The sequence below is a fragment of the Leptodactylus fuscus genome, chromosome 1 (assembly GCF_031893055.1).
Source record: "Leptodactylus fuscus isolate aLepFus1 chromosome 1, aLepFus1.hap2, whole genome shotgun sequence".
Taxonomy (NCBI): Eukaryota; Metazoa; Chordata; class Amphibia; order Anura; family Leptodactylidae; genus Leptodactylus; species Leptodactylus fuscus.
The window spans coordinates 356,387,052-356,459,140 of NC_134265.1; the positions used below are offsets into that span (position 1 = coordinate 356,387,052).

At 44.9% G+C, this 72,089-nt stretch overlaps 2 protein-coding genes across 2 annotated transcripts in view; both read left to right on the forward strand.

Annotated features, from left to right (window-relative positions):
• Positions 1-8,426, forward strand: part of LOC142185016 (vomeronasal type-2 receptor 26-like) — a 24,735-nt gene extending 16,309 nt beyond the window's left edge. The window contains exon 4 of the mRNA XM_075260268.1: positions 8,388-8,426. Within this exon, the coding sequence (XP_075116369.1) occupies positions 8,388-8,426 (39 nt within the window). The remainder of the gene's footprint in view (positions 1-8,387) is intronic.
• A 30,034-nt stretch (positions 8,427-38,460) lies between these two features.
• LOC142209726 (vomeronasal type-2 receptor 26-like) lies at positions 38,461-50,647 on the forward strand. The gene is made up of 6 exons (XM_075279071.1): positions 38,461-38,466; positions 38,561-38,611; positions 41,473-41,596; positions 45,530-46,366; positions 50,400-50,463; positions 50,620-50,647. Exons 1-6 carry the CDS (start codon positions 38,461-38,463, stop codon positions 50,645-50,647), a joined length of 1,110 nt encoding a protein of 369 aa, XP_075135172.1.
• Positions 50,648-72,089: the final 21,442 nt, after the last annotated feature.

Genomic DNA, 72,089 nt, shown 5'->3' on the forward strand with positions numbered 1-72,089 from the left:
ACACAGGTGGGCACAAAAATGAAGGCTCTATCCAGTGGTGGTTCATTTTTATCAAAGTGAGCCGGTCGGCACTCTCAGCTGACAGACGGGTGCGCTTGTCAGTGATGATGCCACCGGCTGCACTGAACACCCTCTCAGATAGGACGCTGGTGGCAGGACAGGACAGCACCTCCAAGGCATATAGGGCAAGTTCAAGCCACAGGTCCAACTTCGACACCCAATACGTGTAGGGCGCAGAGGGGTCGGAGAGGACAGGGCTGTGGTCGGAAAGGTATTCCCGCAACATGCGCCTATACTTCTCATGCCTGGTGACACTAGGACCCTCCGTGGCGGCACTTTGGCGAGGGGGTGCCATCAAGGTGTCCCAGACCTTAGACAGTGTGCCCCTCGTTTGTGTGGACCGGTGAGAACTTGGTCGCCTACTGGAGGAACTGCCCTCCCTGCCGCCAACGTCACATGCTGGAAACATCTCCATCATATTCTGCACCAATTGCCTGTGGCAAGCATTGATGCGATTGGCCCTCCCATCTACCGGAATAAAAGACGAGATGTTGTTTTTATATCGGGGGTCAAGGATAGCAAAGATCCAGTACTGGTTGTCCTCCATAATTTTGACAATACGCTTGTCGGTTGTAAAGCACCCCAACATGAACTCAGCCATGTCTGCCACAGTGTTAGTTGGCATGACTCCTCTGGCCCCACCGGAAAGTTCAATCTCCATTTCCTCCTCATCCTCCATGTCTACCCATCCGCGCTGCAACAATGGGACGATTCAAAGTTGCCCGGAAGCCTCCTGTATCACCATCACATCATCGGACAACTCTTCTTCCTCCTCCTCCTCCTCCTCCTCCTCCTCCATTAAACGCAGTGAAGCGGACAGATGTGTGGACCTACTCTCCAGCTGTGACGGATCGGATGCTATCCCTAACTCCTCTGTGTGATCTGAGTTATCCCTGATGTCAATCAGGGATTCTCTCAGAACACACAAGAGCGGGATTGTAAGGCTCACCATCGCATCCTCAGAGCTCACCCTCCTTGTGGACTCCTCAAAGACCCGTAGGATGTCACAAAGGTCTCTCATCCATAGCCACTCATGGATGTGAAACTGAGGCAGCTGACTTTGTGGCACCCTAGGGTTTTGTAGCTGGTATTCCATCAAAGGTCTCTGCTGCTCAACCACTCTATTCAACATCTGAAACGTTGAGTTCCAGCGTGTGGGGACGTCGCACAAAAGCCGGTGTTGTGGCATATGCAGGCGTTGCTGGAGAGATTTTAAGCTAGCAGCGGCTACTGTCGACTTGCGAAAGTGGGCGCACATGCGCCGCACTTTCACCAGTAGCTCTGGAACATTGGGGTAGCTCTTTAGGAAACGTTGCACCACTAGGTTGAAGACGTGGGCCAGGCATGGAACATGTTGGAGTCCGGTAAGCTCCAGAGCTGCTACCAGGTTCCGGCCGTTATCACAAACGACCATGCCTGGGCCCAGGTGCAGCGGCTCAAACCATATTGCCGTCTCATCGAGGAGGGCATCCCTCACCTCGGAGGCAGTGTGCTGTCTGTCCCCCAAGCTGATCAGCTTCAGCACAGCCTGCTGACGTCTACCAACGCCAGTGCTGCAACGTTTCCAACTCGTAGCTGGGGTCAATCTAACAGCGGAGGAGGAGGCGGTGGCGGAGGAGGAGGCGGTGGCGGAGGAGGAGGCGGTGGAGGAGGAGGGGGGTGTTCTTCTCGTGTCCTTGCCAGGAATGTTAGGCGGGGAGATGAGGTACACCGGGCCAGTTTGGGAAGCAGTCCCAGCCTCAACTACATTCACCCAGTGTGCCGTCAGTGAAATGTAGCGTCCCTGTCCGCATGCACTTGTCCACGCGTCGGTGGTCAAGTGACCCTTTGTGCAAAGCGCGGAACTAAGGGCCCGCCTGATGTTGAGTGACACGTGCTGGTGCAAGGTGGGGACGGCACACCGGGAGAAGTAGTGACGGCTAGGGACGGCATAGCGAGGTGCCGCAGTTGCCATCAGGTCCAGGAAGGCGGGAGTTTCAACAAGCCGGAACGCCAACATCTCCTGGGCCAGCAGTTTAGCGATGTTGGCGTTCAAGGCTTGCGCGTGTGGGTGGTTAGCAGTGTATTTCTGCCGCCGCTCCAATGTCTGAGAGATGGTGGGTTGTTGTAAAGAAGCGCCTGATGGTGCCTTTGATGGTGCAGGAGAAGGAGATAAGACAGGAACAGGGGAGGATGAGGGAGAAGTCAACAAAGTGGCGGAGGCAGATGAAGTGGTGTCCTGGCTCGTCCTCTGGAGTGCATTGCCAGCACAGTCAGCAGTGGCAGTGGCAGAGGCAGAGGCAGTGGCAGAGGCAGTGGCAGTGGCATGAACGGCAGGCGGCCTTTGTCCTGCCGTTGCTGCCTGCCACTGATTCCAGTGCTTGGATTCCAAATGACGGCGCATTGAAGTGGTGGACAGGTTGCTCTTCTCAGAGCCCCTAATCAATTTCGAGAGGCAAATTGTGCAGACAACACTATATCTGTCCTCGGCGCATTCCTTGAAAAAACTCCACACCTTCGAGAAACGTGCCCTCGAGGTGGGAGTTTTTCGGGGCTGGGTACGAACCGTAACATCTTGGGAGATTCCGGGTGTGGCCTGGCTTCGCCTCAGCTGCTGACCTCTGCCTCTGCCTCTAGCTACCCTTTTTGGTGCTGCACCTGCCTCAACATCCACACTACTTTCCCCGCTTGACATCCCCCCTGTCCAGGTCGGGTCAGTGTCCTCATCATCCACCACTTCCTCTTCCAACTCCTGTCTCATCTCCTCTCATCTCCTCCTCCCGCACAATGCGCCGGTCAACTGGATGCCCTGACGGCAACTGCGTCACATCATCGTCAATGAGGGTGGGTTGCTGGTCATCCACCACCAAATCGAACGGAGATGGAGGAGACTCTAGTGTTTGAGCATCTGGACACAGATGCTCCTCTGTTAGGTTCGTGGAATCGTGACGTGGAGAGGCAGGTTGAGGGACAATGAAAGGAGCGGAGAACAGCTCTGGGGAGCAGGGACAGTTGGGGTTATTGTTCTGTGAAGCTTGGGAATTTTGGGAGGAAGGAGGACAAGACTGTTGGGTAATAGGAGGAGAGGAGGCAGAGTCTGACTGGCTGCTGGACAATGTGCTGTAAGCGTTCTCTGACAGCCATTGCAAGACCTGTTCCTGGTTCTCGGGCCTACTAAGGTTTGTACCCTGCAGTTTAGTTAATGTGGCAAGCAACCCTGGCACTGTGGAGTGGCGCAATGCTTGCTGCCCCAAAGGAGTAGGCACGGGACGCCCTGTGGCTTCACTGCTAAATTGCTCCCCAGAACCATTCCCCCGACCTCGCCCACGGCCTCGTCCACGTCCCTTTCCAGGAGCCTTGCGCATTTTGAATTCCCAGTTAGAAACTGGCACTATATACCAGTAGCAAAAATTGTGGGTGCACGTAACCCCAATATATTCTTTGAATTACCAGTCAGAAACTGGCACTATATGGCAGTAGCAAGAAATGAGGGTATTTGTAACCCCAATATATTCTTTGAATTCCCAGTCAGACAATGGCACTATATACCAGTAGCAAAAATTGTGGGTGCACGTAACCCCAATATATTCTTTGAATTACCAGTCAGAAACTGGCACTATATGGCAGTAGCAAGAAATGAGGGTATTTGTAACCCCAATATATTCTTTGAATTCCCAGTCAGACAATGGCACTATATACCAGTAGCAAAAATTGTGGGTGCACGTAACCCCAATATATTCTTTGAATTACCAGTCAGAAACTGGCACTATATGGCAGTAGCAAGAAATGAGGGTATTTGTAACCCCAATATATTCTTTGAATTCCCAGTCAGACAATGGCACTATATACCAGTAGCAAAAATTGTGGGTGCACGTAACCCCAATATATTCTTTGAATTACCAGTCAGAAACTGGCACTATATGGCAGTAGCAAGAAATGAGGGTATTTGTAACCCCAATATATTCTTTGAATTCCCAGTCAGACAATGGCACTATATACCAGTAGCAAAAATTGTGGGTGCACGTAACCCCAATATATTCTTTGAATTACCAGTCAGAAACTGGCACTATATGGCAGTAGCAAGAAATGAGGGTATTTGTAACCCCAATATATTCTTTGAATTCCCAGTCAGACAATGGCACTATATACCAGTAGCAAAAATTGTGGGTGCACGTAACCCCAATATATTCTTTGAATTACCAGTCAGAAACTGGCATTATATGGCAGTAGCAAGAAATGAGGGTATTTGTAACCCCAATATATTCTTTGAATTCCCAGTCAGACAATGGCACTATATACCAGTAGCAAAAATTGTGGGTGCACGTAACCCCAATATATTCTTTGAATTACCAGTCAGAAACTGGCACTATATGGCAGTAGCAAGAAATGAGGGTATTTGTAACCCCAATATATTCTTTGAATTCCCAGTCAGACAATGGCACTATATACCAGTAGCAAGAAATGAGGGTATTTATAACCCCAATATATTCTTTGAACTCCCAGTCAGAAACTGGCACTATATGGCAGTAGCTAGAAATGAGGGTATTTATAACCCCAATATATTCTTTGAATTACCAGTCAGAAACTGGCACTATATGGCAGTAGCAAGAAATGAGGGTATTTGTAACCCCAATATATTCTTTGAATTCCCAGTCAGACAATGGCACTATATACCAGTAGCAAGAAATGAGGGTATTTGTAACCCCAATATATTCTTTGAATTCCCAGTCAGACAATGGCACTATATGGCAGTAGCAAAAATAGTGGGTGTATATAGCCCCAATTCTATTGCTAGGGGACTTGCAGGGTATTTCTGGGGTGAAGGTGGGGGGGCACACCGTTGGAACGGGGATTTGGGGTGTATATATGGGGTATACGGGAATACACTGTCAGTGTATTCCATTCAGGATCCTGGGAAAGCTGGGTTGCGGCGATTGAGCCCGTCAGTGCCACGTTACACTGACAAGCTTCTCCCTGGAATTTAGCTCTTATAAGAGCTGTTGGTTGTCTTCTCCTTCTTATCCTAGCCTGTCCCTGCCTACCCAGAATCTAAGCCCTAGCTAACTGGACGGAAACCTCCGTCCTCGGTGAATTGCAAGCTCAGAATGACGCGAAGCTGGGCGTCGCTGTTCTTTTAAATTAGAGGTCACATGTTTTCGGCAGCCAATGGGTTTTGAATACTTTTTTCAACGTCACCGGTGTCGTATTTCCTGTCCCACCTACCCTGCGCTGTTATTGGAGCAAAAAAGGCGCCAGGGAAGGTGGGAGGGGAATCGAGTAATGGCGCACTTTACCACGCAGTGTTCGATTCGATTCGAACATGCCGAACAGCCTAATATCCGATCGAACATGAGTTCGATAGAACACTGTTCGCTCATCTCTAATAGGTAATAATAGTGGGTGGGGAAGGGTCATTATTTTACCACATGGAAAATTAAACAAGACTAGAGATAAGCGAACAGTTAAATATTCGATGTTCATTATTCGTTTCGAATAGCCCCTCAATATTCAACTATTCAAATGAATATCGAACCCCATTATAGTCTATGGGGAAAAAAGCTTAGTTTCAGGGAAAACCACTCTTGAACTCAGGAGAGTCACCAAGTTCACTATGACACCTCAGCAAATGAGGACAACACCTCTGCAATGCAACTGGGACAGCAGGGGAAGCATGCCTGAGGGTATCTAACATGCCCAATTCCCTGTATTACGCCACTAATAATGCAGGAGCTGACTTTTCCCCATAGAAATGCATTGACCAGCGTTGATTGGCCAAATTCCATACAGAGCACAGCATTCGGCCAATTAACGCTGGTTCTGCCGGAGGCTCGTCTGTGAGGAGGTGGAGTCTAAGATCAGTCCACAGCAGTCTCCATTGTGGTCCGATCTCAGATGTAGCAGTGTTGAGCGTACAGCTCTCCTATACCTGAGATGTAGCAGCGCTGAGCGCACAGCACTGCTACATCTCAGGTATAGCAGAGCTGAGCGGGAGCTGGATTTTTCCCATAGGAATGCATTGACCAGCGTTGATTGGCCGAATGCCATAAAGTGTACTGCATTTGGCCAATCAACGTTGGTTCTGCAGGAGGCTTGTCTGTGAGGAGGCGAAGTCTTAGATCGGTTCACAGCAGTCTCCATTGCGGTCCGATCTCAGGTATAGCAGAGTTGACACAGCTCTGCTACACCTGAGATGCAGCAGAGCTGGCCATGCGCTGAGCTCTGCTACACTTGAGATGTAGCAGTGCTGTGCGCTCAACGCTGCTACATCTGAGATCGGACCACAATGGAGACTGCTGAGGACAGATCTTAGACTCCGCCTTCTCCACCACTACAAAGCACAGCTCGTTCCACAGAATCTAAGCCCTTAACCAACTTTCAACCAAAAATAAAAATGCTAATCAGATGATGATGCGATATTAATGGATTTTATTTCTTAAATGTAATTTTATTCAACAAAATTAGTAACAAATAAAAAACATTGTAAATGAAGTATCGTTGTAATAGTAATGACCCCCAGAATAAGAAGATCATATTTCTTAGGAGGCCACACGGTGGCTCAGTGGTTAGCACTCCAGCCTTACAGTACCGGAGTCCTGGTGTTGCAATCCTGCCAAGAGCAAAAAACCATCTGCAAGGAGTTTGTATGTTCTCCCTGTGTTTGCATGGATTTCCATTCCATATTTCAAAAAAAAGACATACTGATAGTGAAAAAATGTACATTGTGAGTTCTATGTGGGGCTCACAATCTACAAAAGGAAAAACAAAAATAACATTACTTATTCTGTATGGTGACTGGCAAAACATGTTACAAAGCAATGCTAGAATTGTTGGGTTATTTTTAGATTCCACCCAGAAAGAGTTACTAACAATTAGTCAATAAGTTATAAGCACTAGAGATGAGCGAGTAGTACTCGATCAAGTAGGTATTTGATCGAATACTACGGTATTCGAAATATTCATACTCGATCGAATACTACTCGCTATTCGAATGTAAAAGTTCGATGCAGAACCAGCATTGATTGGCCGAATGCTATACAGTCGGCCAATCAATGCTGGTTATTCTCCTACCTTTAGAAGTTTTCTCCGTGCAGCTTCCCCGCTGCGTCTTCCGGCTCTTCATTCACTCTGCCAGGCATCGGGCCTGAGCAGAGCCGACTGCGCATGTCCGATTGTAGTGTGGGCATGCGCAGTCGGCTCTGCCCATACCCGATGCCTGGCAGAGTGAATGAAGAGCCGGAAGATGCCGCGGGGACGCTGCACGGAGAAGACTTCTCGGAGGATCCAGCCCGACCCTCACTCGTGGACTTGGTAAGTATAATTTGATCGAACGTTGCCTACCCCTGAAACGAGCATTTTCCCCCCATAGACTATAATAGGGTTCGATATTTTTTTCGAGTAGTCGAATATTGAGGGACTACTTGAACCTCGAACATTTTACTGTTCGCTCATCTCTAATAAGCATCCGTCATTAAAAAGTACATCACATCCAAACAAAACTGAGCCCTCATATGGCCACATCACCGGGAAATATAAAGAATATAGCTTGTACAAAGTGAAGGCAAATAACCAAATCATTAGGACAAAACTGACTGCGGAAAGAGGGAAATGTATAAGCTGTGCGAGCGAATATCAGAGGGCTCCGAGTTTCTGGTCAGAAGACTTTTGTCTCTATTAGATTTATATAGTTTGTAAAACCACTTACACATATATATGCAAATGTGTTTTTCACATCTTAGCTGAGGCTTTTATTGCTGCCATTGTGAAGTCCATGCACCTTTGTGATCAGATTTTACCCTATTTTTTGAATAGCAAGGTGAAGAAAAAAGATTTGGGATCATTTTTTGCTAAAATAATTTATTTTTTAATCAATCAGACATTTTCAGACACAGAAATACAAATTATATCTATTTTCCATTTCTTTATGATAAATAGGAAAAAAGAGCAGTTTTTATTTTAATATTTTTTTGTTATTGGCCAGCACCTCAAAATCTCATTGCTAGGGTGATTGGACATTTGGGAGGAGCCCTTTATACCTGGCTCAGATTATGGGTTCACTATTGACATGGGGTTTTCTCCTAACCTATGTTATATGTTCTTTCCTAACTAATGACAAAGGGTTAAAGGGGAGGCTGAAAGTGGGAGGCTGATGGTCCCAGAAGAGGCCGGAGTGTTGGAGCCCTGGACAGGTGAGTATGAGCTGTTCATTATTTTCCCACACCTCCCCAGGGTTATGATTATTATACTCTGGGGTCTGAAGATGGGCATAAATCTGATGATAAATCCCCCCCCCCCCTTTATATAATAACAGGCCACTGAGTGTATTGTTAAAGGACTCTGTATATTCTCAGAATGAACCAAGGATTCAGGGTCATGTAAACTATAAATGAACACCTTAGGGTCCATTCACATGGAGGACAATGGTGAGGAATTTGGTGTGGAATTTCATCGCTAAAAGAAATGCCTCTGATTAACTTCAATGGATTCCTTTTTTGCTGGAAGAACAAGGAACCCATTGAAGGCAATAGGAGGCTTTTTTTTTTAATTGTGGAATGTAAGCCCCATATAGGGATCACAATGTACATTTTTTTTTCCTATCAGTATGTCTTTGTAGAGTGGGAGGAAATCCATGTAATTACAGGGAGAACATACAAACTCCTTGCAGATGTTGTTCCTGGCAGGATTCAAACCCAGGATTACAGCGATAAAAGGCTGCAGTGATAACCACTGAGCCACCATGTTCCCCCAATGGGAGGCTTTTTATCAGTGCTGAAATTCCACACCAAATTCCTCACCATTTTCCTCCATGTGAATGAACCCTAAGGGAATTTGGTGTGGAATCTGAGGCAGTTTCCACACCAAATTCAGTACCATTTTCCTCCATGTGAATAGACCCTTGGACTGGATGGTAAAACATTGTGGGCGTGGCTGGTTACATATCAGATGCTACAATGGCTGTAGAGCAGTAAGTTCCTATACCGAGCAGAGAAAAGGAATGCGGATACACACTGGTAGCGGGAGACAGACTAGAAAGTGGAGCGGCATCATGATACAATATAATTAGCATCCAGTGCGAGCCACATTTACCTGAATCATCTGTATTGTTGTACGCTGCAGGTCGCTGTAGCACAGGCTCATCCGGTAGAAAGTCACACGGAAACACACTGGCAAATATACGTTTCATATACGGGTCAGATTTAGCAAGAATTGTCAGTTGTAGGCTATTCATTTCTGGAAATGGCAGGGAGTGTTTAATCAAAAATCGCACACGATCGCTCTTCGATTGTTAATTTCCACAATATTTGTATGTATAGAGTAAACTATTATATTCACTGTGTGGGGTGTTGGCACTGCACAGTGCACCTCTGCTCTAAGATTCCCAGTTTTAATGAGTGAAAAATGTCCACCTGGTTCTTGATCCGGTGACAAATCAAATGCAAAAAATGTATATCCGTTTATAAATTCATCTCTGGCTAAACCATTATTACTTCTCTGCTTGCCTGAAATATGGAGAAGGGCCGCGTACTCCCTGATCGCAGAATCCGTTTCAAGATCCGGTTGAAGCCGCCTTGCGGGAATCTGCTGGCCGTCCAGGTAAAGCGGCGCTTGATTCCCATTATAGTGGTAGAAGCATAGAGGATTGCGGCTATATGATCTGCTAAAGGCTTTATTCTCAACAAAGCCTATTATCACTGTTTTAGGCACCTGTCCCAGAAACAGATTTTCCTGGTTCATAAGACACCTTCTGGCAGGTATACTATAGACTTTGAGACAGGCTCTATCAATGGTGTATTTCGCTGTGGCTGATAGAAGGGCCTGACTGTGTCCGATTATGACAGCTGGTGATAGCTGTATCCTCTCTATATACAGGGCCGCTTGTAAGATTTGTACCTTAAATTGTTCAGCATCTGCAGACATCAGGCAAAAAGGAGTTCTTATTCCTGGTTAGTTTAATTTTCAGATCCAGACCATTCAGTATGAGTTTCGGTTGATTAAATATATTACCAATAATGGGACCCAAAAGCTGTACAGGTCTAGATCGTGCTATATACCGAAATAGTAAACCACAAATTATTAGCGCCCTTTCATGATGGTGACTGGCTGTGTCTATATAGTACAGGCCCGACGTGAACTGCGACAACAGCGCTTGCGCAATATAATTTAAAATAGTCTCTATGTAAGCTCTATAGCTGTACAAATTATCTGAGTGTGAAATAAGTCTGTTGCTGAGCGTTACGTCTATCTGGGTGAAAAGTGTGGCTATTGGATAATTAATGAAACAAACATTAACATTCGCAGGAATAGCCATATTGTCCGCATTCACAATATGGCAGCTGATATACAAGAGCGTGTTGTTCAGGTCGTAATAATATTCCCCGCTGCCTGAAATAAAGAACTCCAATGGGGCATTGTCGGCCAGGGCAGCTATGGGTCGTACCTCTACAAAGAGCATTTTTTCTATGCTCGTCTGCGTCGGAGGTAAATGAAAAATATCTAGTTCTGATTTGGTGCACTCCACAGAACCGTAGTGTATAAAAGCCATATTATTTCACTAAAAGATGTCGTCTCCAGCGGGTCTAACAACTCTCTGGCGGTGACATCTTTTACGGCTCTTGTTTTTATTCTTGAGCATGGAAAGAAACGAGGCGCTGTGTTTTCTTTTAATGCGTTTTTTCACAACATATACTAGGCCCAAGCCTCTCTGATCTTTCGGCTCTTGGTTTAATTTATCCATCGCAGCTGATGATGTACTTGTGATGGCGTCTTTAGCGATATTTCTGGTCGCCATTTTTACATATGGTTTCACAAGCGCAATGCCTCATTTGAAAAGAGGCACGGCCCATCTGAAAAGACCGTGAAACAGACTGGATAGACCGGTGATATTCAGTCAACGCAGAGCCTTTTTTAACGAGGAAGAAGGAGCCTTCTTGCGATCCAACAGTATGTACCAGCTATGTGAGTAGTGGATTTCGGTCATAGCGACCTCATTAGGCCCCGCTAAATGAACTGCTTTGACGAGTTTTGTTGTATAAACACTTATTGTATTTTCAGGATAAATTTTGGAGGAAGCGTTACAACGTAGCATTATAGAAAAGGAACCAGATTCCATGATTTATGTAGAAGTCAGCTGATTTTCATTAATCCAAGAATTGAAGGATGTATGGTAACCTAGCCACTTTACGAAAAAATGAGTTTCACCCCTCACACGTCTCTTCTCAGTATCTTTTCTATTCTGTAGATGCGGTCAGCAACGGTGGGCACTTTCTGTAACTCTTCTTTGTAAAACGAGCCTTCTATTGGGTCATTCGCTAAATCAATATACAAAGGTTTTTTTTCTTTTTTTTTTCTTTTTGTTTTCAAAAAATGTAATTTATACAAAGATTTTTGAAATCTTGTGTTCACGCCAGATACGACAAAAATCTCCTCCGTGTAAGTCTGTTCATACCCTTTAGCGAAAGAACCTTTTATACTGCGTTATGCGAACATTGTCACCTATTTATAACGTCTGGCTATCTGGTTTAAGAGTTGTGTATTTGCCATAAATGGTCCTCCATAATCTTAATGAATTGTTTTTGTTACGTCCACGGGCCTGCAGCGAATTGTATTGTGCATCAATACAAAAGGAAGTATGTATTCCACAGCCCGGCTAATTTAAAATGTAACTTTTAATTAGAGATGAGCGAACACTAAAATGTTCGAGGTTCGAAATTCGATTCGAACAGCCACTCAATGTTTGTGTGTTCGAACGGGTTTCGAACCCCATTATAGTCTATGGGGAACAGATACTCTTTAAGGTGGAAACCCAAATCCGTGTCTGGAGGGTCACCAAGTCCACTATGACACCCCAGGAAATGATGCCAACACCTCTGGAATGACACTGGGACAGCAGGGGAAGCATGTCTGGGGGCATCTAACACACCAAAGACCCTCTATTACCCCAACATCACAGCCTAACAACTACACACTTTACACACTCAATACCACCTCTCTGACAGTAGGAAAACACCTTGAAACATGTGTATTTGGCACTTGCAGTGAGGAGAGCTTGTCACCAGCAGTGAATTTGGCCCTTGTAGTAAGTTGAGGTTGGCACCAACATTTGTTTTGAAAATCAGGGTGGATTGAGCCTCTAACCAGCAGAGTTTGGGCAAATTCATGGTGGAGGGAGCCTCTAAACACCCCAGTTTGGACCAATTCATGGTGGAGGGAGCCTCTAAAAACCCCAGTTTGGACCAATTCATGGTGGAGGGAGCCTCTAAAAACCCCAGTTTGGACCAATTCATGGTGGAGGGAGCCTCTAAAAACCCCAGTTTGGACCAATTCATGGTGGAGGGAGCCTCTAACCAGCCCAGTTTGGACCAATTAATGGTGGAGGGAGCCTCTAAACAGCCAAGTTTTGGGAAATTCATGGTGGAGGGAGCCTCTAAACAGCCCAGTTTGGGCAAATTCATGGTGGAGGGAGCCTCTAAAAACCCCAGTTTGGACCAATTCATGGTGGAGGGAGCCTCTAAAAACCCCAGTTTGGACCAATTCATGGTGGAAGGAGCCTCTAAACAGCCCAGTTTGGGCAAATTCATGGTGGAGGGAGCCTCTAAAAACCCCAGTTTGGACCAATTCATGGTGGAGGGAGCCTCTAAACAGCCCAGTTTGGGCAAATTCATGGTGGAGGGAGCCTCTAAACAGCCCAGTTTGGGCAAATTCATGGTGGAGGGAGCCTCTAAAAACCCCAGTTTGGACCAATTCATGGTGGAGGGAGCCTCTAAAAAACCCAGTTTGGACCAATTCAAGGTGGAGGGAGCCTCTAACCAGCCTAGTTTGGACCAATTCATGGTGGAGGGAGCCTCTAAACAGCCAAGTTTTGGGAAATTCATGGTGGAGGGAGCCTCTAAAAAACCCAGTTTGGACCAATTCATGGTGGAGGGAGCCTCTAAACAGCCCAGTTTGGGCAAATTCATGGTGGAGGGAGCCTCTAAAAACCCCAGTTTGGACCAATTCATGGTGGAGGGAGCCTCTAAAAAACCCAGTTTGGACCAATTCATGGTGGAGGAAGCCCCTAAAAAACCCAGTTTGGACCAATTCATGATGGAGGGAGCCTCTAAACAGCCCAGTTTGGGCAAATTCATGGTGGAGGGAGCATCTAAAACCCCCAGTTTGGACCAATTCATGGTGGAGGGAGCCTCTAAAAAACCCAGTTTGGACCAATTCATGGTGGAGGGAGCCTCTAAAAACCCCAGTTTGGACCAATTCATGGTGGAGGGAGCCTCTAACCAGCAGAGTTGTGGGAAAGCAGGGTGGAGGGAGCCTCTAACCAGCAGAGTTGGGGGAAATCAGGGTGGAGGGAGCCTCTAACCAGCAGAGTTGGTGGAAATCAGGGTGGAGGGAGCCTCTAACCAGCAGAGTTGGTGGAAATCAGGGTGGAGGGAGCCTCTAACCAGCCCAGTTTGGGCAAATTCATGCTAGAGGGAGCCTCTAACCAGCAGAGTTGTGGGAAAGCAGGGTGGAGGGAGCCTCTAACCAGCAGAGTTGTGGGAAAGCAGGGTGGAGGGAGCCTCTAACCAGCAGAGTTGGTGGAAATCAGGGTGGAGGGAGCCTCTAACCAGCAGAGTTGGGGGAAATCAGGGTGGAGGGAGCCTAGTATTAGCAGAATTGTGCAACGCTTATGGAGGATGAGTATGAGGATGCGGAGGAATTGGAGAGGTTGAGTACAGACATGGAGTTTCATGTTGGGGTGCTTTACACAGGTGGGCACAAAAATGAAGGCTCTATCCAGTGGTGGTTCATTTTTATCAAAGTGAGCCGGTCGGCACTCTCAGCTGACAGACGGGTGCGCTTGTCAGTGATGATGCCACCGGCTGCACTGAACACCCTCTCAGATAGGACGCTGGCGGCAGAACAGGACAGCACCTCCAAGGCATATAGGGCAAGTTCAAGCCACAGGTCCAACTTCGACACCCAATACGTGTAGGGCGCAGAGGGGTCGGAGAGGACAGGGCTGTGGTTGGAAAGGTATTCCCGCAACATGCGCCTATACTTCTCACGCCTGGTGACACTAGGACCCTCCGTGGCGGCACTTTGGCGAGGGGGTGCCATCAAGGTGTCCCAGACCTTAGACAGTGTGCCCCTCGTTTGTGTGGACCGGTGAGAACTTGGTCGCCTACTGGAGGAACTGCCCTCCCTGCCGCCAACTTCACATGCTGGAAACATCTCCATCATATTCTGCACCAATTGCCTGTGGAAAGCATTGATGCGATTGGCCCTCCCCTCTACCGGAATAAAAGACGAGATGTTGTTTTTATACCGGGGGTCAAGGATAGCAAAGATCCAGTACTGGTTGTCCTCCATGATTTTGACAATACGCTTGTCGGTTGTAAAGCACCCCAACATGAACTCAGCCATGTCTGCCACAGTGTTAGTTGGCATGACTCCTCTGGCCCCACCGGAAAGTTCAATCTCCATTTCCTCCTCATCCTCCATGTCTACCCATCCGCGCTGCAACAATGGGACGATTCGAAGTTGCCCGGAAGCCTCCTGTATCACCATCACATCATCGGACAACTCTTCTTCCTCCTCCTCCTCCTCCATTAAACGCGATGAAGCGGACAGATGTGTGGACCTACTCTCCAGCTGTGACGGATCGGATGCTATCCCTAACTCCTCTGTGTGATCTGAGTTATCCCTGATGTCAATCAGGGATTCTCTCAGAACACACAAGAGCAGGATTGTAAGGCTCACCATCGCATCCTCAGAGCTCACCCTCCTTGTGGACTCCTCAAACACCCGTAGGATGTCACAAAGGTCTCTCATCCATGGCCACTCATGGATGTGAAACTGAGGCAGCTGACTTTGTGGCACCCTAGGGTTTTGTAGCTGGTATTCCATCAAAGGTCTCTGCTGCTCAACCACTCTATTCAACATCTGAAACGTTGAGTTCCAGCGTGTGGGGACGTCGCACAAAAGCCGGTGTTGTGGCACATGCAGGCGTTGCTGGAGAGATTTTAAGATAGCAGCGGCTACTGTCGACTTGCGAAAGTGGGCGCACATGCGAAGGAGGACAAGACTGTTGGGTAATAGGAGGAGAGGAGGCAGAGTCTGACTGGCTGCTGGACAATGTGCTGTAAGCGTTCTCTGACAGCCATTGCAAGACCTGTTCCTGGTTCTCGGGCCTACTAATGTTTGTACCCTGCAGTTTAGTTAATGTGGCAAGCAACCCTGGCACTGTGGAGTGGCGCAATGCTTGCTGCCCCACAGGAGTAGGCACGGGACGCCCTGTGTCTTCACTGCTACCTTGCTCCCCAGCACCATTCCCCCAAACTTGCCCACGTCCTCGTCCACGTCCCTTTCCGGGAGCCTTGCGCATTTTGAATTCCCAGTTAGAAACTGGCACTATATACCAGTAGCAAGAAATGAGGGTATTTGTAACCCCAATATATTCTTTGAATTCCCAGTCAGACAATGGCACTATATACCAGTAGCAAAAATTGTGGGTGCACGTTACCCCAATATATTCTTTGAATTACCAGTCAGAAACTGGCACTATATGGCAGTAGCAAGAAATGAGGGTATTTGTAACCCCAATATATTCTTTGAATTCCCAGTCAGACAATGGCACTATATACCAGTAGCAAAAATTGTGGGTGCACGTAACCCCAATATATTCTTTGAATTACCAGTCAGAAACTGGCACTATATGGCAGTAGCAAGCAATGAGGGTATTTGTAACCCCAATATATTCTTTGAATTCCCAGTCAGACAATGGCACTATATACCAGTAGCAAGAAATGAGGGTATTTGTAACCCCAATATATTCTTTGAATTCCCAGTCAGACAATGGCACTATATACCAGTAGCAAAAATTGTGGGTGCACGTAACCCCAATATATTCTTTGAATTACCAGTCAGAAACTGGCACTATATGGCAGTAGAAAGAAATGAGGGTATTTGTAACACCAATATATTCTTTGAATTCCCAGTCAGACAATGGCACTATATACCAGTAGCAAAAATTGTGGGTGCACGTAACCCCAATATATTCTTTGAATTACCAGTCAGAAACTGGCACTATATGGCAGTAGCAAGAAATGAGGGTATTTGTAACCCCAATATATTCTTTGAATTCCCAGTCAGACAATGGCACTATATACCAGTAGCAAAAATTGTGGGTGCACGTAACCCCAATATATTCTTTGAATTACCAGTCAGAAACTGGCACTATATGGCAGTAGCAAGCAATGAGGGTATTTGTAACCCCAATATATTCTTTGAATTCCCAGTCAGACAATGGCACTATATACCAGTAGCAAAAATTGTGGGTGCACGTAACCCCAATATATTCTTTGAATTACCAGTCAGAAACTGGCACTATATGGCAGTAGCAAGAAATGAGGGTATTTGTAACCCCAATATATTCTTTGAATTCCCAGTCAGACACTGGCACTATATGGCAGTAGAAAGAAATGAGGGTATTTGTAACCCCAATATATTCTTTGAATTCCCAGTCAGACAATGGCACTATATGGCAGTAGCAAAAATTGTGGGTGTATATAGCCCCAATTCTATTGCTAGGGGACTTGCAGGGTATTTCTGGGGTGAAGGTGGGGGGGCACACCGTTGGAACGGGGATTTGGGGTGTATATATGGGGTATACGGGAATACACTGTCAGTGTATTCCATTCAGGATCCTGGGAAAGCTGGGTTGCGGCGATTGAGCCCGTCAGTGCCACGTTACACTGACAAGCTTCTCCCTGGAATTTAGCTCTTATAAGAGCTGTTGGTTGTCTTCTCCTTCCTATCCTAGCCTGTCCCTGCCTACCCAGAATCTAAGCCCTAGCTAGCTGGACGGAAACCTCCGTCCTCGGTGAATTGCAAGCTCAGAATGACGCGAACCTGGGCGGCGCTGTTCTTTTAAATTAGAGGTCACATGTTTTCGGTAGCCAATGGGTTTTGCCTACTTTTTTCAACGTCACCGGTGTCGTAGTTCCTGTCCCACAGGCGCCAGGGAAGGTGGGAGGGGAATCGAGTAATGGCGCACTTTACCACGCGGTGTTCGATTCGATTCGAACATGCCGAGTGTAGCAAATCTATTCTAATAAAATATTCATTTTAGATGGCACAACAGAATGAAGTCGGTTTTCAAGATTTGCCTGTGGGTATAACAGAATCTCAGCTTGGTAAATAGAATATATATATATATATATATATATATATATATATATATATATATATATATATATATATATTATAAAAATGAATTCTTGTCTGTCTGTCTGTCTGTCCGTCTGTCTGTCTGTTCTCTAATGCGAACCAAACGACTGGACCGATCTTCATCAAATTTGGTACAGAGATACTTCAGATATCCGGGAAGGTTTAAGACGAGACTCCAACTCGCTGGGACGTACCGTTGCTGAGATACAGCATTCCAAACACAGTGCCCCCCCCCCCATTAGCCAATACAAACCTGCAAGACTTTCACTCATATTCCAACTGCAATACACACGGTCACTCCACATGCACAATACAACACTGATATCCAAACTGAGATACACGCATCAGAGGATTAGATACACAGATCAGCACACAGTATCACACGCCACAGGATTAGATACACGGGTCTGCACACAATCCCACACACCAGAGGATTAAATACGCACTTCTGCACACAGTTCCACACATTTAAGGATTTGATACGTGCATCTGCACATGGTTCCACATGCCGAAGGATTAGATACAGGCATCTACACACAGTTCCACACTCCAGAGGATTAGATATGTGCGTCTGCACACAGTTGTACACACCATAGGATTAGATACACGTGTCTGCACACAGTACCACATTCAGTAGGATTAGATACGCGCATCTACACATAGTTCCACACGCCGAAGGATTAGATACGCGTCTCTTCACACAATACCACACAGGGGAGGATTAGATACGTGTGTGTGCACACAGTACCACACTTTGGAGGATTAGATACATGCCTCTGCACACAGTACTACAAGCCAGAGAATTAGATACACGTCTCCGCACACAGTACAACACGGGGGAGGATTAGATACGCGCATCTGCACACAGTACCACATGCCATAGGATTAGATACACGCCTCTTCACACAATACCACACAGGGAGGATTAGATACGCGCATCTGCACACAGTACCTCATGCCAGAGGATTAGATACACCTGTCTGCACACAGTACCACACGCCAGAGGATTAGATACGCGCGTCTGCACATAGTACCACATGCCGTAAGATTAGATATGCACGTCTGCACAGTTTCACTTACCGGAGGATTAGATACGTGCCTCTTCACACAATACCACACGGGGGAGGATTAGATACACACATCTGCACACAGTATCACAAGCCGGAGGATTAGACATGTGCATCTGCCCACAGTACCACACCAACAAGGATTAGATACTTGCGTCTAAACACAGTACTACACGGGGAAGGATTAGATACAGCTTTACTCCAGGTATCCATAACAACTGGTCACAGGTTTTTCACTGATATCCAAAATGAGATACACATAATCACATGACGCTTATGGACATACACACAAACCACATACAAAATACAGCAGTGCAAAACTGGACAATTCTTATGGGGCCACTACACAAACATAAAATGTAATATACCCGTGCGAAGCCGGGTCCTCCCTCTAGTATATATATATATATATATATATATATCTCCCTATCTTATAAAAATGAATTCTTGTCTGTCTGTCTGTCTGTCCGTCTGTCTGTCTGTCTGTACTCTAATGCGAACCAAACGACTGGACCGATCTTCACCAAATTTGGTACAGAGATACTTCAGGTATCCGGGAAGGTTTAAGACGAGACTCCAACTCGCTCGGACATACCGTTGCTGAGATACAGCATTCCAAACGCAGTGCCCCCCCCCTTAGCCAATACAAACCTGCAAGTCTTTCACTCATATTCCAACTGCAATACACACGGTCACTCCACATGCACAATACAACACTGATATCCAAACTGAGATACACGCATCAGAGGATTAGATACACAGATCAGCACACAGTATCACATGCCAGAGGATTAGATACACGGGTCTGCACACAGTCCCACACACCAGAGGATTAAATACGCATTTCTGCACACAGTTCCACACACTGAAGGATTTGATACGTGCATTTGCACACGGTTTCACATGTCAAAGGATTAGATACAGGCGTCTACACACAGTTCCACACTCCAGAGGATTAGATACGTGCATCTGCACACATTTGTACACGCCATAGGATTAGATACACGCGTCTGCACACAGTTCCACATTCCAGAGGATTAGATACGCGCATCTGCACACAGTTGTATATGCCATAGGATTAGATACGTGCGTCTGCACACAGTACCACATGCAGTAGGATTAGATACGCGCGTCTACACATAGTTCCACATGCCAAAGGATTAGATATGCACGTCTGCACACAGTACCACACGGGGGAGGATTAGATATGCGCGTCTACACACAGTACCACATGCCATAGGATTAGATACGCGCATCTGCACACAGTACCACATGCCGGGGGATTGGATACGCGCGTCTACACACAGTTCCACACACCGTAGGATTACATATGCGCCTCTTCACACAATACCATACAAGGGAGGATTAGATACACATGTCTTCACACAGTTGTGAACCAGAAAAAAAGGACCAATAGGATGGCACTGCTGGATCTGTAAAATATGATTCCTGGTGGGCTGGAGGTAAATCAAAAGGATATAACCTTGAATGTAGAGAGCCGTGGAGGTGCTACACAGCCAGAGACAAGGCAATGTGATAATGTAGAAAAAGTAGAAAAATTGGAAGGGCACTCACCCACATAACGGCTCATCTTCATAAAAAGACTTCTTTATTTAAGTATCACATCTTAAAAACAATTTTTGAAGGGAGGGAGAGACAGCATCAAAATGGCAAGAAGGCAACAGCCGTTTCACGCAACTATGTGCGCTTTCTCAAGCCTCAAATGTAACCCTTCAAAAATTGTTTTTAAGATGTGATACTTAAATAAAGAAGTCTTTTTATGAAGATGAGCCGTTATGTGGGTGAGTGCCCTTCACACAGTTGTACACGCCATAGGATTAGATACACGGGTCTGCACACAGTCCCACACACCAGAGGATTAAATACGCATTTCTGCACACAGTACCACATGCCATAGGATTAGATACGTGCGCCTGCACACGGTTCCACATGCCGAAGCATTAGATACAGGCGTCTACACACAGTTCCACACTCCAGAGGATTAGATACACAGATCAGCACACAGTATCACACTCCAGAAGATTAGATACACGGGTCTCCACACAGTCCCACACACCAGAGGATTAAATACGCATTTCTGCGCACAGTTCCACACACTGAAGGATTTGATACACGCGTCTGCACACGGTTCCACATGCCGAAGGATTAGATACAGGCGTCTACACACAGTTCCACACTCCAGAGCATTAGATACGTGCGTCTGCACACATTTGTACACGCCATAGGATTAGATACACGCGTCTGCACAGAGTACCACATGCCGTAGGATTAGATACACGCGTCTACACACAGTTCCACATTCCAGAGGATTAGATACGCGCGTCTGCACACAGTTGTACACGCCATAGGATTAGATACACACGTCTGCAGACAGTATCACATGCAGTAAGATTGGATACGCGCATCTACACATAATTCCACACGCCAAAGGATTAGATACGCGCCTCTTCACACAATACCACACTTTGGAGGATTAGATACGTGTCTCTGCACACAGTACCACAAGCCAGAGAATTAGATAAGCGTCTCAGCACACAGTATCACACAGGGGAGGATTAGATACGCGCATCTACAAACAGTACCACATGCCATAGGATTAGATATGCGCATCTGCACACAATACCACATGCCGGGGGATTGGATACACGCCTCTACACACAGTTCCACATGCCGTAGGATTAGATACGTGCCTCTTCACACAATACCACACAGGGGAGGATTAGATACACGTGTCTTCACACAGTTGTACACGCCATAGGATTAGATACACGCGTCTGCACACAGTACCACATGCCGTAGGATTAGATACGTGCGTCTACACACAGTACCACATGCCTTAGGATTAGATATGCGCGTCTGCACACAGTACCACATGCCGTAGGATTAGATACGTGCGTCTACACACAGTACCACATGCTGTAGGATTAGATACACGTGTCTACACTCAGTTCCACACGCCGTAGGATTAGATACGCGCCTCTTCACACAGTACCGCACGCCAGAGTCATTAGATATGCGCGTCTGCACACAGTTTCACTTACTGGAGGATTAGATACGCACCTCTTCACACAATATCAAATGGGGAGGATTAGATATGTGCATCTGCACACAGTACCACACCAACAAGGATTGGATACTTGCATCTAAACACAGTACTACACGGGGAAGGATGAGATACAGCTTTACTCCAGGTATCCATAACAACTGATCACAGGTTTTTCACTGACATTCAAAATGAGATACACATAATCACATGACGCTTATGGACATACACACAAACCGCATACAAAATACACCAATGCAAAATTGGACAATTCTTATGGGGCCACTACACAAACATAAAATGTAATATACCCGTGCGAGGCCGGGTCCTCCCTCTAGTATATTATAAAAATGAATTCTTGTCTGTCTGTCTGTTCTCTAATGCGAACCAAACGACTGGACCGATCTTCACCAAATTTGGTACAGAGATACTTCAGATATCCGGGAAGGTTTAAGACAAGACTCCAACCCGCTCGGACGTACCGTTGCTGAGATACAGCATTCCAAACACAGTGCCCCCCCCCTTTAGCCAATACAAACCTGCAAGACTTTCACTCATATTCCAACTACAATACACACGGTCACTCCACATGCACAATACAACACTGATATCCAAACTGAGATACACGCATCAGAGGATTAGATACACAGATCAGCACACAGTATCACACGCCAGAGGATTAAATACGCGCGTCTGCACACAGTTGTACACGCCATAGGATTAGATACACAAGTTTGCACACAGTACCACATGCAGTAGGATTAGATACGCATGTCTACACATAGTTCCACATGCCAAAGGATTAGATACGTGCCTCTTCACACAATACCACACAGGGGAGGATTAGATACGTGTGTGTGCACACATTTGTACACGCCACATACATACATACATTCCCACATAAATAAAGGTTATCCCCAGCTATCCCTGCCTGTCCATCTAGCCCTGTCTCTTAGTCACAAAGTTCACATTCTCATATGACCCGGATTTGAAATCAACTATTCGTCTAAAATGGGGGCCGCCTGATTTCGGCAGCCAATGACTTTTTCCGATTTTTTCAATGCCCCCGTTGTCGTAGTTCCTGTCCCACCTCCTCTGCGCTATTATTGGTGCAAAAAAAGCGCCAGGGAAGGTGGGAGGGGAATCAAATTTTTTTGGAGTTTGCCACATGGTGTCCGTTTGGAATCGAACATCTCGAACAGCCTGATATCCGATCAAACATGTGTTCGAAGGAACACTGTTCGCTCATCTCTAAAAATAACTTTTTGGGGCTCTATCGGGTGTGTAATTGTGTTTTTTGTGAGATAAACTTTTTTCCCATAGGAATGCATTGAGCAGCATTGATTGGCCGAATGAGATACAGAAGACATCATTCGGCCAATCAGCGCTGGCTCTGACGGAGGAGGCAGAGTCTAAGATCACTATACACCAGTCTCCATTCAGGTCTGACCTTAGACTCCGCCTCCTCCGGCAGAACCGGAGGCGTAGCGAACTCACCACACACACTCAGCTCTGCTTCATCATGCTAATAGAATGCAGTCTATTGGTATGATGAAGCAGAGCTGAATGTGTGTGCTGTGCTTAACTACGCCGGTGGTGTAGCGAGCTCAACACACACATTCAGCTCTGCTGCATCACCGCATAGGAATGCATTGACCACCGTTGATTGGCCAGTCTACAGTATTCGGCCAATCAGCGCTGGCTCTGCCGGAGGAGGCGGAGTCTAAGGTTGGACCTGAATGGATTCTGGTGTACAGCAATCTTAGACTCCGCCTCCTCCAGCAGAGCCAGCGCTGATTGGCCGAAGGCTGGAGACTGGCCAGTCAATGCTGGCCAATGCATTCCTATGGGTATGCAGTGATGCAGCAGAGCTGAGCTCGGCACACACTTATCTCTGCTGTGCAGAGACTCAGCAGACTTGGCAATGCAATGAACTCTCAACTACACCTCCGGTGTAGTTTAGAGTTCATTGCATTGCCAAATCTGCTGAGTCTCTGGCACAGCAAAGCTGACCGTGTGCCGAGCTCGGCACTCGCTCAGCTCTGCTGCATCACCGCATACCCATAGGAATGCATTGGCCAGCGTTGATTGGCCAGCCTTCGGCCAATCAGCGCTGGCTCTGCCGTAGGAGGCGGAGTCTAACATCGCTCCACACCAGTCTCCATTCAGGTCCGACCTTAGACTCCGCCTCCTCCGGCAGAGCCAGCGCTGATTGGTCGAAGGCTGGAGACTGGCCAATCAACGCTGGCCAATGCATTCTTATGGGTATGCGGTGATGCAGCAGAGCTGAGCGAGTGCCGAGCTCGGCACACGGTCAGCTCTGCTGTGCCAGAGACTCAGCAGAGTTGGCAATGCAATGAACTCTCAACTACACCGGAGGGTAGTTGAGAGTTCATTGCATTGCCAAGTCTGCTGAATGTCTGCACAGCAGAGATGAGTGTGTGCCGAGCTCAGCTCTGGTGCATCACCGCATACCCATAGGAATGCATTGGCCAGCGCTGATTGGCCAGTCTCCAGCCTTCGGCCAATCAGCGCTGGCTCTGTCGGAGGAGGCGGAGTCTAAGGTCGGACCTGAATGGAGACTGGTGTGGAGCGATCTTAGAATCTGCCTCCTCCGGCAGAGCCAGCGCTGATTGACCAATTCTGGAGACTGGCCAATCAACGCTGGCCAATGCATTCTTATGGGAAAAAAATTAGCTTGCGAAAATTGCAAGCTGACAGGGATTTCCATGTAATAAAGTGACTTTTATGCCCCCAGACATGCTTCCCCTGCTGTCCCAGTGTCATTCCAGGGTGTTGGTATCATTTCCTGGGGTGTCATAGTGGACTTGGTGACCCTCCAGAGACGGATTTGGGTTTCCTCCTTAACGAGTATATGTTCCCCATAGACTATAATGGGGTTCGAAACCCGTTCGAACAGTCGAACAGTGAGCGGCTGTTCGAATCAGATTTCGAACTTCGAACATTTGAGTGTTCGCTCATCTCTAATGACAATCTTTGTACAGGGCTGTGGAATATGTCTGTGGTATATTCTGTATAACACAAGGACGCCTGAGACCGGTTATTTCTTCTACAAGTCTCTATAGTAAGGACGGTTCAGAGCACAATCCTCGGAGAGCAGATCCAGAATGATGTGCGATGAGAGCAGAGAATGTAAAATCTATCTCATAATACTGTATAAAAGGAGGGGAGATGAGAGCAGTCACCATATAGCATGTCCTGATCCTGGGGGCCGTGCTGTCTGTGTCACTGCTGCCTCACTGCTTCTACCCAGCATGTCTTACTGAGGAATGGATATACATCATATCATCATCATCATCATCATTTCATCGTCATCATTATCCTACTCCTACAAGGAGATGTGCTGTTTCCTTACTACGTTTCTTCTTCTTTGCTTTCCTTTAACAGAATTAGTCTGTGATCTCAGGATAAGAGAAGTTCATGAGACTGTACAGAAATGTTCCCAGGATGGAGATCTCATTATTGGTGGGATACTGACACTGTATAAAACTGCATATTATCAGCAACTCCAAGACAACAATTTCACAGGTTTTTGGTGTTCTGAGTAAGTCTTTAAATAAGAGTGTGGCGCAGAGACTCGAACAGGCAGTGACATTACATATAGAGAAGTCCTAGGAGCCCTGACAGTGTCATATACTATGTATTATAGATATATAGTCCTAGGAGTCCTGACAGTGTCATACACTATGTATTATAGATATATAGTCCTAGGAGCCCTGACAGTGTCATACACTATGTATTATAGATATATAGTCCTAGGAGTCCTGACAGTGTTATACACTATGTATTATAGATATATAGTCCTAGGAGTCCTGACAGTGTCATACACTATGTATTATAGATATATAGTCCTAGGAGCCCTGACAGTGTCATACACTATGTATTATAGATATATAGTCCTAGGAGTCCTGACAGTGTTATACACTATGTATTATAGATATATAGTCCTAGGAGTCCTGACAGTGTCATACACTATGTATTACAGATATATAGTCCTAGGTGCCCTGACAGTGTCATACACATGCTTTATAATTATAAAGTTAACTGAGTCCTGACAGTTTCATACACATGCTTTATAATTATAAACAGTGTCATATAGTGTCAAAATAAGCTGCCTAGGGCCCCTGATAAAGTTTATTTTGAGGGCGCACTATACAGCTATAAGTACAAATATTATCTTCCTCCCATTCACTTTCCAATTCATAAAACAGCACCCACTCACTATTTTCCAGTATAAGCCTTGTACCCAGGCCATACCTTGTGCTGTTTCTCTCCGGTGGCCCTCACAGTCGCTTACTGACCAGTGTTTATCTTAGACTTCAGCCCCTTTTCCTCTATTATCAAAATTATTGTCTATATGGACCCCACAGTGACAATAAGGAAACAGGAGCCAGAAGGAGGATAATGAGCGGCCGGCCTCTAGTCAGGGGAAAGCTATTAGGAAATCAGAAAGGGGCAAATACTGTTTACCCTCAATGTATAAGAATAAGGGAGTAAAAACTCATCAGGTCTCTCTCATATTACTGAGGTTATGTAGTGAATAAATGGAGTCCAGATCTCTGGTCAGTTCCTCATCTTGATATATTTTTGTCTATTTACAGGGCACATTTTGAGGGATTTGTACATTCTCTGATTTTTCTCTTTGCCATTGATACTATTAACCAGAATCCTGATATTTTACCCAATATTACACTGGGGTATGATATGTATGACACATGTATGGATGAGCGTTTGGCGGTACACCATGTATTACATCTTCTATCTGGCCCGGGTACGGTGATACCTAATTACTCCTGTAGGGGGCATGGCCAGCTGGCCGATATCATTGGAGACCACCAATCATCTACCACTATTCCCGCAGCACAAATCCTTGGACTATATGGATATCCTCAGGTATTGGACACTCTAGACATTGTCTATTAGTACAAGTGTAATATGAGTGAGATGGGATATATGTGAGTGTATACCTGACCTATAGAAAGCCACAAATCTACAACAATCACAAAGTGTCTTAGATAATGGAGAGATATTACTAGATGTATAGTGAATACTAGAAATGAGAGAATTGATTCGTATTGAGCCGGATTCAACAAAAATTTTACAAAAGTTTAGTTTTTATATCGAAAACAAAACCTTTGTGACTTGTCTTGTGCAAACTGAAATGGCCGCAGTAACATTCATTGCAGATCACATATGGGCTGTGACGTTGGCCGGCTTCTGGCATCACCTGACATACTCTCAGCCAATAATGTAAGGTAGATGACGACTTTACAGTCACATACACAATATAAGATGCTGCAGGCAGCGAGCAGAAGAGCCATTGTGTCATATTGTAGGATTAGGGGAAGCGTTGTTATCATCACTGCATGATCCAGAGCAATAGCTGCACTGGGGTTATTTTTCTGCACCACATTGGGATTGCCTGACATTTCTCATTTTACTAATGGGTATAGGAATAAAAGGCACCCTACAGTCAGTGGCGTAACTAGGAATGGCGGGGCCCCGTGGCGAAGTTTTGACATGGGTCCCCCCCCAACCGACACCGACGTCAAAGACCTCGACCGACCCCCTCCTTTGCACTCTATTATGTCCCTTAGTAAGCTCTGCACACAGTATTATCCCCCATAGTGGCCCCTGCACACAGTATTATGTCCCTTACAGGCCCCTGCACTCAGTGTTATGTCCCTTACTGGCCCTTGCACACAGTATTATATCCCATAGTGGCCCCTGCACTCAGTATTATGTCCCTTACTGGCCCCTGTACACAGTATTATGTCCCTTACTGGCCCCTGCACACAGTATTAAGTCCCTTACTGGCCCCTGCACTCAGTATTATGTCCCTTACCGGCCCCTGCACACAGTATCATACCCCATAGTGGACACCCATAAACAATTATTATACTCTGGGGTCTTTTCAGACCCCAGATTATAATAATCGGAGACCCGGGGAAATAAAAACATAAAGAATTACTGTTTCTTACCTGTCTCCGGCTCCTATGCTGTCTTCTCCGCTGCCATCCTTATGAAATGACGTCAGACGTCACATGACCCGGGACGCAGGCCGGGTTCATGTGATGTCAGAGACGTCAGAAAGGAGGCCTGGCAGGAGAGGCCTCGTGGAGAGGTAAGTAACACTGTTATGTTTCTTACCTCTCCCGATCCGCCGATCATTATATTCGGGGGTCTGTATATAGTGTTGTGCCTGTTACCCTCCAATAAAGATCATCCATTTTTGACCAGAAAGCGCCGTCAACACTCAATATTTTTTTCCTCCTTGTGACTCCCGGATTCCTATTGGCTAACCGGTAGATGTAAGGCGTGCTGCTCCCTCCACCTGCTTTGTCTGCCCGGTGTGGCAAAAACTCTGCACATTGGTTGCAAACGTTTTAGTCACAACCCAAACAGGTGAGAGGCCATTTGGTTTATGAACTACCTCTTTTCTATATACCAAACTGTCACCAAAAATTGCTACACTACCAATGGTCTGCTCGGTGTGACCTTGTGTTTTTTTCGATTGGTTAGGGATAGGTTGAAGAGATGAGTTAGGGCCGGAGTAATGAATTCAGTGAGTTTGGGGATGAGATGTGACTGGATCGGGTCAAGCGCACAGGAGGTGAGGTGGGATTTGGAGATTAGGGAGGAGAGTTTTTCATCAGTGATGGTGGAGAAACAGGTCAAGGATGAGGAGCAGCAAGTAGTTGGGTAGAGGAGTTGTTGGGGGAATAGGGTGAGACTGTCTCTGATGGTGTCAACATGTCACCCATGTTGGGGTTTGTAGTACTAACATGCTCAGCTGGGCTATTCCTCAGTACTACTAACACGCTCAGCTGGGCTATTACACTAAGGAATAGCCAAGCCGAGCATGTCAGTACTACTAAGGAATAGCCAGCTGAGTGTGTAGGAGATGTAGGAGAGCTGGCAGATATGCAGAAGACTAACACGCTCAGCTGGGCTATTCTTATTTCTAATTTCTTATGGTAGAGTTGGAAGGGACCTCAAGGGCCATCGGGTCCATTCCTTAGTACTACTAACACGATCAGCTGGGCTATTACTCAAAGGAATAGCCAAGCTGAGCGTGTTAGTACTACATCTCCTACTACTACATGTAGGAGATGTAGGAGAGCTGGCAGATATGCAGCAGACTAACACGCTCAGCTTGGTTATTCCCTAGTACTACTAACACGCTCAGATCAGCTATTACGCTAAGGAATAGCCGAGCTGAGCGTGTTAGTAGTACTAAGGAATAGCCAAGGTGAGCTAGTCATGTTAGTACAGGAGGAGTAGCTGGAGGGATGGTTGGGTGTAGTGCAGATCTCTTTCATCTCCGGTTTCTGGAGTAGCCGGGCTAACCGCACGGGCTCTGCTATATCTCACTATAGAAATGCATTGACCAGCATTGATTGGCCAGTGTACGGACATTCGGCCAATCAACGCTGGCCAATGCATTCCTATGGGAAAAAGTCAGCTCACGCATATAACAAGCTGACAGGGAACCCAACAAGATAGAGCCCCAAAGAGCTGGGTGAGTAACATTTCCCCCTAAATAAAGGTTATCCCTAGCTAACCCTGCCTGTAGATCTGTCCCTTTCTCACAGTCACATAGTTCACAGTCCCAAATTAGTTGAATGGTAAATCCACCATTCGTCTAAATTGGAGGTTATCTGTTTCCGGCCGCTAATTCCTTTTTCCGATTTTTCTTCACTGCCTCCATTGTCGTAGTTCCTGTCCCACCTCCCCTGTGCAGTTATTGGTGCAAAAAACGCACCAGGGTAGGTGGGAGGGGAATCAAATTTTTAGTGAGTTTGTCACCTGGTGTTCGATTGAAATCGAACACCTCGAACGGCCTGATATTCGATTGAATATCAATTCGATCGAACGCCGTTTGCTCATCTCTATTTATTAGTTATGTAATAATTTTGTTATTTGTTGGAGCTTTGTCCATGTTTGTTATTTATCTCGGTGGAAGTCGGAGTTTTCTTTTTCTTTCTTTGTTTCCTTTGCTTTATATTTGTATCGATGAGCTCAGCTTGGACTGAGGGTTTTATATAGATTAGTGGTGAATGTGATGCTGCGTTGCGAGGTCTAAGATGCAACAAAAAGTAAGGACTCAAGATAAGACAACCAATAGGAAGTGATAGAAAAGTGTCCGGAGATTCACCAGATTTATCACCAGCCTGATCTACTGTGACAATATTATAGACTGCCTGGTCTAAGGTCACACTGTGTGAATATTCCATAGGATTAGTAAATCTGCCCCAATGCTTTCTGTTCTCTTCTGTCTTGTACAGATCAGTTATGGAGCCACCGACCCCTCATTATCTGATAGACTCCTCTATCCACATGTTTTCCGGACAGTCCAAAATAGCCACATCCACAATATGGTGGTCACCGAACTGTTGGAGCACTTTGGCTGGACCTGGGTTGGGATTTTGGTATCAGATGATGATGTCGGAGAGAAAGAACTGCAGATACTGAGAAAGTACATGAGAGAGCGCGGGATCTGTGTGGCCTACACCATAAAATATACAGATCAGAGATATAAGAATGTAGAATATAATCAGATATTACAGGTATTACACAATCCACAAGTCCGGGTCATTATACTGTGCGGGACCTTCACTTATATATTAATTTATACAATAAGAGATCCTGCATTTTTAGATCTGGATAAGACTTTCATCCTTCCACCATCCTTGGCCTTTAGTTCTGTCAGTTCTGAGAATTGGTATCCAGACTTTAATAGAAGTCTAGTCGTGGACTTTTCAACTCAATCTTTTCAAGGAATTGAAGATTTTGTGAAAAACTACAAGAAATTCCACAATATTTTCAATATAAAGATCTTCTGGAAAGATTTGGATACATTGGCTAAAGATGAGGAGAAAAATTCCTTTATTTGTATTAATTACATACGTGAAGAATATAATTATAGTTATCACTATATTATGCCAAGTATAAGATATTTCCTCACATCGGGCGTCTCTCCAAGACTGTATGAGGCTGTAGAAGTCCTGGCAAAAGCTCTCCATGAAATGTTCTTATATATAAAAGACAAATCTCCAGAAAATCCAATAACCGGACTTACACAATACACACAGAAGTTACAGCGCCACCTACAGAGGATGAAGAGTCCACTGGACCCAATGAGACCTTCCTATTACTTTAATGAGCAGCGGGAAGCCGTACATGGATATAAGATAATATACAGGGTATATATAGAAGAGGCCACATATAAGGACATACGGGAGGACATAGTAGGAAGTTTTACCCCATGGGCTGTCAGTGGTCAGAAGCTTTATATAAATACCTCGTCTATACCCTGGAGACACACACAGGAGGTAAGAAGCCTTCCATTATACATGTGACTATGTAACGCTTCTGTCTGCCCTTATACATCATTATATAGGTTACATATAGGATTCCTCTACATCAGCTCTTCAGTTACTTTGCACTTACATTATTGGACATTAGTTACATTTTGCAGTATATTTGTGAATTACAGTCTATTAAAGTCATAACAGTATTTATGGTGACATTTGGCACGCCCCCTCTCCACCCATAGGAGCAGAATACTGTGCATGTTACATCTCGCTAGCGTCCCCCCGCCATGAGATTGGGGCCCCCGAAGTTAGTCCCTATAAATATAATGGGGAAAAGTGAAAGTGAAAGCGAAAGCGCTGAGGGGAAAACAACAGTTGTGACTGACAGGGACGGATTATAGCGACAGCGCCAAAGAGTTGCTGCAAATTCACGTACATAAATATACATTCTTCAGAAATGGTTTTTAAATTTACTTGAGAAAGGAGCCGAGAGTTGTGAAACGTTGTAATCTGTCATCATTATTACTTAGCCATTAAACAGGTATCAACTACTGAAGACTATCAAGTTTTTTTTTTTTTTTTATATATATTTCCTACCCACTGGCTAACACGGTACGAGAACAAACATTTTCCTGATAGTAAAATTGTCATTATTGCTGACTATACAGGAGCCGAATCACTGAGCCCTACAATAGATAGTTGTGTAACTGGAAACCAATTTTACTCCTTTGTCCGTGAGCTACTTATAGATTATACTGGAGGGAGGGGGAAGGGTTGCACTATTGTGGTAACAGGGGCAACGGGCAATGTAGTGTTGTCACGTTTGGGCAGAGTGGTGTCCCGGTGTATCCCTGATTATCCACAACCCTTTCCACTCTTCCATTCACCCAGGTGCGATGTGCAGGATAACAGTCGACCACACAGGGTTAGGGTGAATAGGTTAACTTTACTGAAGAAACCGGCAGTCTTACAGTGCTTTGCAGCAGCAGGTTCACAGTGCAATGTGACAAAGTCCAGTCCAGGCACTGAAGAGTTAAGTGAGGCACCAATCACCAATCCTTATGTCCCTTAGCAGTAGTTGGGAGGACGGTTGCTATTAGCAATGTGAAGGTGTACAAATACAGTAGGAAGGTAGATGATAGGACAGGCCAGCCCTTGTGGGAGACAACGATAACTGCGGCTTCGTAACTTGGCTCGTTACGGATAAAGACTCACGTTTGGTGATGTCGGGGTGCAGTGGCTCGGGGACCGATGAAAGGCCACTAGCAAGGCAGGAGGGTCCTTGAAGTAGTTGCCCCTCCTGGCAAACAGTATGCACAGTACTTTAGGGAGGTAGGAGACCTTGCAGAGTTTCCGCAGCTCACGGGGCTCTGTCCAGAGAAGTAGAAGGTGCAGGAGTTGATTTCAGGGGTGCAGGCACTTCAGCCCAGCTGTACCGGCGGGCTATATCTTCCAGACCCGGATTTCAGCTTGTCAGGGGTCTCGGCTGAGACCTGCAGTCTCACTGCAACTTCAGAGAAAACAAGTAGGCCTAGACCTCAGGCTTGAGGCCTACACAGGAGCTAAGAGCTGGTGGCAGGGATGTCTGCCTTTCCTAGACTCTAGGTCTAGACTGCAGGCCTGAGAGGAAGGAAGCTCCTCCCAGGGAGAGGACTGGATAGGGATTGGTGCTCACAACTCACATGTTTAGCAGACACAGGAAACTTAAAGTGACAGTACATAACAATACATTTATAATGCAAAGTACATCAGAACCTATATAAAAGAGAGATACATCTGCCTAAATACTGACAGGGGTGCCACAGAGGTGCTGGGGAGCAGTGCCCAGGAGTAAGCTACTGGCCACAGGCGCACAAGGGCCCTAACTCACTATCAGTGGCCGCTCTGGGTCACTGCACACCCCTGGGATTTGACAAAAGCCGGCCTCGGCGCAGGACTCGAGGGCGACTAGTGGTCAGTCTAGTCCCCAAACTAGAAGGCAGGGGTTCTGGGTCACCTCGGCTCAGGATTTACTGCAACCATCAGGCCCCTAGGGGTCCTGCAGGCTAGGCCTAAGAGAACCTGAGGAGGGAAGAAGTTAGGCACTCAAATATATGTAAACAGGTGTAGTGCAAACAAGGTATACATCTTTAAATATCAAAAATATACTTATTGGCATAGATGTGTAAACAATAGAAAAATACATAAAAACATAAGAATGAAAGTGCCAATCCAAGGGGGCAAGGTAAGTAGATGTATAACGTTCATGGCAGAGCCAGGCACACAGCTTAAACGTTGCATAACAAAGAAACAGTCCATAACAAGTGCAAGTCTTTGCAGGCTCAGATGCATTAGAGTCCATGCAGGAGATAAAGAATTTAATCCATGTAGCGGGCAGGAGGCACACCTCTTGTGCTTCTCTCAGACCTCCTGAGAGCAATCTCCGCAGCAGGGGGAAGTCCGTGAGGTTCTGCAGCAGGCAGAAGTGGCTGTGTAGCCAGCAAGGTTGGTGCAGCCGGAGGCATGGCTGCAGGCTGTAGAGCAGATGGGTAGTACCCTGTCAGGAGAAAGGGGGTTTCCTGACACAGCTCACTGATGGGAATGATAGTTCTGAAGGCGGTAGAAGGAGGATGAGGAGGAGGTACCTCAGGAGCAGGGAGAGGGTACCTGATAGGAGCTTCACTCGGTGGCAGCACCGGTGCAATGTACAGTTCTTCCCTGTGACAGGGCTTTAGCCGGTTTCGGTGAACGACTTGGGGAGCTCTTCCTTCTTTAAAGATCTCACATACATCAGGGTAAGGCACAGCTGTGAGGATATATGGTTCTGGTTCCCACAGAGGTTCTAGCTTGTGGCTATGGTGCTCCTTCTTCAGCCAGACCTTGTCTCCAATCTGGAGGGGAACAGCATGCGCTCGCTGGTTGAAATCTTCTTCCTGACGCCGGCGAGCTTCTTCCATTCGGAGATTAACAATTTCTTTGCGCATTTTTTGTTGTTATAGATTTCCACTAGCTCAGCAAGGAGATTAGGCCACTCTTGTTGTTTCGCCACTGAGGCTGTGCGCAGCATGTTGATGAACACCTGGCTAACCTTTTCGCACAGCCCATTGCCTTGGGGATGGTAGGCAGTTGTCCGTAACTTCTTGCACTCATGGTACTGGCATAACTCCTGGAACAGCTGGGATTCGAAGGCAGAACCACGATCCGTCAGGACTTTCTCCGGGCAGCCATAGTGCTTCACGTACTCATGGTAGAAGACAGCAGCTGTTGTGCGGGCGGTAAGGTCCTTGACAGGGACAACTGCGGTCCATTTGGAGAAGTGGTCTACCATTGTGAGAGCGTAGGAGTAGCCAGACCTAGTAGGGGCCAATTTTACATGGTCCAGGGCAACGAGTTTGTTAGGCCTTTGAGTCTGGATGGGGTGAAGTGGTGCACGCTGGTCTCTTCTTCCTGCCTTGGTCAAGTTGCAGGCGGTGCACTCCTGGCACCACTTCTCGATGTCGAATCTCATCCCAATCCAATAGAATCGGCGGCGGATTGTAGCTTCGGTCTTATAGACCCCGAAGTGATCAGACTGGTCATGGTAGGCATCCAGCACCATGTTGGCGTCTCTCCTGGGGACAATAATTTGATGAAGTCGTTGGTTGGACACTGGATCTAGAGTGTTTCGGAGGATCAGCCCCTTTTGGAGGAAGAGACGCATTCTTTGCCGCCACAAACGAAGGAGTTCGAGGTCTGGACAAGATTGACGTAGGCGGACAGGAGTTCTTCCGGTAAGCAGGTAGTCGTGTATCTCACCTAGGCTGCGGCTCTCTTGCTGCAACAGCAGCCACTTGGAAGGTTCCTGTAGAGGATCAATTGAGTTAGATGGTGACGCTTCTGCTTCTACAGCAGCGGTAATGACGTTTTGCTGGGCGAATCTGTTATAGAAAGGCAGCATCTCGACTTCTTCCCATTCATCTGGGACAGCAGACTCTTCTCCATTTTGGAGTTGTGACAGGGCATCTGCGTTTGTGTTCGTCTTTCCGCTTCTATATTTTATAGTGAAGGAGTAGTTCGCCAGCCTAGAAGCCCATCTTTGCTCAAGTGCACCCAGCCGTGCGGTGTTCAGGTGCGCCAGGGGATTGTTGTCAGTGTAGACTACGAAGGACGATGCAGCAAGATAGTCCTTAAATTTTTCAGTGATAGCCCACACAAGAGCCAGGAGTTCGAGCTTAAAGGAGCTATAATTGTTATCGTTTTTCTCAGCTCCTCGGAGACTTCGACTGGCATAGCCGATCACCCTTTCACGGTTGTCTTGCACCTGAGACAGCACAGCACCAAGTCCTTGGAAACTAGCATCAGTATACAGCCGGAAGGGTTGACTGTAGTCCGGGTAAGCTAGGATAGGAGGCTGGGTGAGCAAGGCCTTCAGCGCCTGGAAGGCAGTTTCTTGTCTCTGGGACCACTCTACTGGCAGCTTTCTGTTGTAACTTTCTTTGGGGCACCCCCGAAGCAGTTCTGTCAGAGGCTCGGCAATCTGTGCGAAGTGGGGAATGAAGCGGCGATAATAGCCAGCGAAACCCAGAAAACGTCTGACTTCTTTGACAGTAGAGGGTGTCTTCCAATCCGTGACAGCGGAGACTTTGTCCGGGTCAGGCGATACGCCTTCTGCGCTGACGATATGGCCTAGGTAATTGACACGAGGTTTCAGGAGGTGACACTTGGAGGGTTTGATCTTGAGACCGTGCTCTGTGAGCACCTGGAACACTTCAGCAAGGTGGTGTAGATGGTCTTTGTAAGACTTGGAATAGATGATGACGTCATCCAAGTAGAGCAACACATGTTGGAAGTTCACATGCCCTAAGCATCCCTCCATCAGTCTCTGGAAGGTGGCTGGTGCATTGCAAAGCCCGAATGGCATGCTATTGAACTCATACAGGCCCATGGGAGTAGTAAAGGCAGTCTTTTCGCGGTCCTCCGGAGCCATGGGGACCTGCCAGTAGCCACTTGTCAAGTCCAGAGTGGAAAAGTAAGCAGCAGAGCCCAGTGCAGTCAAGGATTCCTCTATACGTGGCAGAGGGTACACATCTTTATGGGTCACAGCATTCAATTTTCTATAGTCCACACAAAATCGGATAGTCCCATCCTTCTTTTTGACTAGCACAAGAGGAGCGGCCCAGGGGCTCTGACTTTCTCGGATGACATTGGCCTCTTTCATTTCCCGCAACAGCTGCTTGACAGGTTGGTACATTGCAGGAGGAACAGGCCGGTGCCTCTCTTTGATGGGAGGATGATCGCCAGTGATGATGCGATGCTGAATTAAGGAGGTCTTTCCATAATCAGAGGGGTGTTTGCTGAAAGCGTGGTGATGACGTTTGGCCAGGTTGATGACACCGTTGAGGTATTCCGGAGGTGTGTTAGCGTCTCCCACATTAAGCTCCATCTACCAGGGTGAAGGGCTGGTCCTATCTGTGTAAGGTGTGGTGGTAGCAGCCCGTTGTTTTGCCGTAGCTGTGTCAGCAAGGATATCTGCAGGGCACAGCTGGTGCAATTGGCCGACCGGTGTGAATTTGTAAAGGCTCACAGGTGTGTCACTCATGTTGATGAGGCGTACTGGTATCTTACCATTGGTGACAGTCACAAGACTGCGTGCAGCTTTCACCAGAGGTTGAGTCTCCAGTTGGATGGGTTCCAGAAGAGCCTGATAATTTTCATTCTTTACACCGGGGTGTGCGTGGCACCAGACGATCGTCTCAGAGTTGGCAGACAGAGTCACAGGGTGAGTGTCCCGGATCCGGACACGGCAGATCTCTCCGTTACGGTTAGCGAACCGTTGATGTGCCACCAGCACCTTGACATGGTGTTGTATGGCTTTCCTGTGGGAAGAAGAAGCAGTGGAGAGAGACACGTGCAAGGCACTGATTATTTCATCAAAACAGTTCTTAAAGAGGACCTTTCACCACTTTTGGGCACATGCAGTGTTATATACTGCTGGAAAGCTGACAGTGCGCTGAATTCAGCGCACTGTCGGCTTTCCCGATCTGTGCCCGGTGTAAAGAGCTTATGGTGCCGGTACCGTAGTGCTCTATGGTCAGAAGGGCATTTCTGACAGTTAGCCAGGAACGTCCTTCTGCCTCGCGGCGCCTATCACGCTGTGCTGTGGAGCGGGGAGGAACTCCCCCCTCCCGCTCCTGATAATACTCGTCTATGGACGAGCTGTGTGAGCAGAGGGAGGGGACGTTCCTCCCGGCTCCAAAGCACAGCGCGATAGGCGCCGCGAGGCAGAAGGACGTCTCTGGCTAATGGTCAGAAACGCCCTTCTGACCATAGAGCACTACGATACCGGCACCGTAAGCTCTTTACACCGGGCACAGATCGGGAAAGCCGACAGTGCGCTGAATTCAGCGCACTGTCAGCTTTCCAGCAGTATATAACACTGCATGTGCCCAAAAGTGGTGAAAGGTCCTGTTTAAGGACATTTATGCCTAGCACTAAGGCAGCAGAGCCCTCTTCTTCTACCCCTGTGACAATGACACCTTGTTGAGGGAGACGGCAGTCGCCAATCTGGATGGTGGGTTCCCAATAACCCACTTGAGGAATAGGCTGACCGTTACTTGCTAAGAGATCAAATCCTTGGCCGCCAACGTCTTTGGATAGGTCTCTGAGGTCCCAGTGTTGAACATAAGCAAACTTATTTAGGGTATTGACTTGAGAGCCAGTGTCTATAAGGGCCTCGAATGGGACTCCATTGATTCGGACAGTGATGTACGGACAGGGCGCAATGAATTTGGGCACCTTGGAGGGACCTCTGTATATTCCTCCCGAGGGTTGGTCCTCTGCCTCGGGGGCATCCCGTTTAACTGAAAGCATTGGTTGCGATGGTGGCCAAATTTCTTACAATAAGAGCAAACAGTTCTATTAGCAGGTGGTGGCCTGTCAGGCGGAGGACGCCTGGGACCTGGATAGTACTGTCGTGGCTCAGGTGAGGAAGAGCGGGACAGGGAAGGCTCCCTGGATTTTTTAACAGCACTTTCAACTACTCTGTCCATGCAATCTTTCAGACAGGCCACCAGATCAGGTGTAGAAGCTTGGGCAGCCTGAGTAACAGCAGGAACAGCTGGAGCGGCAGGTAACAGAGGTGTAGGTGCGACAACTTGTCCACTTTCTAAGTTGGAAGGGTGAGAGTACAGGAGGGGGCTGTAAGGTGCCTCGGTCCCCAAGACTTGGATGGCTAGCGACTTGAAATCTGCAAATGAAACGTCCTGATTCTGCACCGCTAGCATGCGGAGTTGGCTTTGCCCTAGCCGGGAGTCTACGCCTTCAATAAATCTGTCCTTGAGCATCTTATCAGCTTCAACCGCACTAATGGAATCAATTTGCTGTACAGCCCGGAAAGCAGTTTGCAGGGCTAAGGCATAGTCTCTCAATGTCTCACCTGGTTGTTGTCTTCTATTGAAGAATCCCAGTCTCACCTCTGTAGAAGATTTTGGTTCAAATTCCCGCTTGAGCCGGGTGAAGATCTTTTCAACAGTCTTTATCAGCTGTGGGCCAGGAGCGAGCTTCTTGGAAGGCGACTCCTTCCAGCTGGCCCAGAAGCACATTCACCTGCTGCACTGGGGATAAAGGTAACAAGTGAAAAGCCCGGAGTATTTGTTCCTTAAAGTCTGTTAAAGTGTGGGGGTCCCCCTGATAACTGGGTAGGTGCGGAGCCCTCAGAAGAAAGTTCACTCCAGTAGCTGCAGCAGCTGATCCATCATCAGGAATAACATTTAATTGAGCATTGTCCGCGTCAGACATGATAGTAGGATAGTGTGGTACTGTTGCTTTAAATTTTTCTCGTGCTTGCGGCGCTGTGCCGGGTGGTCAATCAATTCACTCTTTCTCCCTCTTGCCAGCGCTGCTGGCTTACTCACTGCGCGGCTGCAGAGGCAGATGTGGACGCTCCGGTGCGGTCCCTGTAGCTGGGCGGAGATCCGGAGCAGTCGGCGGCTGGTCGTGATGTCACTCCTTTCCCAGGAGTGAACTGCAGCCGGCTGAGATGAAGGCACGCCTCCCGACACTAGAGGGGAAGCCCAGGGCTTCAGCAAGATGGCGGCTGGAGCGGAGGCCACAAGAGGAGGAGTCGGCAGAAAGCAAGTACACAGTCTGTGGAGGGGGCGGCGACACTCTGTAGCTTTTGGTGCCAATCCAGGGGGCGATTCTGGCGCAGCCTGAGGATTTTGGCGCCCGCTGGCAATACAGTCCACAGACACGCCGGCCACACAGCAATGGCGGCGGTTTTAAAAGCACAGTACCCCTTTATACACAACAGTTCGTTACTCACTCTGAGATGGCTGGTAGTCCACAGGAGGGGTAGCGATGATGGAGTATAATGTCCAGCAATAAATTGGGGCCCAATTTTCACAAAGTTCATATCCTGTTTGTGATGCCAGAAAAAGGGGTCTTGTGGTAACCAGGGGCAACGGGCAATGTAGTGTTGTCACGTTTGGGCAGAGTGGTGTCCCGGTGTATCCCTGATTATCCACAACCCTTTCCACTCTTCCATTCACCCAGGCGCGATGTGCAGGATAACAGTCGACCACACAGGGTTAGGGTGAACAGGTTAACTTTACTGAAGAAACCGGCAGTCTTACAGTGCTTTGCAGCAGCAGGTTCACAGTGCAATGTGACAAAGTCCAGTCCAGGCACTGAAGAGTTAAGTGAGGCACCAATCACCAATCCTTATGTCCCTTAGCAGCAGTTGGGAGGACGGTTGCTATTAGCAATGTGAAGGTGTACAAATACAGTAGGAGAGTAGATGATAGGACAGGCCAGCCCTTGTGGGAGACGACGGTAACTGCGGCTTCGTAACTTGGCTCATTACGGATAAAGACTCACGTTTGGTGATGTCGGGGTGCTGTGGCTCGGGGACCGATGAAAGGCCACTAGCAAGGCAGGAGGGTCCTTGAAGTAGTTGCCCCTCCTGGCAAACAGTATGCACAGTACTTTAGGGAGGTAGGAGACCTTGCAGAGTTTCCGCAGCTCACGGGGCTCTGTCCGGAGAGGTAGAAGGTGCAGGAGTTGATTTCAGGGGTGCAGGCACTTCAGCCCAGCTGTACCGGCCGGCTATATCTTCCAGACCCGGATTTCAGCTTGTCAGGGATCTCGGCTGAGACCTGCAGTCTCACTGCAACTTCAGAGAAAACAAGTAGGCCTAGACCTCAGGCTTGAGGCCTACACAGGAGCTAAGAGCTGGTGGCAGGGATGTCTGCCTTCCCTAGACTCTAGGTCTAGACTGCAGGCCTGAGAGGAAGGAAGCTCCTCCCAGGGAGAGGACTGGATAGGGATTGGTGCTCACAACTCACATGTTTAGCAGACACAGGAAACTTAAAGTGACAGAACATAACAATAAATTTATAATGCAAAGTACATCAGGACCTATATAAAAGAGAGATACATCTGCCTAAATACTGACAGGGGTGCCACAGAGGTGCTGGGGAGCAGTGCCCAGGAGTAAGCTACTGGCCACAGGCGCACAAGGGCCCTAACTCACTATCAGTGGTCGCTCTGGGTCACTGCACTATGTCAGTGATGGTGAACCTATGGCTCACATGCCAGAGAGGGGACACAGAGCCCTCTATGTTGGCACACGTGCGGTCGCCCGGATCGCTCACTAACAAGGAATCTGGTACAGGATTCCCCATTGATGAGCAATCGCTGCCTTCAGTTCTATGTGCAAATGCACACACAGCTGAAAGCTGTCAGTGTAGGTTGCAGATCACGCAAATGCAGTGTGATACCGAAAATTTTACTTTAGCATAACCAACAATCCAACATATTTTCCGCGAGCAAAGCCGCCGGGTATTCTACTAGTAAGTATATAAATCCCCAAAACAGCAACTTTAGTTCTGTACATACAAAAGAGGAAAAATAATCTGCAGTGGAGATGAGCGATTCAACATGACACAAACCAAATTCATTCCAAAATTCCCAACTTTTAGATTATAGAATTCTTGGGATTCATTATGTGCAATTCTAACAAAATGACGTCTGCCAGATCGAGAGGAGCCCAATGACCTGGAGCGGAGACCGGGCTGGATTCCCCATAATGCTACGAGGGCAACCAAGAGAATTTATGGAGAAAGAAAGACATTGCCATTGCTGTCAGAGCTGCCGCATCACTATCACATGTCTCACATTCTATCAGATTGTATCCAAGTGAAGTGACAATTAGTGACACATAAATCTCATTATCTTACAGAGATTGCCGACCTAAATTAGAAAATATTCTGTGACAAACCAACATTTATTCCCCTTTATACCATTTCTTATGTCTCAGCTCAATCTGTGTCACTGTGACAATTTAATGTCACATAAATCTCATTTTGCTGCATAGCGCCCCCCAGAAATTGCCGCAGTTCTCATTTATACCTCATTATTAATAATACAGATTTACTATTGTGTAGGGGGGAGTTTGGGGAAGATTTTTGTTATATAGTTTAATAAACTTTTTTACTTCCTTTTTTTGGAAAAAAGGCTCTAAAGTTTTCCCTAGTAAAGCTCTACCTAAGCTAGTCATGAGGGACTATAGGAGTGTGAGGTCACTGATGATGTCATAGTCATGGCTATTATGTAAGAAGTTCAACCATGAACACTGCCACTTTGTAAGAACAGAGATCACATCAGACAGGGTATAAACAACAACAGACTCCATATCTCATTCACTGACCTGGGGACTCCTCATGGGACACCTACTATAGTCCACCCTCCGAGGTCACACATGGACATTCTGTGTCACTCCAGTAATGCTTCTTGTCTTCTCCTTCAGATCCCAGTATCCCGCTGCTCAGAGCCATGTTTACCTGGAAGCAGGAAGAAGGCAGGAGAAACAATTCACACCTGCTGCTATGACTGTGTGCCATGTTCAGAGGGAGAGATCTCCAATATAACCGGTATATGATAGTAGGAGCAGTAGTACTGTCTTATCAGTGTGATGATGGTCTAGTAGGAGTAGTAGTACTGTCTTACCAGTGTGATGATGTTCTAGTAGGAGTAGTAGTACTGTCTTACCAGTGTGATGATGTTCTAGTAGGAGTAGTAGTACTGTCTTACCAGTGTGATGATGTTCTAGTAGGAGTAGTAGTACTGTCTTACCAGTGTGATGATGTTCTAGTAGGAGTAGTAGTACTGTCTTACCAGTGTGATGATGGTCTAGTAGTAGTAGTAGTACTGTCTTATCAGTGTGATGATGTCCTAGTAGGAGTAGTAGTACTGTCTTACCAGTGTGATGATGTTCTAGTAGAAGTAGTAGTACTGTCTTACCAGTGTGATGATGTTCTAGTAGGAGTAGTAGTACTGTCTTACCAGTGTGATGATGGTCTAGTAGGAGTAGTAGTACTGTCTTACCAGTGTGATGATGTTCTAGTAGGATTAGTAGTACTGTCTTACCAGTGTGATGATGTTCTAGTAGGAGTAGTAGTACTGTCTTACCAGTGTGATGATGGTCTAGTAGGAGTAGTAGTACTGTCTTACAAGTGTGATGATGTTCTAGTAGGAGTAGTAGTACTGTCTTACCAGTGTGATGATGTTCTAGTAGGATTAGTAGTACTGTCTTACCAGTGTGATGATGTTCTAGTAGGACTAGTAGTACTGTCTTACCAGTGTGATGATGGTCTAGTAGGAGTAGTAGTACTGTCTTACAAGTGTGATGATGTTCTAGTAGGAGTAGTAGTACTGTCTTACCAGTGTGATGATGTTCTAGTAGGATTAGTAGTACTGTCTTACCAGTGTGATGATGTTCTAGTAGAAGTAGTAGTACTGTCTTACCAGTGTGATGATGGTCTAGTAGGAGTAGTAGTACTGTCTTACCAGTGTGATGATGTTCTAGTAGGAGTAGTAGTACTGTCTTACTAGTGTGATGATGTTCTAGTAGGAGTAGTAGTACTGTCTTACCAGTGTGATGATGCTCTAGTAGGAGTAGTAGTACTGTCTTACCAGTGTGATGATGTTCTAGTAGGAGTAGTAGTACTGTCTTACCAGTATGATGATGTTCTAGTAGGAGTAGTAGTACTGTCTTACCAGTGTGATGATGTTCTAGTAGAAGTAGTAGTACTGTCTTACCAGTGTGATGATGTTCTAGTAGGAGTAGTAGTAGTAGTACTGTCTTACCAGTGTGATGATGTTCTAGTAGAAGTAGTAGTACTGTCTTACCAGTGTGATGATGTTCTAGTAGGAGTAGTAGTACTGTCTTACCAGTGTGATGATGATCTAGTAGGAGTAGTAGTACTGTCTTACCAGTGTGATGATGTTCTAGTAGGAGTAGTAGTACTGTCTTACCAGTGTGATGATGATCTAGTAGGAGTAGTAGTACTGTCTTACCAGTGTACATGATGGTCTAGTAGGAGTAGTAGTACTGTCTTACCAGTGTGATGATGTTCTAGTAGGAGTGTTAAAGCCAAAATATTGACTATATCATGGATCAATAAGTCAGTCCAAATTAATAAGCATGTTTGTGCACAAATCGCTAATAATGAGACAGACACAGAGTTCCGTATCAAATCAGCCATGCTAGCCCCTTAGCCCAGCTCAGCACAACTGGCTCTTTATTGAAAGTACACACACTTTAGAGACAAAGAAAGGAGGGGTTACTGCCCCCTTTGACATTCCTGAGTTGTCCATCTCCCATTGGCTCCAAACCTCAATGTCCAGCCAGACACCTCCTTGCTGTAACCTGAAGACTTCACCACGAGGCAGGGTAAACAAGCTCCCTCTGGGCTTCAAGATCCTTTGTCTCAGATCCATGCAACCTCATTAAGGAAAAATTAGTATTTCTACAATATAAAGTATAAGAATCTTGATTCATGTTCTCAGACTTGACAGGAGTAGTAGTACTCGATTATCAGTGTAGATAATGAGAATGATGTTCTAGAGCTAGATTTTATATTTTCTGCTGATGAAAGATGATGGAGAATAAAATTCGATCCATAATGCAGTGAAATGTTTGATTTGAGTAGCCGCTCAATACTTGACAGTTCGATTGAACATCGAACCCTATTATAGTCTATGGGGAATAAATACTCATTTAGGGGGAAACCACTATTCGACTCAGGAGAGTCACTAAGTCCACTATGACACCCCAGGAAATGATGCCAATACCCTGGAATGCAACTGGGACAGCAGGGGAAGATGTCTGGGGGCATCTAATATGCCGAAGTCACTGTATTACATCGGGATTCCTGTCAGCTTGCGATATGAGCGAGTTGACTTTTTCCCATAGGAATGCATTGACCAATGTTGATTGGCCGAATGGCATACAGAGTACAATATTCGGCCAATCAATGCTGGTTCTGCTGAAGGAGGCGAAGTCTAAGATTAGTCCACAGCACTGCTTTATTTCTGGTGTAGCAGTGCAGACCGTGCACTCAGCTCGGCTCATCTCTGGAGTACCCGAGCTGAGCGCATACAGAGTACAGCATTCGGCCAATCAACGCTGGTTCTGCTGGAGGAGGCAGAGTCTAAGATCGGTCCACAGCAGTCTCCATTCTGGTCCGATCTCAGTCTCTGCCTCCTGATAGACGAGCCTCCGGCAGAACCAGCGTTGATTGGCCGAATGCCGTACTCTCTATGGCATTCGGCCAATTAACGCTGGACAATGCATTCCTATGGGAAAAAGTCAGCTTGCGCATATCGCAAACTGACAGGGATCCCGACCAGATAGAGCTCCAAAGATCTGGTTCAGTGACATTCCCCCCTAAATAAAGGTAATCCCTAGCTAACCCTGCCTGTAAATCTGTCCCTGTCTCACAGTCACATAGTTCACAGTCTCATATGCCCCGGATATTAAATCCACTATTCTTATAAATTGGAGGTTACCTGAATTAGTCAGCCAATTACTTTTTCCGATTTTTTTTCAATGCCTCCGTTGTCCTAGTTCCTGTCCCACCTCCCCTGCGCAGTTATTGGTGCAAAAAAAGCCGTCGGGGGAGGGGACGGATCGGGGGTGTGGCTTAGCGGAGGGGCGTGGTGACTCGAAGGGGGCGTGGCTTAGCGCCGTTCGCCGGCAGAGAGCAGGCCCGGAGACTGCCTGCGCTCTGCCTGAGCGTGAGGGGAGGCTGCTGGAGCAGCGCTGCTCCAGTGGCCTCCCCAAACCACCGCTCGGTGCTAAGCCAGTCCAGGACAGCTTGTCCTGGACTGGCTTAGGTTAGCAAAAATGCCGCCCTCCCTGAGGCCCTGGCATAGCGCCGCCTGAAGCGCTCGCTTCAGGTTGCCTCATGGGAGGTGCGGCGCTGCTGTTCGCTCATCTCTAATAACTAATCTCAGAGCCGTCTTCATATTGTCATGTATATCTGTTCTGGGGTTGGTGACAAGAAACCGCCGTGGTTCTCATGTTTATAAGGATAGGTTTTTTTTGGGGGGGTTGAGCAAAATTTATGTATTGTAATATATTTCAGGATGATGATTACAGGTTCGGCCAATAGTAAAGATAAGGAAGGACACGTCTGTACGACCATTTCATCCATTTAACCTCATCCCTGTTAGAAGACCATAATGGCTAAGTGTTCTTTGCTTTGTGTTTTCATTGCAGCCTTCTAGGAATCATAATTGTTTCATTTTTTGTGATTGTTACAATATTGGGACGTTTCCTTCACAATGAGTTGTATGAACTTACTTATTAGCTTATAGTAACTATTTCTGCACCAAGTTTACCTTTATCTTTTCTCCATTTCTTACCTTTATACTATGTGTCACATGATTCCACTGTCACTAAATATCTAGTTTGTCTCACTTACTATTTGTTCCCGCAGGTCCTGAGAGTCCTGACTTGTGGAGTTTTCAGACAGATCGGTCCTTTATAATATCTAATATGTAATTAAATCTTCCTACAGATGCCGACAGCTGCAGTAAATGCCAAAGTGACGAATGGCCAAATAAGAAGAGAGACCGATGTCTGCCCAAAGTAATGGAATTCATCTCTTATAATGACACCATTGCTTCTGTAACTTCCTCCTTCTCACTCTTCGGATGTCTTGTGACCGGCTCCATATTTGGAATATTTATTTCCTACCGGGACACTCCTATTGTTAAAGCTAATAACCGGAACCTGAGTTATCTCCTCCTGGTCTCCATCATCCTCAGCTTCCTCTCTGTCTTCTTGTTTCTTGGTCGTCCCAGTGATGTCACTTGTAGATTACGTGAAACCAGTTTTGGAGTCTTCTTCTCGGTCGCCGTCTCTTCACTTCTGGCCAAGACTGTTATGGTTTGTGTTGCTTTTAAGTCCACCAAGCCTGGAAGCCCCTGGAGAAAATGGCTGAGTGTGAAGCTGCCCTATACCATAGTGTTGTTGTGTTCCTCCTTCCAGGTTGTCATCTGTGTTCTGTGGTTGTCTATTTCTCCCCCATTCCAGGACCTGGACACTCAGTCTTATCCTGAGAAGATCATCATTCAGTGTAATGAGGGCTCAGATCTCTGGTTCTACTCCATGTTGGGTTATATGGGGCTCCTGGCCGCTGTCAGCTTTCTTCTGGCTTTCATGGTGAGGACATTACCGGACAGTTTTAATGAGGCCAAGTACATCACCTTCAGCATGCTGCTGTTCTGTAGTGTCTGGATGGCCATGATCCCGGCTTATCTGAGCACCAGAGGGAAATACATGGTGGCCGTGGAGATATTTGCAGTAATGGCTTCCAGTGCTGGACTTTTAGCTTGTGTGTTTTTCCCAAGATGTTTTATTATTTTATTTAGATCAAAAATGAACAGAAAAACTGATCTGCTGGGGAGAAGAAAGGGAATATGTAATAATAGTAATAAATGATGATGTGTAATATGCCACGTGGTAACATAATGCCCCTCCCCCACACCACTATTATACACTGTGCTAGACAGAATATCTCTGTATTATATTCTATTATAAAGCTTTTGCCCCTTATTCCCATGAAGATGCTGCTTTAGTGGTATATATATATATATATATATATATATATATATATATATATATATATGGTAGTATTGTTGCACTGCGGGGTCACAATCCTTAGTACTGACCGTCCTGCAGATGATCGCACTACATGTGACGTCACACATTACACAGCCGGTAATATGTCAGGACTGAATGAATATACAGTATACATAGACAATGTAGCATTCAGGCTCAGCAGATTCTTTCTGAATACAGGAAATATTTAGATACATATAGGTAATAATAGTGGGTGGGGAAGGGTAATTATTTTACAACATGGATAATTAAACAAGACTAGAGATGAGCGAACAGTTAAATATTCGATGTTCATTATTCGTTTCGAATAGCCCCTCAATATTCGACTATTTAAACGAATATCAAGCCCCATTATAGTCTATGGGGAAAAAAGCTTAGTTTCAGGGGAAACCACTCTTCAACTCAGGAGAGTCACCAAGTTCACTATGACACCTCAGCAAATGAGGACAACAACTCTGCAATGCAACTGGGACAGCAGGGGAAGCATGCCTGGGGGTATCTAACATGCCCAATTCCCTGTATTACGCCACTAATAATGCGGGAGCTGACTTTTCCCCATAGGAATGCATTGACCAGCGTTGATTGGCCGAATGCCTTAAAGTGTACAGCATTTGTCCAATCAACGTTGGTTCTGCAGGAGGCTTGTCTGTGAGGAGGCGGAGTCTAAGATCGGTTCACAGCAGTCTCCATTGCGGTCCGATCTCAGGTATAGCAGAGTTGACACAGCTCTGCTACACCTGAGATGCAGCAGAGCTGGCCGTGCGCTGGGCTCTGCTACATCTGAGATGTAGCAGCGCTGTGTCAACTCTGCTACATCTGAGATCGGACCACAATGGAGACTGCTGAGGACCGATCTTAGACTCCGCCTTCTCCAGCACTACAAAGCACAGCTCGTTCCACAGAATCTAAGCCCTTAACCAACTTTCAACCAAAAATAAAAATGCTAATCAGATGATGATGCGATATTAACGGATTTTAATTCTTAAATGTAATTTTATTCAACAAAATTAGTAACTAATAAAAAAACATTGTAAATGAAGTATCGTTGTAATAGTAATGACACCCAGAATAATCATATTTCTTAGGGGGCCACACGGTGGCTCAGTGGATAGCATCACTGCAGCCTTGCCGTAATGGAGTCCTGGTGTTGAAATCCCTCCAAAGGCAAAAAACCATCTGCAAGGAGTTTGTATGTTCTCCCTGTTTTTGCATGGATTTCCATCCCATATTTAAAAAAAAGACATACTGATAGGAAAAAAATGTACATTGTGAGCTCTATGTGGGGCTCACAATCTACAAAAACAAAACAAAATAATGTTACTTATTCTGTATGGTGACTGGCAAAACATGTCACAAAGCAATGCTAGAATTGTTGGGTTATTTTCAGATTCCACCCAGAAAGAGTTACTAACATTTAGTCAATAAGTCATAGGCACCCGGAAATAGTGTCAATAAAAAGTACATCACATCCAACCAAAACCGAGCCCTCATATGGCCACATCACCAGGAAATATAAAGAATATAGCTTGTACAAAGTGAAGGCAATCCCCCCAAATAACCAAATCATTAGGACAAAACTGACTGCGGAAAGAAGGAAATGTATAAGCTGTGCAAGCAAATATCAGAGGGCCCTGAGTTTCTGGTCAGAAGACTTTTGTCTCTACTAGATTTATATAGTTTGTAAAACCACTTACACATATACAGTCCTATGAAAAAGTTTGGGCACCCCTATTAATCTTAATCATTTTTAGTCCTAAATATTTTGGTGTTGGCAACAGCCATTTCAGTTTGATATATCTAATAACTGATGGACACAGTAATATTTCAGGATTGAAATGAGGTTTATTGTACTAACAGAAAATGCGCAATATGCATTAAACCAAAATTTGACCGGTGCAAAAGTCTGGGCACCTCAACAGAAAAGTGCCAGTAATATTTAGTAGATCCTCCTTTTGCAAAGATAACAGTCTCTAGTCGCTTCCTGTAGCTTTTAATCAGTTCCTGGATCCTGGAGGAAGGTATTTTGGACCATTCCTCTTTACAAAACAATTCAAGTTCAGTTAAGCTTGATGGTCGCCGAGCATGGACAGCCCGCTACAAATCATCCCACAGATGTTCAATGATATTCAGGTCTGGGGACTGGGATGGCCATTCCAGAACATTGTAATTGTTCCTCTGCATGAATGCCTGAGTCGATTTGGAGCGGTGTTTTGGATCGTTGTTTTGCTGAAATATCCATCTTCGTCACTTATTCTTGAACATTTTTCTCAAGAATCTGCTGATACTGAGTGGAATCCATGCGATCCTCAACTTTAACAAGATTCCCGGTGCCAGCATTGGCCACACAGCCCCAAAGCATGATGGAACCTCCACCAAATTCTACAGTGGGTAGCAAGTGTTTTTCTTGGAATGCTATTTTTTTTGGACGCCATGCATAACGCCTTTTTGTATGACCAAACAACTCAATCTTTGTTTCATCAGTCCACAAGACCTTCTTCCAAAATGAAGCTGCCTTGTCCAAATGTGCTTTTTCATACCTCAGGCAACTCTATTTGTGGCGTACATGCAGAAACGGCTTCTTTCTCAGCACTCTCCCATACATCTTCTCCTTGTGCAAAGTGCGCAGTATCGTTGACTGATGCACAGTGACACCATCTGCAGCAAGATGATGCTGCAGCTCTTTGGAGGTGGTCTGTGGATTGTCTTTGACTGTTCTCACCATTCTTCTTCTCTGCCTTTCTGATATTTTTCTTGGCCTGCCACTTCTGGGCTTAACAAGAACTGTCCCTGTGGTCTTCCATTTCCTTACTATGTTCCTCACAGTGGAAACTGACAGGTTAAATCTCTGAGACAGCTTTTTGTATCCTTCCCCTGAACAACTATGTTGAGCAATCTTTGTTTTCAGATCATTTGAGAGTTGTTTTGAGTAGCCCATGATGCCGCTCTTCAGAGGAGATTCAAATAGTAGAACAACTTGCAATTGGCCACCTTAAATACTTTTTCTTATGATTGGATACATCTGGCTATGAAGTTCAAAGCTCACTGAGGTTACAAAACCAATTTTGTGCTTCAGTAAGTCAGTAAAAAGTAGTTAGGAGTATTCAAATCAATAAAATGATAAGGGTACCAAAATTTTTGCACCGGTCAAATTTGGTTTAATGCATATTGCACATTTTCTGTTAGTACAATAAACCTCATTTCAATCCTGAAATATTACTGTGTCCATCAGTTATTAGATAGATCAAACTGAAATGGCTGTTGCAAACACCAAAATATTTAGAACTAAAAATGATTAAGATTAATAGGGGTGCCCAAACTTTTTCATAGGACTGTATATGCAAATGTGTTTTTCACATCTTAGCTGAGGCTTTTATTGCTGCCATTTTGAAGTCCATGCACCTTTGTGATCAGATTTTACCCTATTTTTTGAAGAGCAAGGTGAACAAAAAAGATTTGGGATCATTTTTTGCTAAAATAATATATTTTTTATTAGATCAGACATTTTCAGACACAGTAATACAAATTATATCTATTTTCCATTTCTTTATGATAAATAGGAAGAAAGAGCAGTTTTTACTTTATTTTTTTTTTTTTTTTTTTTTTTTTTGTTATTGGCCAGCACCTCAAAATCTCACTGCTAGGGTGATTGGACATTTGGGAGGAGCCCTTTATACCTGGCTCAGATTATGGGTTCACTATTAACATGGGGTTTTCTCCTAACCTATGTTATATGTTCTTTTCTAACTAATGACAAAGGGTTAAAGGGGAGGCTGAAAGTGGGCGACTGATGGCCCCAGAAGAAGGCCGTAGTGTTGGAGCCCTGGACAGGTGAGTCTGAGCTGTTCCTTGTTTTCCCACACCTCCCCAGGGTTATGATTATTATACTCTGGGGTCTGAAGATGGGCGTAAATCTGATGATAAATCCCCCCTTTATATAATAACAGGCCACTGAGTGTATTGTTAAAGGACTCTGTTTATTCTCAGAATGAAACAAGGCTTCAGGGTCATGTAAACTATAAATGAACACCTTAGGGCCCATTCACATGGAGGAAAATGGTGAGGAATTTGGTGTGGAATTTCATTGCTAAAAAATGCCTTCCATTGACTTCAATGGATTCCTTTTTTTTTGCTGGAAGAACAAGGAACCCATTGAAGTCAATAGGAGGTCTTTTTTAAATTGTGGAATGTGAGCCCCATGTAGGACTCACAATGTACATTTTTTTCCTATCAGTATGTCTTTGTAGAGTGGGAGGAAATCCATGTAATTACAGGGAGAATACACAAACTCCTTGCAGATGTTGTTCCCGGCAGGATTCAAACCCAGGATTACAGCACTGAAGGGCTGCAGTGCTAACCACTGAGCCACCGTGTTCCCCCAATGGGAGGCTTTTTTCAGCACTGAAATTCCACACCAAATTCGACACCATTTTCCTCCATGTGAATGAACCCTAAAGGAATTTGGTGTGGAATCTGAGGCAGTTTCCACACCAAATTCAGTACCATTTTCCTCCATGTGAATAGACCCTTAGACTGGATGGTAAAACATTGTGGGCGTGGCTGGTTAGATATCAGATGCTACAATGGCTGTAGAGCAGTAAGTTCCTATACCGAGCAGAGAAAAGGAATGCGGATACACACTGGTAGCGGGAGACAGACTGGAAAGTGGAGTACACTGATGTAAGAAACTAAAGAAAAATGGCCGACGGAGCATGAGCAGTCAAAATTATATCAGAAATCATTCTGTGACATTCATGTTAATCCTCAGACATAAGTATTAACCCAGGGTTAGGCTTTATAACAGATTCTCTGCCTTCATTATTAGAAACAGCCCAATAAATAACATTGTGTAACCATAAGCAAAGAACAACTGGATTGCAGTAGTTGGATATAATTGTATGAAAACAAACAGAACAACATAACAGAACTGAATGTACCCAGAATAGTGAACAGAACAGACCTGTAACACCCCAGTATTGAAGCATCTATGCTTTTCGTCAATACGCCCCCATCACGCCCCTTTTCTTTGAAGTTGACAGGTACCACACCCCTTCAGCTGGTGATAGCTGTATCCTCTCTACATACAGGGCCGCTTGTAAGATTTGTACCTTAAATTGTTCAGCATCTGCAGACATCAGGCAAAAGGAGTCCTTATTCCTGGTTAGTTTAATTTTCAGATCCAGACCATTCAGTATGAGTTTCGGTTGATTAAATATATTACCAAAAATGGGACCCAAAAGCTGTACAGGTCTAGATCACACTGTATACCGAGCTCTTTTAGTAAACCCCAAATTATTAGCGTCAAGGGCCCTTTCATGATGGTGACTGTGTCTTTATAGAACAGGCCCGACGTGAACTGCGACAACAGCGCTTGTGAATATAAGTTAAAATTGTCTCTATGTAGGCTCTATAGCTGTACAAATTATCCGAACGTGAAATAAGTCTGTTGCTGGGCGTTACGTCTATCTGGGTGAAAAGCGTTGCTATTGGATAAAGACCGTGAAACAGACTGGATAGATCGGTGATATTCAGTCAATGCAGAGCCTCTTTTAACGAGGAAGAAGGAGACTTATTGTGATCTAAAGGTGTGTACCAGCTATGTGAGTAGTGGATTTTGGTCATAGCGACCTCATAAGGCCCCGCTAAATGAACTGCTTTGACGAGTTTTGTTGTATAAACAGAGATTCCATGATTTATGGAGAATTCAGCTGATTTTCATTAATCCAAGAATTGAAGGACGTAGGGTAACCTAGCCACTTTACGAAAAAATGAGTTTCACCCCTCACACGTCTCTTCTCAGTATCTTTTCTATTCTGTAGACGCTGTCAGCAACGGTAGGCACTTTCTGTAACTCTTCTTTGTAAAACGAGCCTTCTATTTGGTCATTCGCTAAATCAATGAGTTTATACAAAGGTTTTTTTTCTCTTTTTTTCTGTTTTCAAAAAATGTAATTTATACAACGGTTTTCTTGTGTTAATGCCAGAGACAACAAAAATCTCTGTGTAAGTCTGTTCATACCCTTTAGCGAAAGAACCTTTATACTGCGTTATGTGAACATTGTCACCTATTTATAACGTCTGTCTATCTGGTTTAAGAGTCGTGTATTTGCCATAAATAGTCCTCCATATTCTTAATAAATTGTTTTTTGTTACGTCCACGGGCCTGCAGTGAATTGTATTGTGGTATGTGAGATTACAGCTGTATAAAAAATTATTTAGTTCATCTATATATCGGTGTGTATGGCGGCTATATACAAATTTCCACATCTTTGTTTTTAACGTTCCATTAAATCGTTCCACTAAAGAGGTTTTCACGCTGTTTGTAGTAAAAAAAATGGTGGATATTTTTTCCTTTTTGCTGCTTTCTGGTTGATCATTCTTCATAAATGTCTTTCTTAGCGGCATATGGAGTGTATAAATCGGTTGGGTTATTAACCAAGAAGCTACAGTCGGCCTCTTTATACCGTGTTTTTTAACAGACCTGTATAAACTCTCTACGCCGCCAAAAGATCCAGGTGCTTTAGGATTAAATATATCTTTTACAAATATTTTTCAGATGGCACCAGCGGCATGGCTGTATCGATTACGAGTGTTTATATTATACATAGCTGCTATATCAGCAAGGCTATCATCTCATATGTACTAACAAACTTTTATACACAGTTTAGAGTATAGAGTTACAACCTATTGATAAGATTAGTTGCTTCCATGTGTGGTGTTGTAGAGTGCTGGAGTGTAGAGACTAACCGCTAATATTTTAAAGTTAACTGTAGTTATTATCACGCGTTATATATATTTACCCGGCCGAACCATTTTGCAATCGCAACTGAGAAAATGTATTGAAACGTCTTTATTTTCACAGACATTTTTTATGTATTTACGGGTAGAGTTGTGAATCTACGATTGTCATAGTCATGAAAATACAGAAGACTCTTTGAATGAGGAGGTGCGTCCAAACTTTTGGTCTGTACTATACGTGCGTGGTTCGAGGGGCACCAGGATGAGGTTAACGTATTCCCTTGGCCAGTAAATTCCCCGGACTTGAACCCAATCGAGAATCTGTGGCACTACCTCGATCGGGTTGTTCGCGCCATGGATGCTCAACCGTGTAACCTAGTGCAGCTGGCCATGGCACTGGAGTCGGCATGGCTCAACATCCCAGTGAACATTATCACAACATGCCCTCTCTTCCTGCACGTCTCGCAGTGGTCCGCTCTGCCAAAGGTGGTTATTCTGGATTTTGACAGGTGGTCAAATTAATGTGACTGGACTGTGTATATGTCACTTTTAATTTAGCTAATAAAAACAATAGTTTTCCATGACAAAAATACCAAACTAAACACTAATACAAATGTATCACCATTTTGGTTTTCACTTTGAATAGAAGCCATTGGAATATCCCTGCAAATATTTGTATTAACTTTGTAATGGATTTATCTCTGGCTCAAAGATACACAGCAATCTGGGTAGTTATGAATTAAGGTTATAAAATGTCTTTTTTCATGACCTTGACAAGATTGTCCATGATCCCAAAAATAGTTTAGATGTTTTTTAAGAATGCCATTGTCATTTATGTAGATTCCATACTGATGACCTCACCACAGAATAAGTCATCAGTATGTAATCTGTGGGGGTCTGATACCTATATTGTGCAAAGATCAGCACTGGAAGCTGAGGAGGACAGGATGGCAGACATGTTACTCCTATTTAACTAATAGGAGGAGCACTGGAATTCTCAGTGTAATAATAAAAGCCCCAGTTACTTATTTCCAGTCATTAGAGATGAGCGAGTAGTACTCGATCGAGTAGTTATTTGATCGAATACTACGGTATTCAAAATACCACTACCAGTACCACTCGCTGTTCGAATGTAAAAGTTCGATGCAGAACCAGCATTGATTGGCTGAATGCTATACAGTTGGCCAATCAATGCTGGTTCTTCTCCTACCTTTAGAAGTCTTCTCCGTGCAGCTTCCCCGCGGCGTCTTCCAGCTCTTCATTCACTCTGCCAGGCATCGGGCCTGGGCAGAGCTGACTGCGCATGTCCGCTTGTAGTGCGGGCATGCGCAGTCGGCTCTGCCCAGGCCCGATGCCTGGCAGAGGGAATGAAGAGCCGCAAGAGCTGGAAGACGCCGCGGGGACGCTGCAAGAAGAAGACTGCACGGAGGATCCAGCCCAACCCTCACTCGTGGACTTGGTAAGTATAATTTGATCGAACATTGCCTACCCCTGAAACGAGCATTTTCCCCCCATAGACTATAATAGGGTTCGATATTCGATTCAAGTAGTCAAATATTGAGGGGCTACTCGAAACGAATATCGAACCTCGAACCTTTTACTGTTCGCTCATCTCTACCAGTCATGTATCCTGTGTTATCTCATTTGTTCATATATACCCTTTTGGCTTCAGGAATGCGGTATTTCTGCTCTGTAAGCAAGCACTGTCTGTTATATCAAGAACCTTTTGTTATTCCATTAGCATACCAGTACTAATCTTGTTTTCACAGCAGTAGACCCCCGAGACTATATGTATTATATCCCTTTATCACACAAAACCCAGACTCCATGACTTTAGCCAAAACTAGTAAGGAAATATAGTCTTATGACAATATTTCACCAGGAGATCCTCTCACAGTTGCACCGTTAAATTTCTCCAGTGCAGAAGACAAAGACGATCAATTCAAATTCACACATGTTACTGTTGGGCGCAGGAAAAAGGTCTAGACACTGAACTCAGTAGCCAAAGAGGATTGGGGAGTCATTCTTGGTGTTTACACGATGGGGAATTTGCCACAAATCTCGTCATACCTGACACGATGGTTATTTGGGGAGGAAATATGACTGTTCATAGTTATTTGGTGTCAATATGGAGGGTAGGGTTACCCATTTTAGTGACATCAGTCAGAGAGGAGACTAACATAGGTATATGGTCTCCCTCCAGACATAGGCGGGAGTTCTGATTCTGGGAAGCATGCGAGAACATTCTCAGTTACTGACTTAAGCAAGCGCCCTGAGGTCTAAGAGTTATGCCTCAGTGAACCAGATTACAGATTAATTCTGGTATTGCTTTTTTCTACTCTTTTATTCCTATTTTTATTTTATGTATTGTATTGTACTTTTACCTGTATTTGCTTGACATCCACTGATATGTACTTCTGTATATGTTAGTGGCTAGTACCACTAAATATATAAAATGTATACCTAAAAAAATGGAGGGGATTCTGGCTAATTCATCCACACATTGCAGAAAAAATCTTCAGCAGAAAAGCTGCAATTTCAAAAACGCAAGTGTAGAGGAAAACTGTGAAAAACACTGCGACAAAATTGTCTTTTCCACTTTATATTTTAGCTGTGGCTCACTATGTCACTATTTTAGTGTAAGCCTTTCAGGTAAGTTCACATGGAGGAAAGTGGAGCGCAATCTGGCACGTATACACGTGTCGGCAGATCACGTTCAATGTTACATCGTATGAACTTACCCTTCCAATTGCACTTGGGAAACCTGAAAATAAATTGTAGTTTTTATTATTTAATCACTTAAAGATCAGATGTTAGAATGTAAAGCATGGAGAGATTGTTATAGAATGTATTCAGTTCTGATCCCTGCTCCATCTGCATTTCAGTATATAGTACTTTGGCATCAATCTTCCTATACAGGAGAGCAGTGGTTCCCAAACATTGTTACGTGGCTGGATATCTGTGCAGTGGTTACTACTAATAGATTGTCCATGACTACACGGGTGGCGCAGATCATTCTTATGTACTGTATGTTTTCACTGCAGGGCTCACCATTTGTCTCTGGTTTATTTATTGTACAGTTCTTGTTGTATATTCGTGAAAGTCAGAGATAACCATGACCGGAAATCACTGCAACGTTTTATTGGAAGGGGTTAATTCATAATATTACTATATAGAAAATGCCAAGCTGGGAGTAATAGTAGATGAAAGAGAAATAACACTTATTCCTCTAGCTGTAGTCATAGATATCAGAACTAAACAATCTACAACAGAGATTTATTATCAGAGTATGGAGTGATAAAGGAAAGCCAAATAATAAATATGATTGGATAATAACAAAAACATCAATTAATCTCATTTCATAGAGTCATTCACATAACATGTCTGTGTAAGAAGTGTCCTTTACTGTTCACTTCAGGGTCTATCAGGATAATGTAACATTTAGGTAAGAACATGCAGCTCAATATTCCTCCCCCGGAACACAATATGGCGAATATCTCTACGATGACCATGTGTTTCCCTGTACTGCTCAGATAGGCCGGGATGGCACAGATCCAGACACTGCAGAACACCAGCATGCTGAAGGTGATGTACTTGGCTTCATTATAGATATCAGGTAATGTCCTCACCATAAAAGCTAGAACAAAACTCAGCACCGCCAGAAAGCCCATATAACCCAACATGAGGTAAAAGGCCAAGACAGAACCTTCATTACACTGGATGATGATCTTCCCAGGATAATCCAGGTTATACTCTTGGTATGGAGGAGACACTGACAACCAGATAACTGCATTCACAATCTGAATAGATGAACAGACCAACACGACTGAATAAGGAAGCTTAACTCCCACACACTTTCTCCAGGAGCTGTCAGGTCTGGTGGCCTTGAATGCTATGTAGACTATGATGGTCTTGGCCAGGACAGAAGACACGGCCACTGTGAAGAAGGTCCCAAAGCAGATTTGTCGCACCATGCAGGTTATATCCACCGGACGACCGATGAACAGAAACACAGAGAGTAAGCTGAAGATGAGAGAGCTCAGTAGGATGAAGCTGAGGTTCCGGTTATTGGCTCTGACAATGGGAGTGTTCCGGAATAAAGTGAATATTCCTATTATAGATACAGTTATAAGAGAGAGTAATATGGAGATGGTGGAAAAGACTGAACTAAGGACATCAGTCTCATAGGAGAAAAACTCATAATCTCTGAGCACACAATTGTTCTTTCCCTCATTCGGCCATTCATCTTCAGGACATCTCTGGCAATTGTCACTGTCTGTGAAGGAAAAGGAAATGAGTTCAGAATTCAACTTTTATCTATCTATCTATCTATCTATCTATCTATCTATCTATCTATCTGAGATAGGGAGGCATCAATTGCAGCAGGTCATGGTACATATCGAGTATATATTCCGAACTCTGACCTATCCTTCTAGTCGCACATTCAAACCATCAACACATCCTGCCGCCTCCAACTCAAGAACATCCATTGAATCTGCTCCTTCCTCGCCCCAGAAATTGCAAAGTTGATAGTCCATACCCTCATAATCTCCCATTAAGATTACTGATTACTTCTCCATGGCCTCCTTGGAAATACTCTCACTCCCCTCCAGTCCACCTTAAACTGTGCTGCTCGCTTAATTCACCTCGCCCCCCGTTCTTCATCGGCCACTCCCCTCTGCCAATTACCTGTTGCTCAGTGAATTGAGTTCAAGTTACTAACACTGACATACAAAGACATCCACAACCCGTCCCTTCCATATATATCTGTCCTAATCCCCCACATATACATTGGTCCTTTTAAATATATCATGGCATTTTTGATAATAGTGTAGATGTATTATGATCTATTATAAGCTCATGTACGGTAGTATATTAGTAATGTAATATATTATGTATTAAGTCTGTTGAATATGTTTATTATATCTTATGTGTATTATGTGAAGATATGATTTTTTTGTATATGGTTATAGTATAATGGTTTATGAACAGTTAAGTGTAGAGGAGGAGGAGTTAACAGACCTGATGGTGTTCTAAAAGCAGTCAGATCAGAGCAATCTGCAAGCCGAGATGAAGGGGATATGATGTCCCTGAAACGCGTCACTTTTTTTCAGATCTTTCCTGCTCGATGTAGTTACTATGTAACTTTTTAAAATTTTGATGGAAATAAAAGTAAAATTTTATATATCTACCGTGGAATTATTGAAATGAAGATCCTGTTTGGACGCTGAAGTTTTACCTATTTTGGATACTGATTCACAGACGTAGTTCCCCTGAGGTTCAAGCTGCCCAGGATCTATTTGTATACATGGATTACAATGGATATGGTGAGCTGAATAGACTGTTTTACCTATTTCTAATCTCCCGCTACCTGCCCACACGTAACCTCAGATCCTCCAAAGACCTCTTACTCTGCTCAGCTCTCATCCACTCCTCACACACCCGTCTCCAAGATTTCTCCCATGCATATCCCACACTCTGGAACTCCTTACCAAGACACATAAGACTGACCCCAACAATCACAAACTTGAAGAAGGCCCTGAAGATTCCCCTATTCAGGAAGGCCTACAACCTCCAATAACACTATCACCACACCACCATCTGTACAGTCTCCCCCTCCCCTTCTGTCTCCACCCCCCTTCCTTCATCGACTGTAAGCCCTCGTGGGCAGGGCCTTCTACCCCACTGTGCCAGTCGTTCAATACTAGTATTATATTTGTATGTATATTTTGTGTCCTGTATATAAACCCACAAATGTAAAGCACCATGGAATTAATATAATAATGTACATCACCATGGAATTAATAGAATAATGTACAGAGCACCATGGAATTAATATAATAATGTACAGCACCATGGGATTAATATAATAATGTACAGCACCATGGAATTAATATAATAATGTACAGCACCATGGGATTAATATAATAATGTACAGCACCATGGAATTAATATAATAATGTACAGCACCATGGAATTACTGGTGCTCTATAAATAAACAATAATAATAATAATAATAAATATATTTCTAGGAGAAGAATATAATTTCTAATTTTAGGAAAACAAATCCATAATAATCTACCAGAATGATTTGTAAATTCTCCTTCTGAACACGGGATACAGTCATAGCAGCAGGAGTAATAGCCTTCTATGGAAACTTTTTGGGTTCCTGGCAGGCAGGGTTCATTGCATCGACCTTTAGGAATCTATGTAAGAAATAAGATACAAGATTTACATTAATAGTTGTCACTTAGCACATTCATCTTCATAAAGGTAAAGTATAACCTTATAGTGGTTGTCCCAGCTAGGGGGGGGGGGGATGTCATGTGCTGCTTCACATGAAATGTATTATACACTTATATACTTACTATTATGTTCTGATATATTGGATACTCCTTGAGTTATAAGGGGTAACTTAGGTTCTGGCTGATGCTTCTCTAGTTCTGTGTTTTGTTAGTATCTTTGTCACTATTGGTAGCCTGAGGTGGGACCTAGAGCCCATTCAGATTGCTCAGGTAGTTCAGCTCCTCCAGGGTGACATCTACAATAAATGGGCCATCACAAGAAGGTTTGCTGTCTCTTGTACCATACAGGACAGGGGCCATTACACAAGAAGAGTCAAACAGCGTTATAGAAGGGCATCAACCCAGCCGCACAAATACTACATGTTCGTCTGTATGAGCAGAGGGAGCTCTATAAGAGCCCTATAAAATGGCATCCAGCGGGATACTGGTGTGTAGGTCTTTTGACCAAATTGTCCCAAACAGATTCCATTAGAGTACATGAGGGCCTGACATCATGCAGATGGATCTTTGCTCACAGTCCTGCACTGTCTAGCTCAATTGGCCAGAGAACACAAGAGTTGTTAGGTCGGCCATTGGTGCCACATTCTCTTTACAGATGAGACCAGGGTCACACTGAGCACATGCACTAGATATAAAAGAGTCTGGAGACAATGTGGTAATCGTTATGTTGCCATCAATATAACCTAGACGTGGACCTGGTGGGCTGACATATAAGCCAACTTCCCATGTACCACGTCATGCATGGTGATTGTCACAAAAGGAGTAATCCCATTAATAAGTCTATAGAATTCATAGGAAAACAATGGGATATAAGATTAATAAAGACTTACCATCTTTTTAATTGATAGAAATTAAGAAAATATTAGTTTTCTTACTTATACAGGGCCATTATATTCTGCATAGTCAACACTGTCCCCAGTAGGGCTCACAAACTAATTTCCCTATCAGCATATCTTGTGCCACATGCGATATGGAGCCACACTAGAAGAGAATACATTATGTCAGAAACGCACTGATATATAGGTGTATCCAGTGGTGAACCTAGCCTTCATGCTGCCTGAGGCGGATGATCAAAAGACTCCCCCCCGACTGAATACCGGGGGTGGTGGTGGGGGGTCATTTCTTGATTGTCTGCCTCAGACAGTGGGGGTTGTGGGTAACATTACCGTGAATACAATGCAGTAATATGTTGTGCAGTAATACTTACAGGAGGACGTCTTCCCACATTTCCCGTCACTTCCCTTTGTGGCTCCTGTAAGCAGCACTTTTCTCTCCACATTTTTTGTGTGGAAACCACATGAACCCCAGTATTAACTATGGGGCCTGTGGGTTTCCTGAAGGTTGCTGCTTTTTAATGCATATAGGTTTCTGTTTGGGGGTCCCCAAGCAGACTCCACGAACGGAAACCTAAACGCAGATGGGAATCAGGCCTAAGCATCACATTATATAATAGTACGTATAATGGTAGACATGTATGGAAGCAAACACAGAGAGATAGATAGATAGATAGATAGATAGATAGATAGATAGATAGATAGAAGATAGATAGATAGATAGATAGATAGACATTCATTAGAGGTGCGGCCCTGGGTGTATCTGGTGAATATCAGGAGCCCTGAAGATATTTATCCTCGTTATCAAGACATAGGGTATATAGGTAAAAAAACAAAAAACAAAAGGGATTACTAAATTCCACCTAGAGAACATCTTTCCGTAGGATTTCTAGAATTATCCACCATCCTAAATGAATGAACCTGCAGTACTGATCTGGTACCCCAAATATCAGCAGTGGGTTTGGACAGCCTAAATATACTGTATCCTCCAAAACCTTCTCAGCAGGTAGCTGAATATTCTTCCAAATACTGGAGGTATAAAGTATACACATTCCTCCCAGTGTCAGAAATAACCATGCTTGGGGCCACACGGTGGCTCAGTGGTAAGCACTGCAGCCTTGCAGTGCTGGTGTCCTGGTGTTCAAATCCTGCCAAGGGCAAAAAGGAGTTTGTATGTTCTCCCTGTGTTTGCATGGATTTCCATTACATATTCCAAAAAAAAAAACCACATACTGATAGGGAAAAATGTACATTTTGGGCTCGCAATCTAAATAAAAAAAAAAAAAAAAAAATAGCCATGTTCTAACTGCATCAGTTTATTTCTTGCTTCTACTGAAGTTCTAATATCATCTCCTGATGAATCCCCCGCCAGTAGGTTGGGGGTGAAACGTGTAGAGACACATTAAGGGAAGTATTCTCACCATATTTCTCCTAAAAGTTCTACAGTACATGCACAGTAGATCTTGTCAAGAGGATAAAGACATAGAAAAACTTCAAGGGTATATTTGTATATGAATACTAGTGAAGGTCTATACAGTAACATACCTGGTTGTGAGTCCATGTTATTTTCTCTAAAGCTGTATACAGCTGTTTATCCTCTGGAAATGATGTGTCAAATCTTCCGACATGTGTCCCAGTTATTATTTCATACCCTCCCGATATGTTTAATACCCAGTTAGTTATATCCAGTGGTGATATCCAATCTCCATCCTCATTAAAAAATATATTTTCTTCTTTTATGTATTTTGATAACTGTAAAAGATAAGTCACGGGTTTGATAGAAAATCTCACTTTGCAATAAACTCAATTGATTGGAAAACTTAACTTTATTAAATCCTTTATAGATTCTAATACAAAGAAAATGATAATTTTTTTGTCTACTCTCCCCCAATTCATTCTTATGATCTTATCTGTTGTACATGATGTCCATCAGAACCGCTCTGAATAATCCCTGTGTAATGTTAATTAGAGATGAGAGAACAGTAAAATATTCGATGTTCGTTATTCATTTCGAATAGCCGCTCAATATTTGACTATTCGAACGAATTATCGAACCCCATTATAGTCTATGGAAGAAAATGTTTTGTTTCAGGGGATCCCACCATTCGACTCAGGAGGGTCACCAAGTCCACTGTGACACCCCAGGAAATGATGCCAACACCTCTGCAATGCAACTGGGACAGCAGTGTAAGCATATAAAAACAAAAAGGGGAGAAACACCGAGCGCCAATGATTGTATAGTCTGTTCGCACGTGGAGAGATAAAAAGACCAAGATTATGGCCTCTTACCTTCTCACGTGACAAGTTGTCACAATTAGTAGAATTCGTCAAAATATAAGGTGGTGATGGCAGCGACTACTTCCCCTCTTGTGGACCGAAGTGCACAGCGGAAAATGGATATATGACGTCCCTCAGGGTCAGAACCCAAACAGGCGTGGAGGTGTGGGGATAAGTGCGCACAAACACCAATGGTCAGCCGGAAATTCTTCCAAAACTTTAATATCAGTATACAAGCACAACGCGTTTCGGGCTAGTCGCCCTTCCTCAGGTGCATTAACAACTATAAAGAATGTATACACACAAAAAATGTAATATACACACATACATCCACATACCAATTGGAAACTTCATAGTAAAAACCAAAATCTAAAAGGCAAAGTGATTTCACTACTAACAATAGTATTTTTGTTCCCCAATAAACATTAGGAAGAGTGCATATATATTCTGTATAAAACAGTACGTGTCAGACTGTACAGTAAAGACCAGTACCTAAGACATTTGTTTAGAATAAAAAGACATAAACAAAACTAGGATAGGTATCCACCATTAAAAAGGTTCCATGAGGGACCAGAGTATTTAAACTGAAACCAACTAATAAAACTTCTGTTTTCCCTTACCTCAGGCTGGCCGCCTTCAGAAAATGCTATTGAAGGGTGTGGACGCTGCCGCGTGGCACGCCGTTCTTTAAATAATAATGAATCCTTCGCGGGCAAAACTTACAGCCAGTGCGCATGCGCACGCGGCGGGATCCGATGTTCACGGTCGGACACATCGGGCATTTCCGTAAAGGACTATTGCGCATGTGCAGGGATACGGTCCCATTGACGATGACTGCTAGGGAGAGCGGTCTAAGTAATGCTGAAGCGCTCATGCACAATGGAACACAGGGCACTATGCGTGCTGTGATGGATAATAGAATAGGCTAAGTTTATTGACTTATAAGCTAAGGGCTTAAGTGCAGGAAGGGATAAATATATCCTAATTTTAGCCTTTAAAATACAGTGCTTTTGGCCCTTGGAGTGAGAAAAGCCTTTAAAAAGCGGTGCTTTTGGCCCTTGGAATGAGTAGAGCCTTCCACCAGCAGTGTTTTTGGCCCTTGGTGTGAATAGAGCCATTAAAAAGCAGAGTTTTTGGCCCTTGGAGTGAGTAGAGCCTTTAAAATACAGTGTTTTTGATCCTTGGAGTGAGTAGAGCCTTGCACCAGCAGTGTTTTTATCCCTTGGTGTGAGTAGAGCCTTTAAAATATAGTGCTTTTGGCCCTTGGCATGAGTAGAGCCTTTAAAAAAGCAGTGTTTTTGGCCCTTAGAGTGAGTAGAGACTCTAACCAGCAGAGTTGGGGGGAATCAGGGTGGATTGATCCTAGTAGGATCAGAATTGAGCAGCGGTTATGGTGGAGGAGTATGAGGAGGAGGAGGAATTGTAGAGGGTGAGTACACACATACAACTTCATGTTGTGGTGTTTGACAGTGGTGGACATTAAAATGATGGGTCTATCTAGTGGCTATTCATTTTTATGAGCGTCAGCCGGTCAGCACTGTCAGCTGACAGCCGGCTGCGCTTATCCGTAATTATGACACCGGCAGCGCTGAAGACCCTTTCTGAAAGCACGCTGGTGGCAGGGCAGGAAAGGACCCCCAATGTATACAGCGCAAGTTCCAGCCACAAATCCAATTTGGAGACCCAATAAGTATAGGCCGCAGAGGGATCGGAGAGGACAGGGCTGGTGTCGGCCAGGTACTCCCGCAACATACGCCTATACTTATCCCTCCTGGTGACACTAGGCCCCTCAGTGGTGGTAATATGGCGAGTGGGTGCCAATAACGTGTCCCAGACCTTGGAGAGTGTGCCCCTGCCCGGTGTGGACCGGAGGACAGTTTGTCGCCTGCTGGAGGAACTCTCCTGTGAGCCGCCAATGAGAGTTGATGGAAACATCTCCATCATATTCTGCACCAGTTGCTTGTGGCAATCACTCATTAGACTGGCCTTCCGCTCTACCGGAATAAAATTACAAACATAATTTTTATACCGGGGGTCGAGGATTGCAGAAATCCAGTAGTCATTGCTCTCCAAGATTTTGGCAATGCGTTTGTCAGTTGCAAAGCACTCCAACATGTATTCAGCCATGTGTGCCAGAGTGTTACTTGACGTCACTTGGCTGCCCCCACCGGAATGGTCACTTCATTTCGTCCTCCTCTTCCTCCTCCATTTCGCCCCAACCGCGCTGCAGCAATGGGACGCAATGAACTTCCCCACTAGCCTCCTGTTTGACAATGATATCTGCCACTTCATCCTCTTCCTTCTCCTCCTCCCTCAATATACGCTGTGAAGCGGACAGGAGTGTGCCATGACTATCCTGCTGGGATGTTTCTGCTCCTATGCCCGACTCCTCAGTGTCCAATGCGTTACCCTGATGGCGATGAGGGATTCTCGCATCACATACAGGAGCGGGATTGTGACACTCACGATCGCGTCGTCACAACTGACCCTCATGGTTGACTCCTCAAAGACACGCAAGATCTTGCATAAGTCTGCCATCCATGGCCACTCATGGTGCAGAAACTGTGGGAGCTCACTCTGAGGAACCCTTGGGTTTTGGAGATGGCACTCCATCAAGGGTCTCTGCTGCTCACACACTCTACTCAACATGTGGAACGTCGAGTTCCAGCGTGTGGGGTCGTCGCACATCAGCCAGTGTTCTGGCAGATGGAGGCATTGCTGGAGGCTTCGGAGGCTAGCAGCGGCTCCTGTGGACTTGCGAAAGTGGACGCACAAGCGCCGCACTTTCACCAGTGGCTCGGCTACATTGGGGTATGTTTTCAAAAAACGTTGCATCACTAAATTGAACACATGGGCCAGGCATGAAACATGTCGGAGGTTGGCAAGCTCCAGAGCCGCTACCAGGTTGCAGCCGTTATCACACACAACCATGCCTGGGCCCAGGTGCAGTGGCGAAAACCATGTTGCCGTCTCATCGAGGAGGGCATCCCTCACCTCTGAGGCAGTGTGCTGTCTCTCCCCCAAGTCTATGAGCTTCAGCACGGCCTGCTGACATCTCCCCATGCCAGTGCTGCAGCATTTCCAGCTGGTAGCTGGGGTCAATGTGATGGTGGAGGAGGAGGAGGGTGGTAGTTCAGAGCCCCTGCCTGGAATGTTGGGCGGGGAAATGAGGTAGAGATTGACCTGCTCCCAGCATTAACTATATTCACCCAGTGTGCCTTCATTGAAATGTAGCGTCTCTGCCCGCATGCATTTGTCCGTGCGTCAGTGGTCAAGTGGGCCTTTGTGCAAATCGCGGAACTTAGGTCCTGCCGGATGTTGCGTGACACGTGCTGGTGCAAGGGGATGGCACACCGGGAGAAGTAGTGACGTCTAGGGACAGCATAGTGCAGTGCCGCACTTGCCATCATGGAAGGCCTGAGTTTCAACAAGCTGAAACGGCAACATCTCCTGGGCCAGAAGTTTGGAGATGTGCACGTTTAAGGCTTGTGAATGGGGGTGGGTAGCACTGTATTTTTGCCTGTGCTCAAAAGTCTGGGAGATGGTGGGTTGTTTTGAGGAGGCACATGATGGTACAGGAGAAGGAGCTATGGCAGGAGAAGGAGCTAAGGCAGGAGAAGGAGCTAAGCCAGGACAAGGAGCTGAGGCAGGAAAAGGGGACGATGAGGGAGAAGTCCCGAAAGTGGTGGAGGGAGATGTGGAGGTTTCCTGGCTGCTGGTCTGCACTGCAGCACCAGCACTGGCAACAGTGGGAGAGGCAGTGGCGGCAACACCGGATGACAATTGTCCTGCGTTTGCTCTCTGCCACTGAGCCCAGTGCTTGCCTTCCAAATGACGACATATGGCAGTGGTTGTAAGGTTGCTCTTTTCAGAGCCCCTACTCAGTTTCAAGTTGCAGAGTGTGCAAACGGCACTATATTTGTCCGCAGCACATACATTAAAAAAAATCCACACCACTGAAGACCGTGGCCTCGATGGGGGAGTTTTTCTAGGCTGGCTACAAGAGGGAACATTTTGGGCCCTGCTGGCTGTGGCCTGGCTTCGGTGAAGCAGCTGTCCTCTGCCTCTGGACATGCCTCTACCTGTAAGCACCCTCTTTGGTGCTGCACTTCCCTTCACATCTCCACTGCTCTCCCTGCTTGACATCCGCCCTGTCCAGGTCGGGTCAGTGGCCTCATCGTCCACCACCTCCTCTTCCAAATCCTCCGACGACTCCTCCTCCTCCTCCTCTTGCGCACCGACGACGGCAACAGGCTGCCCTGATGGCAACTCTGTCTCGTCATCGTCGTCACTGAGGGATGATTGCTGGTCAACAACAACAACAGGAGATAATGGATGCTCCAGTGTTTGTGCATCAGGCAACTCATCTGTTACCTCTGGTGATTCAGGACGTGGTGGGACAGAGAGAGACAGTGAATGGAGCCAAAAACAGCTCCTGGGAGGTGGGAAAGGTGGGATTAGGTTGCTGGGAAGATTGGGCATGTTGTGAGGAAGGAGGACCAGACTGTTGGGTAGGAGGAGGAGTTGAGGTAGAGGCTGACTGGCTGGTGGAGAATGTGCTGGAAGTATTGTCCGCCAGCCATTGTAATACCTCTTCCTGGTGCTTGGGCCTACTTAGGTTTGTACCTTGCAGCCTACTTAATGTGGTCTTCAAGCCGGGGACTGTGAGGAAGCGCAATGCTTCCTGCCGCAGAGCTGTAGGCGCAGTAGACGCTGTTGATTGAGCGCAACCTTGCCCAACATCTGCATTTCCATGCCCCCATACTCGTCCCCTTGCGCTAGCCTTGCGCATTTTGGATGTACTATTCCTTTTTTGATGGTCTATACACCGCAAAAAAAAAGCTGTTTTCCAGCTCTATATGAACTTGTAACTGCTGTGGATTGCTGCTATTTTTCAAGAAACCCCAAAATGAAAGGCTTTTTTCAGCTATATATGAACTTGTAACTGCTATGGATTGCTGCTATTTTTCAGGACACCCCAAAATTAAAGGTTTTTTAAGCTATATATGAACTTTTAAATGCAGTGGATTGCTGCTATTTTTCAAGAAACCCCAAAATGAAAGGCTTTTTTGAGCTCTATATGAACTAGTCACTGCTGTGGATTCTGGCTATTCTGTGTGCGGACAGCCAAAAATGAAAGCTGTTTCTCCGCTATATATGAAGTTGTATCTGTTCTGTATCCCTGTTTTCCACTGTCCGGGGAAAGCTGGACTGATGTCCCTGTAGTGTATAGCTCTGAGAAGAGCTGCTGGTTTTCTTCATTAGTTTTTGCCTGCCTATCTGAAGCTAATTGCTATCTCGCCCTCAGCAGATGTCTTTCTCTCCCTATCTCTTACCGCAAAATGACAAATATTGGGTGGGACTATTCTTATAAATTGGAGGTCACCTGATTTCGGCAGCCAATGGTTTTTTTTCAATTTTTTAAACTGCCTTCATTGTCGTAGTTCCTGTCCCACCTCCCCTGCACAGTTATTGGTGCAAAAAAACGCGCCAGGGAAGGTGGGAGGGGATATGAATTTTAACTGCGTATGCGGCCTGATATTCAATTGTGAACAAATACATCGAACGCCATGATATTCGATCGAATACCTATTCGATGGAACGGTATTCGCTCATCTCTAATGTTAATGTCACACTGCAATGTTGAATAGTCTATCACCAACCCTGTATACGGTATATGGCTATCTCCTTACAGCTGCAGTTTGGCAGTAAGTAGAATGTAAAAGCAGTAGTGATATTGTCTATGGGGTCTATGATATAGTCTATGACAGCACAGCGCTTGCAATTGCGATTGTATTCCGACCGGGGTGGGGGTGGGGTCTTCATGTGGACTCTCCCCAGAAGGAATTCATACACTAGTGTGAACCAACCCATAGTTTCAAAATTTGTTTTGCTTTGGATTTGACTAATTTAGAACAAACATTGATTTGTTCTGAATAATAAATTTGAATTGCTTTAGAATGTGGTGTATGACACTTTGAGGACTCATAGGAAGGTAAAACTGTTCCAAAAATTATCCCTTTTGGGAGGCATATGTCAGATGGTGTTACTCTAGCATTTTAAAGCTTTGTGTAACTGCTCCAAAAATTGTCACATTTTGTAGAGCAATATTTTTTTTTTCCACAAAAATCATAAAAATATAAATATCCCTAATTGGGGAGTGCTAGCAGCAGAGAAAAGTTTGGTGTTTTCAAAGTAAAGAAACATTTTTGTAAGTCTTTCTATTATATCACTAAAAGCAGAACAGGATAGACAAGACCATAAGAGGTGTTTGGCTGTGTAGTGTTAGCAGTAGTGACAGGACTGTATGGACAGGATAGACAAGACAAGAGACAAATCTGGTGGCCTCCTCAAAGGGCCTCAGGAGGCAACAAACTTCCCTGTTGAGTTTCCATTGCATGATTGCAAAATAAGAGAATAATGGGAGGAACCATCAAATCCGATACTCCACATCAGTGATTTGCTACTTTTAGCACCGCTTGGGCCTTAAATACCTGCAGGTGACAATTTTGCTTTGGTAGTAAGTGGGTGGGAATGAAGTCAGGGCGGGAATACCTCCCAGGACATACTGTTTATCCTGTATGCCCCATTTTTCCTGCTGCTTTTGGGGATGAGAACACAAAGATGTCTATTGAGGGGGAACTGGTGGAGCTAGCTAGACACTGCTTGTAGTCAGAAGATTCCAAACCAAAACCAACAACCCTGTCCTTGTTTCAGGGTTGTACTGTCACTGCTGCCACTCAAAACTTTGAACTAATGGGTTAAGAAAGTCATTTAGCCCCCATGCTCATAATTGTTACTCTATTTACACAATTTTATAGAATGGCCCCCATTACCCACCACATGAAAATATACGACTTAGTAGAGAAAGAATGGAGGGTAAGTATCTTCCATCAAGGATAAGCACATACAGTACCATCACCAAGTTTAGTTCACCCACATAAGGTTGGATCTATGAAAGGATTGCACTGTGATGATATCCTGAATTAAATACACCGACTAGCAAAAGGGATAACAATGTTTTGCACTTATGACTTTCAGGCTGTTTTCACACGGAGTAACACTCTGATCATTCTGACACATAAACTAGGTTTGCTCAGTTACCCTGACAATGCCACTGCCAGGTCTATTTTGCTAAGTAAGATGGTGAAGCCTTTTCATGTGTGTATGTAGACATGTAGTTCCTACAGATACATCCTTACAGCAGATATCCCCACACTCGTATCTTTTATTTCTATCACTATCTACCTCTAGTTGATTAAATGTGACTAAACTTTGTTCTACTTCTCCTACTCCTGTGATTCTAGGATGGAATATCCTGCACTTCTTATACTCACTCTGCTCTTATAGTAAGACATTTTTATGGTATTTTCTTCTTCATATTTATTAAGAAAAATGTTCATTCCATGTAAAGCCTGAGCCATAATATAGACAGCAGTGTACACTTGGTAAGGAGTTGTGTCTTCAGGAAAATCCAAATTTGAATTAATTTTTTTCTCTTCTTCAGAACAGTTATGAAATGTTTTATGATAATACTTTGGGATAAGAAAATCCTTTACTGGATTTCCTGTATAACACAGGGACAAAATCATCCAGAAATCTTCCAATACCTCATCAGATGGTTGTTCAGATAATCGAAATATATGCAAAATCTTGTTCTCAGTAATATTGTGTCTTGGGGTAGAAAACGCTAAACTGCAGTTAACTGGAACTTTACCCTCACTGGAAAGTATAAGCTCTGTAGGAAGTGACCAGGAATTTGGAAATATAAGAGTCTTGCTACTTAGGACATGAACTGCACTGAATAAAAACTTTGAAAAAGTCACACTATAGGTGCCGCATATAATAATAACATCAGTAGATGATTCCTGTAAATCTTTAGGGACATTCATATAACTATCTATAGTTACAAGAATGGTGAACTCCACACAGATCTGATGAGATGTAAATTGTCGGATTATCTGCTGTAACTCCTGCCGTCCACTCTCATCATCTGATGTGATAATCCCAACCCAATTCCACCGGAATCTTTCCAGTAACTTCACATATGCTGAGAATTGTATCTTGTCATCTGGGACAGTTCGGAAGAAGTTTGGGTAAAGCCTTTTATCACTTAGAAGAGAATCTCTCGCCCCATAACTGATCTAGGAGAAAAAAATACAAAGTACTCGGCAGGGTTTGTGCTAAATCCCACCATAGGATTATGTGCTGGTGATGGAATAACAATAAAGCTAAAGTGAACAGTCCTGGTGGTAGAATCTTATGGACGCGCTCCGCCTGCATTCTTTTTTTCACCGATCATCCCTAGCCAGATTATTAGTAGTAACAGCTTCTAACCATGTAGTAATTCTTGTTTTCTTCAATAACATTCCCCCAGATACTCCCTTAGGGCACCATATTGTCCCCTCTTCTCTTCTAATCTTGCCAATGGTTTTTTCACAGTGTCTGCACATTATACCCCAACCAGCTGCCCAAACTACAATTCCTAAGGCCTTGTACATTAAAAGTGTTCCTAACTTACCTGCAACTAGTGCTTCATCAAAAGAGGCATGTCAGCCTTGTCAGTGCTCCAAAATGTATTTTTTTTTTTTTTCCAACAATTACCGACATGTAAAGTAAATGTAAAGGTATCCCCACGTCCGAAATCGCCCGCTCTACAAAGCTGTACAAATATTTTTCCTGTTCGGTAAACGCCGTAGCGGGAAAAATGGTCAAAAGTGCCAAACCACCATTTTTTCACTGTTTTAATTCTGATAAAAAATTGAATAAAAAGTGATCAAAGCAATAACATTTCCCGGAAATGGTAGAACTACAAAGTACACCCGGTCCCGCAAAAAAAGACGCCCTATACATCCCCGTACACGCACATATAAAAAAAGTTACGGCTGTCGGAATATGGCGACTTTTCAAAAAATTATTTTTTAATTCAGTTTTGGATTTTTTTTAAGGGGTCAAAATGTAAATAAAACCATATAAATTTGGTATCCCCAGAATCGTCACGAAACAGAATACAGGGGACAGGTCATTTTGGTTGCACAGTGAACGCCGTAAAACCAAAGCCCATAAAAAAGTCGCAGAAATGCATTTTTTCTTCAAATCCACCCCATTCTGAATTTTTTCCCTGTTTCCCAGTACATTATATAGAATAATTAATGGCGGCATCATGAAGAAAAATTTGTCCCAGGAAAAATTAAGACCTCATATGGCTCTGGGAGCGGAGAAATAAAAAAGTTATGGGGTTTAGAAGGAGGGGAGTTAAAAACGAAAATCAAAAAATGCCATCGGCGGGAAAGGGTTAACTTCAA

Excerpts from the sequence above, each read along its gene's own strand:
- LOC142209726 (XM_075279071.1), top strand. Across the intron at positions 38,612-41,472 it reads AGGCAGATGTGGACGCTCCG|ATCCCAGTATCCCGCTGCTC; the intron begins GTGCGGTCCCTG and ends CTTCTCCTTCAG. Across the intron at positions 41,597-45,529 it reads AGAGATCTCCAATATAACCG|ATGCCGACAGCTGCAGTAAA; the intron begins GTATATGATAGT and ends ATCTTCCTACAG.